General features: G+C 33.3%; 2 protein-coding genes across 2 annotated transcripts; both read right to left on the reverse strand.

Moving 5' to 3' along the window:
- Positions 1-777: 777 nt before the first annotated feature.
- On the reverse strand, positions 778-11433 carry LOC143070925 (uncharacterized). The gene is made up of 3 exons (XM_076245024.1): positions 11266-11433; positions 3563-4045; positions 778-789 (listed from the first exon to the last, which is right to left on the reverse strand). Exons 2-3 carry the CDS (start codon positions 4022-4024, stop codon positions 778-780), a joined length of 474 nt encoding a protein of 157 aa, XP_076101139.1. The 5' UTR covers positions 4025-4045; positions 11266-11433.
- A 19310-nt stretch (positions 11434-30743) lies between these two features.
- On the reverse strand, positions 30744-38987 carry LOC143071045 (G-protein coupled receptor 83-like). Its single transcript, XM_076245126.1, has 3 exons — positions 38976-38987; positions 38494-38533; positions 30744-32125 (listed from the first exon to the last, which is right to left on the reverse strand). The coding sequence occupies exons 1-3, from the start codon at positions 38985-38987 to the stop codon at positions 31191-31193; spliced, it is 987 nt and encodes a 328-aa protein (XP_076101241.1). The 3' UTR covers positions 30744-31190.
- Positions 38988-72089: the final 33102 nt, after the last annotated feature.

The raw sequence follows: 72089 nt of genomic DNA on the forward strand, positions 1-72089 counted from the left end.
TGGCGTTCACACACGTAGACCATATGATAATGGAATTGGATAGTAGAGGGTGTCTTGTATTATCAGAAAATAGCTCCTAATCTTTGTGTCGTATCTGCTTCCTCATGTTGTAGGAAATATAAACAACGAATAATTCTCAACAAAATTACCTGGCATGTATTTGGCGGACAATTTCTATCGGGAGGTCGCTCGATGGAGAACACGTACGCTGGTTTATAACATCTCGCGAGTGCTACCATGCAGATCTATCAGTGTATTAAGTCTGTTAAAAACAAATATACGATCAACAATGAACAACGACAGGTTATCATCGCTAGCATTACTGCATATTGATCGGGATTTCAGTGTGAATGTTGACAAAGTAATAGAGAAGTTCGTTTCTGCTTAGACCCGAAGAGCAGATTCTGGTCAATGTTGAGTAAATTCTGTAACTTCAAAAATGTGTTGTTTATGTATTAACCATGATTTACTCTATTCAGAAGATTCAAGTATGAATAGTTTTCGTTCATAAATTGTTTATAAGTCCTATCTACATGTAGTCCTATCTACATGTAGCTCCTATTTAAACCGTCCTATGACCGAAAACCGAAAAAAAAAAAATTTTCTGCATTAAAGGGTCCCAAAATTTTTCGCCTCTCTCCGCTCGGAGGTAGTTGCTTGCACATCGTTTTCTTCTAGCTACGCCCCTGTAATTTTCAATCAAAATTTACAACTGATTTTCGTTATCCACAAGTCCACATTAATCTGCTTTATACATCCTATATATACATTTCTGATTTAACCTGTCTCCTGCAGGTTGTTACACCAATACATACATAATAGTCCACTATTTAGCAATATAAGCTTTTTCCATTGTCCCTTGTGATGGCAAATATCTCGGCCACAGGTTGGCTCCTGATGCCTGCTAAAATCATCGCAACTTGTCCAATCCTACGCGGATTATTAATCCGTATGTCAGCTGGGATAGTGCAATATGGCGAATCAGTCTCTATCAAAATACGATGGTTTGGGACATTCCTGGCTGCCATTATCTGATCTTCATGGAAATTTTTGACCTTTAAAGAAAAGCTGAAATAAGTGTTCGGAAAAGCGCGACGCCAAGTCTCCACTTGTCTCGCACTCCCATGGAAACAATGGAGATGAATTTTCTGCTCTGGCTCACACTTGTTCTGCACAATTTCCAACGCTCTAGTATACACAGCGTCTGACATTGTCTCCGTGGCCTGGCCACGCAAATGTAGAATCACTGGTTTGTTTGGTCTAGCCAAACCTAACAATTTATCAAGAATCTTCTCCTGGGACATCCAGTGAATTGGGTTGACGGTCCTGTCTAACCCGATTTCCCCCAGTGCGGATACACGCATGTCAGTCAATGCCTCTTGCCTTGCCATAAACTGATCGTTGTTGAAATAGGGTGCAGCTTTTGGATGCAGCCCTATGGCTATCTTCCATCTTGAGGTGTCTGGTAACACTTGCGGATATGTATCCGGATCGCAGTATACTAGTACTCCTCCAATCACCTCTACTGCAATATCTGGCTGTGGTATTAGTTTTTCCTGGAGATATTGTTCAACAGACATCTCCAGGGAACCGGTTAGCAAAATACTTGCCCTGTCCAAATGGAAATGGCTGTCAAAGGCCTCTGATACAAGGGTGACCTTCTGTATTCTGTTAACGTTGTTATTTTTGTCCACGACTGGATTTGATACCTGTGGAACAGGATGACTTTCTGTTTTTCGATTTTTGGTATCGACAGGACGGGAAGAATCCCGGGATTGTCTCTTTCTATTCAGTATTTCCCTTGCATCAAGGGGTTTGCCTGCAATAAAATCAACGGTACCAATTTTGTTGCACCAGATGCGCATTTCGACAATACATGTCTCTTCAGTGATGCTCGTGGCCAAAATATTTGAAATCCAAAGCTTATATAAAAGATGAAGAGCTATAATCCAAAAGGTCCAAAAAGTATAGCCAAATTCGTGAAAGGAATCAGAGCTTTGCATGAGGGAGATACATTCCTTAATTTATAATAATTTTTAATATTGTTTAACAGCAAATTTTAATAACACAAAAAATCCGTATTTTCATGCCAGTACCGAAGTACTGGCTACTGGGCTGGTGATACCCTCGGGGACTAATAGTCCACCAGCAGAGGCATCGACCCAGTGGTAGTAATAAAATCAACGGTACCAATTTTGTTGCACCAGATGCGCATTTCGACAATACATGTCTCTTCAGTGATGCTCGTGGCCAAAATATTTGAAATCCAAAGCTTATATAAAAGATGAAGAGCTATAATCCAAAAGGTCCAAAAAGTATAGCCAAATTCGTGAAAGGAATCAGAGCTTTGCATGAGGGAGATACATTCCTTAATTTATAATAATTTTTAATATTGTTTAACAGCAAATTTTAATAACACAAAAAATCCGTATTTTCATGCCAGTACCGAAGTACTGGCTACTGGGCTGGTGATACCCTCGGGGACTAATAGTCCACCAGCAGAGGCATCGACCCAGTGGTAGTAATAAAATCAACGGTACCAATTTTGTTGCACCAGATGCGCATTTCGACAATACATGTCTCTTCAGTGATGCTCGTGGCCAAAATATTTGAAATCCAAAGCTTATATAAAAGATGAAGAGCTATAATCCAAAAGGTCCAAAAAGTATAGCCAAATTCGTGAAAGGAATCAGAGCTTTGCATGAGGGAGATACATTCCTTAATTTATAATAATTTTTAATATTGTTTAACAGCAAATTTTAATAACACAAAAAATCCGTATTTTCATGCCAGTACCGAAGTACTGGCTACTGGGCTGGTGATACCCTCGGGGACTAATAGTCCACCAGCAGAGGCATCGACCCAGTGGTAGTAATAAAATCAATGCAAGTTGATTTTGTAAATTGGTTAGTGTTTTCACCACCGTTGAAACAGTTGGTGGTTTGTTCTCACGGGCCCTGCCCGATTGATTGGCTAGATTTATACGTCCCTCAGTTGGACGACTGCTTTTATATGACTTTGCCACTGGCACCTTTACGGCTGTCTCAGCCTTCCTCTTCACTGGAGGCTGTTGTCGTGCCATTGGGGGTAGGACGAAATCACACCCTATTCTTCGGAACTCTGCCCTTCTTGCTGGTGACAACTGTGCTAGCAGCGTTATCAAAATGCGCCACTGCATCAATACTGCTGGCGAATTAACTGGGTACATGGTGTAAATATCCTCAGCTGGTGGATACCAGTTCATCACAGCTGTAACATTGCGCATCTGGTCTTGGCACCTCTGCATCATCGTGCAGTTTCTTGGCAGGATGTTATTTGAATTTACGTATCGTACCAAGTCATACACTGTTGCCCGTTGGCCAACAATCCACCAAGCCAACTTTTGGATGGCTTCTCCCCTTAATTTCTGGAAACTGGGCTCCTTCTCAAATTTGTCCAGTGGCAAGTCCTTGAAAATATACGGCAAATGGTACACCCAACAGTGGTGCTTCAGTTTCTTTGTAGATTCTCCACATGTTGGTATAGGACAAGTGGAGTGCTTGTTGCCTTCAAAGTGTTTCACCTCTGGCTGCTGAGCATTCTGCTTTTGCTTTGGAGTAATTTCCTCTGGGACCGGAGTCCCCTTATCTTCTGGAACCTTAACTGATCTGTTACCTGACTCTCCAGTGCAGATAACCAGATCTGGTTTCTCTTTGGTCAGGATCACACGTGACGAATCACGTTTTTCCACCACTCTGACCGTAGGCAAATCACATTCCACCTCCCCTTGGACCATAGGTGAATGACTCTCTTCTGTAGGCTCCTGAGGACGTGGAACTTGGACTTGAATGTCAGTCCAATCGATGTAATTAATATCATGTAAATCCAGAACATCGTCAGGTTCTTTCTTTACCTCTTGGGCGTGACGTTCACGTTCATCTCCCCGCTGTTCTCCCGGGGGGAAAGGCAATGGTGTTCCTTCATATGCCTCTGAAGGTGTAGGCCAATGGTTTGCATCATCTTTACTTGGCCTTTTATTACTCATAATTAATCCTAAATACACAATCTGAAAAACACAATAAAAGCTAATTATAACATATGCTAAATATATACATCATAATACTGGTATATTGTCTTAATATGTAAAGTTACCTTGCGGTGCCAGAGTTCTGACACCGTGGACATCTAAATTTTACCATAGTGTCCGCCAGCTCTGGTGTCAAATCTACACATGCTCCGTGGTACCACTCATGACAAAAATCACACTGTATCATAAACAGTCCATCATCTGGTTTTCTGCACAAACAGTACAAGTCTGGGTTAGTCGCCTTAGTCACATCTTCACCGTCCTGTAACCGGTGCTGGCACTGTTTTAACCAGGGGGGTACTTCTCTGTCTTTACATGGCTTTAAACGGTCATGATTTATTGTCAGTACAGATTTTTGTAGTTTTATCTTGTAAACATACGAAGATAATTTTTCACATACAAGTCCTGGACCTTTCCAAGGTGGGTCCAATTTCTTCGCTCTACCTTTAATTTTTGCTGTGTCTAAAACATAAACTAAATCTCCTATTTGGTATTCTCTTTCCAGAATACGTATATCATAATCACGTTTCATGGTATTCTGGGTAGTTTTTAGCGTATTGCGCGCTATTTCGTGTGCAGATGTTATTGCATCTCGGAGTCTCATCACATACTCATCTTGTGACTCATCTGTTTTAGCACCAGGAACACTGTACAATAAATCAACAGGCTGGTTAACCTCTCTCCCAAGCATCAGCATGTTTGGCGTAAAACCAGTACTCCTGTTTACTGACGATCGAACAGCTCCTGCCAACTGTGCCAAATGTTCATCCCAATTGTCTTGTTGTTTAGACACGAAGCAACGGACTGCGTCCATTAAGGTTCTGTTGCAACGTTCTGCTTGTCCGTTTGATGATGGTCTGTACGGAGTAGTTCTCGCTTTGTGCATTTGCAAGATTTCACAGATGGATTTGAAAAGCTTGCTTTCAAAATTGCGTCCTTGGTCTGTAAAAACCTGAAATGGGTATCCAAAACGAGAGAAAAACTCGTTCACTGCAGCTCTTGTCGTATGTTCTGCAGTTTGTGCTGGCAACGGAATACATTCCATCCATTTGGAAAACTGGTCAACCATAACTAGTACATGGGCATTCCCAAATTTCGTCTCTGGCAGTCGTCCTAGAAAATCTAAGTGGACTCGCTCCATTGGTGCACCTGCATGAAACTGGGTAAGCGGACATTTCGCCTTTCTGTTCGGCTTCTTGTGTAAATTGCATGTACTACATGTTTTGACAAAGTCTCTTATTTTTTGTGTCATACCATACCATTGATATTTTGCCTTAATTCTCAATGTGGTCCTATTCATACCTTGATGACCTGCTGCCGGAATATCATGACATAATGATATCACTTGTTCAACAAGATCTCTTGGTACAACAAGTCTGGGTGTTCTGTCTTTCTTGTCCAAATTTCTCAAAATACCATTATCATCTAAATAGAACATATCTTTGTTTATCCAATATTTCTTAGCTATTGGACTGTATCTGAATATTGTAGCTTCTGATGGTTCTGTTTTGTCCCTGAGCCATACCAGTATTAACTCCAAGTCTGGGTCTTTAGACTGATAGTCCTGTAATTGTTCTGATGAATAAGTACTTGCTTCTATACCTGTCTCAGTAATGGCATTTACATTTGGGAGGTCCAAATATGTCGCGTAAACTGACATACCAAGTGGTGTAGTGACTATTTCAACTGAACTGTGACAAAGATTTTGGTTCTGGCTTACTGTGTCTTGATTTGTACTGTCAAATACTTGTTGCTGGACCTGAGATGTACTTATATTCTCCTTCACGTGACTAGTCACGTTCTGGTTCTCATCTTGTGGTATTGAACTGTCTGGTCTAGCATTGTCCTCTATAATTACATGTATATGTTGCGTATTGTCCTGTTTCAGTAAATTGTCTTCAGAAATCAAAGAACTCGGTAGTACTGTGTGTGGTCCTATAGTTTCCAAACTTTTTAAGTCCTGATGTGAAGCTAAAGGAATAACATTATCTACGTCTTCTTGAAATCCAAGCCAACTCTGGTGTGCACGAGTACAGTACTCGCATGCTCCACAGGGTAGATTGTGTTTTAGCACTTTTCCAGCTGCTAATCTATTCTGTGGACAGGCTAAATCTGGCAGACGTGATAATGCGTCTGCATTTTGGTGTCTTTTGCCTGGCCTGTGTTTTACCGTCATGTGATACTGGCTTAGCTCCTCTAGCCATCGAGCTAGTTGTCCTTGTGGCTCTTTAAAGTGCAACAACCAGGTTAAACTGCTATGGTCTGTACGGACTATAAACTCTCGTCCTAAAAGGTAATGTCTGTAATGTCTGGTGAATTTCACTACTGCAAGCAATTCTTTTCTTGTCGTACAATACCGCTTTTGCTCATGGGTCAATGAAAAACTTCCGTAAGCAACTGGTCGCTCTACACCATCTTGGACTTGTATCAATTCTGCTCCAATTGCGAAATTGGAAGCATCTGTGTCCAAAATAAACGGGTCTTTATTGTTGGGTAATGCCAATAAAGGAGTTGTTGTCAATACCTTTACAAGTCTGTCAAAAGCTTGTTGCTCTGAATTTCCCCATTTGTACGGTTTCTTACCAGTCAATTGATACAAAGGGTAGGACAGATCCGCAAAATTTTTAATAAAAGTTCTGTGATAATTGGCAAAGCCTAGAAATTGTTCAACCTCTCTGGTTGTCGTAGGTACTTTCCATTTCTTGACAACTTCAACATACTCACTGCCAATAGCCATACCATCTCTATTGATTGTTCTGCCTAAAAAGTCTATTTCCTTTTGAAAGAAATCACATTTCCTGGGTTTCAATTTCAGCCCATACTCTCTGAAACGTTCAAAAACTGATCTTAAATTCTGTAAATGGTCTTCAAATGTCTTTCCCATTACTAGGATATCGTCTAGGAAGGCAAGTACAACATTCCATGTTAAGCCTCGGAGAACGAGATTCATTACTCTTGAATATGTCCCTGGGGCATTGCACAGGCCAAAACTCATTCGGACAAAGTGGAATAATCCGTATTTAGTGATGAAGGCTGTCTTTTCTTTGTCTGAGTCCTTCACTTTTACCTGATAATACGCACTATTTGCGTCCAATTTTGAAAACCATTCATTTTCTGCCAAAGTGTCCAAACATTCATCTATCAGAGGAAGCGGGTAGACATCTTTTTTCGTCACAGAATTCAATTTCCTGTAATCTATACACCAGCGCACGTTGCCATCGCGCTTGCGCACAAGTACTGGCGCAGATGCCCATTCTGATATAGATGGTTCTATTATACCTGCATCTAACATTTTCTTTAAATGGCTTTCTTCTTCGTGTGCAAAGCACATGGGTGTTCGTCTTATTCGTTGTTTGATAGGGCGCGCATCACCTGTATCAATCTCATGTTCAATGTGGCTAAATGTTCCCAAGTCAAAATCATCTAGTGCGAAAACATCAACAAATTCATGAAGTAAATTCGCAACTTTGGACTGTTGGTCTTTAGTGAGTGTACTGGATTTATCCAATATGTTCTGTAACTGTTCCGGTAGTGGGTTGTTATCTCTGGCTATTCCAGTTGTTGCTACTGACGGGGCTGGCCCCGTTTCAACTACATCAGCTTCAATTGCTTCGCCTAAAAGAGTTCCCTTTTGTAAAACTATCTTGTTATTTGTTACATTCAGTAAACTGACACATGGCAAAACACTAGCGTTGTAATAACCACGTGGAATTAACAAATCTATCTCTTTATTAGGTTCAATTATAAAGTCTGTTAACTCTGCCGACAAATCTGAATCTAATTGTACAACTGAATTAGGAGGTATGACTGTTCTATGTGGAACGGTAATTTTAGCAACTCTTGCTATGGCGTTCACAGGCGGTACCAGTCCAACATCTCCATGAATCATAGGTAATGCTTCTCCATTGATGAAAAATACCAATTTTCTGCAATCTAGTATTACTTTTGCTCTAACTAGAAAATCAAGTCCTAATAGCATGTCATTATCAATAGGCGCAACATAAATATCTGTCCTATATGTTCTTTCACCAATTTTCAATTCGACTGGTCCCACTACATATGCATCTATATGCATACCACGCCCTGCTGCCTGCATTGTCGTTTTTCTTTTGATTGGTGGTTTCTTAATGAAAGATTCGAAAACTTTGTCGGAAATTATTGTTACTTCCGCTGCGGTATCTACTACCGAAATTACTGACTGTCCCTGTACTTTTAATGTGAATCGAAGCATCGATGCTGAACCTAACTGGCAAATAGTTCCTCCTAAATGTACAGGATCTTGCATCTGAAGGTCAATTACTTGCTGTAAATCATTATCAGGCTGCGTTTTGTGCAATGGTGAATTAGACAAAGTATCTGTAGATGTTGAATTGTCACATGTTTTTAACGCGGTAGTCCCTGAAACAGGTGTCTTGTTAATATCGTTTGAAATAGTGTTCAATGTTAGGCGGTTAGGTTTGGACTGAGTCAGGGTTCCGCCCTCTAGCCCGACTCTTTCTGGTTTAAAGAATCTGGATGACTATTTCCTGTCGGCGACTGTAATTCAGGACAGTCTCGTTGTATGTGTCCAAACTGATGACAGAAATAGCAGGCCATATTTGCTAATTTCTCAGGCGGTATGGGTCCCCAGCGCCTTTTAACTGGTGATTGACGCTGGTTATCTTGCCTATTATCTCTGTTACGCCATTGTTGGCGATTACCTTGCTTGTTGGTTTGCTGGCTAAATGGTTGGACTGCTGGCTGGACTTCATTCTGTGCAGGGAACTGTTTTGCCTGCTGTTGTTTTTGAAACTGCTGTTTAAGGTCGCCTATTTCCTGTTTATGCAATGCTTCCATAGCAGTCATCTTTTCTAGCAATGTTTCCATTTGTTTAGACAATTCTGACTTTGTGTCCGTCTTACCAATAGCGTGAACAGCTAGGTCGCTATCATAATCATAACTAGGTTCATCCTGATTTGGTGTTGGGTCACGTCTGCCTGTTGGTTTACCAAATATAGCGGTGTGGTTATGTTGGAACCATTTTATCTGATCGATTGCTGCTTCAACAGATGTTGGTCTGGCTGTGGCTCCATGTTGACCAGCTTCTTTATCTGAACATCCCTGGCATATTTTCCAGATAGCTTGTGTGTACATATAATTGTCGGGAAGATCTCTAAATGCTTTACAGGCTAACGAGAGAACTCGATCTGCCCAATCTTCCAATTTCTCATTTGCATTTTGACGTGCACTCATGAACTGCACTTGCAACGTCTCAGGCAAGTCTTGAAAATTAAACCTTTTCTCAAGTTTGTGAATAACATCAAAATAATCCACGCCCTGGTCCCTGTCGATTAAATTTGCATAGTAATCACCTGCTTTGCCATGTAAACACCAACACAATTGGTCTTTTCGTTCCGTGGTAGTCCACGATAAACGATCAGCATACCTCTGAAACTTTGTGTAAAAAGTTTTCCAACTTGATGAACCATCATACTTTAGTCCTTTTGGTATTTCTAAGTTCTTTGATTTTGGTTTAGCTGGTGGCATTAATTGTGGTGACTCATCATGATAACTTAAAAATGGTCTAGGTGTATACATATTCATTGTAGAGGAGTATGCTGGGTTTGGTGTTCTCAAGGAATATACTGGTTCCCTAAAAATTTCTGGTGAAGGTATTCTGCGTTGAATTTCAGGTAAAGGTATTCTGCGTCTGATTTCTGGTGAAGGTATACGTATTCTGTGTTGAATTTCAGGTGACGGTATCCTACGAGGAATTATAGTTGATGGTGTATGTGATTCTAACCGTTGTTGACGTCTTGGGACTGGAACAGGCCTTTCTGTTCTAGATTTGTGTTCATTGGGTCCTTACTGCCTTCCCACCTGTGATGTCTGCTGATGTGGAATATGGTCTCGTGAATAATCACGTTTTTCAATGTTTTCATTGGGACCTTGCTGCCATCCCAATTGTGATGTCTTCTGATTTGGATTATGGTTACGTGAATAATCACGGTTTTCAATATTTTCATTTGGACCTTGCTGCCATCCCAACTGTGGGTTCTGATGCTGGGTAGCTTGGTGACGTGAATAATCACGACTGTCTATATTTTCCTTTACATTTAATCTGATACTTGGTTTCGTGTACTCTAATTTATCTGTTCTATGGATGTTTTCTGGCTTAGATTGTCTATCACTAGCAAAATCTTGAACTTCATCTTGATCGTCACACTCAGTTTGAAATAACGACTTCTTTTCATCTGGTCTGGAGATTTTTGATGAGTACCGATGGTCTCCATGCTGCATTGTATAATCTAAAATTTTGCTCATTGCTGAACTGGGACGTGATAAATCACGCTTGACTTCCTCATGCTCAGGTTTAAGCAAATATTCATCAGAAGGTATGTCTGAATCTGAAAAGTCACGAGTTTCTGCATCTTGTTTAGCATTTCCGGAATGAAATGCAGTTGTTTTCACCTCACCCATGTCAACATAATCTTGTAACTCATAACTGAATTGTGGCTGCGAAGTGTACTCAGGTTGCTGAATAACCGGTGAAAAATCTATCAAATCTATCAATGCTTCAGTAATTTTTAGTCTTGGTATTTCCATAAGATGCTCAGGCTGAATATTACCAAGTGTCTCTCTCATAGACATAATCTTGTCAGCTATTACATTTCCCACACCAGGCAACAACCTTAATTCTTCATAAGAACAGCTGTTGATTTTAATGCATTGCTGCTGAAAAGCTAATGTTGCCATAATGTTATATTAACACAAATACAGTTTAATTAAATCACTGGTTGCTGAACCAGAAAAAAAAAATTCAATGTGTATGTGCTATGTGGCTATCCACTCAAAAAACGGCTATTTTTTCGGAAAATTGCTAAATTTATCTGTTGCCGGTTAATTTCGCCATTTTCCGGGCAAAGTTGACAATTTTATCAAACGTGTAACAATTATGCAACAACAATTTGTAAACACTGTAATTAACGCAAGTTTTTATGCTTATTGTATATCCGTGTTCAAACACTTCATAAATATACTACATGTAGCAATACGAACTCCGCAATTACACGTGACTACTCACTTCTGTGTCTCGCTCCAAATTCTTCTTTTCCGCAGGAAACCCTGCTCGCCAAGCGCCAGTGATGTGATTTCCGAGTATTATAACTTAATACTGATATTCGTCATACAATGCAATGCTCCTAATTGTACTAACTCACCGAATATCTTCTACTATAGCTCTGGTTTCTCTTAGTACTTGCGTTCTCAATCCCGCCAAAAACGCCAACTCTCGTTACCTGGTAACTGTCCGAGATCTTATCCTGAGTTGGGAAGTTATCAATGGATCATCCCGGGAACCGGACTACGCGGTATATCTAACTACCGTACTGTCTACATAGTAATGTCACGTCCATTATACTATATTACACAACAATATCAATCAGTTATAGAGCTCTTTTAAAACAGCTTATGTTCCTTGTTACTATGTATATAATATATGCAACACAGGCTCTTGTTTCTATCCATTGGACATGTTGGAAGCCCTACTATAAACGTATATTTACGAGCACCTGTTTCTATCCATTGGAAGCCCTACTATCAACGTGGCTTCCAATGGATAGAAACAATTTACGTTGATAGTAGGGCTTCCAATGGATAGAAACAATTTACGTTGATAGTAGCAATGGATAGAAACAAGTGCCTGTGATTGATTATGCAAAAGACAGACAGAAGGGGAATCCAAAATGTACCTATTTCAAATGGATTAGGTTCATCCGTCATCATTCTGTTTTTCTTTGTCGCAAAACAGTTGTTGGTAAATTCAGTCTGCTTTTCGTACTTCTTGTAATAAAGAGATGAATCTCAAATACATACTGGAAAAAGAAAACATTGAAAACGGATATGCTATTTGGATGACTAAAAGCCAGGTCAAGACGGACTGGAAACAAATTTATTTCTGCATTTTGTAGGAAGATACAGAAAATCTGATTCACCTGGGAATGTGACATGTTCGGGCCTTGAAAACTATAAAATTTATGAATCTTCGAGTCTAAGCAGTGAGAATTGTGTTGTGAATGTATTCTTTTTTTTTTTTTTTTTTTTTTAACTTTTTACACATATTACATCTATTACTTTAGATTGTAAAGCTAAGGCACGTATGGAAATGAGGAGATGTGGTACATGTATGATTTAGCTGCGGAACCGCAGCTCTTAGGTCCTTATGCTAAAAATATCATAAGGACCTAAGAGCTACGGTTCCGCAGCTATGTATGATTATGATTGCCAACGAGACAACTGCTATGCACCAAAGTACAAATGCACTGAGTGGTTGTAAGCAATTACAGGCAACCTTACGACGGTCTTCAACAATGTAAAAAAAATAATACCGTATGGCTATAAAAGGCTCCGACATGAAAAATATGAAACAATTCACATGTGTCACCCGTCGTGTTGCTTATATATGAAATAACAAATCCGGTAAATAGTCTAATTCGGTAGGTCACATTTATGAAAGGGAAGGAATTGTAGTTACGACGTAAGAAACATATCCAATGTCATTTGTGAAACGGTTATTCCATAACGGTCAACCAACTCGTGATGGCGTCCGTAAAATTTACGAAGAGATGATTTCAACTTCACCATTTGGAACTCTTGATTTAATAGCTGCCTTATGAGCAACAACCCTCTATCAAGAAAATCATGATAGGAATATCGTATCAATTGGGAGATATATACACCGTATGCAGGTGCTGCTGGAATGTTGCTGCTTAGAAATGGAAAGTTCACAATTGGAAACCTGAAATCATCTCTTCTGTCGTAAAGTTTTGTTTTCAATCGACCCTCATTGTCAATTTCTAGATGTAAGTCAAGATATGAGGCCGACTTAACTGTATCTGTTGTATCCTTTTATCTCTAGTTCAATGGGATAGATGCATTCGACGTAATTACCAAATTTTAAATTATTTAGTGAAAAAACATCATCTATATAGCGAAAAGTAGAGTTAAAGGATGTTGCTTACTTCTTATCTTTCTTCCTTAGAAGTTCCTGTATGAAGTCAGTCTCATAATAATAAAGAAACAAGTCGACAAGAAGAGGGCACAATTCATTCCCATTGGAATGCCGATAGTCTGTTGAAAAACATCCTCCGAACGTTACAAATATGTTGTCAATCAAGAAATCAAGCATCTTGATAATGTCAGTTTCGGAGAATTTTTTGTTTGAATCAGAGTGATCCTTTACAAAGTAAGATTTATCCCTTCCTAAGACAAGATACTTGTATCTTTGTTGGCCATTCTTTTTAATGAAACAAAGAAATACCAACTCTTTCAATTTGTTGAAGTTGAATTTGTTGAATTTCTCTTTAAGTTGACCGACCGTGCAGGGGCTGTGTAGACATTCAAGGTCGTTAAAAACTTCCATTTGTTGTTTAAGTTGTCATTTGTACCGGAGACGTAGTAAGAAGTAAAACAGAAAGGTAGGACAGTTAATTGTTTATAAGACGAGTAGCAGGATTAGTCAAACAAAGTGGAGTGTTTGAATAGTTATCAAAGGTACCAGGATTATAATTTAATACGCCAGACGCGCGTTTCGTCTACATAAGACTCATCAGTGACGCTCAGATCAAAATAGTTATACATCCAAACAAGTACAAAATGAAGATCATTGAGGACCCACAATTCCAAAAAAAGTTGTGCCAAATAAAGCAAAGATAATCTATTCCTTGGATAAAAAATCCTTAGTTTTGAAACTAGTCCAAATAAATATGACGTCTGGCAAGGCTATTTTATTTTTTTCTGGGACGCCTGGACTAGTTTGAAATGCTGAGAAGATATAGATAGAAAAGTTTTGGTTCCATACAAGTTGGCTAAACAGGTGCTGCTGGAATGTTGCTGCTTAGAAATGGAAAGTTCACAATTGGAAACCTGAAATCATCTCTTCTGTCGTAAAGTTTTGTTTTCAATCGACCCTCATTGTCAATTTCTAGATGTAAGTCAAGATATGAGGCCGACTTAACTGTATCTGTTGTATCCTTTTATCTCTAGTTCAATGGGATAGATGCATTCGACGTAATCACCAAATTTTAAATTATTTAGTGAAAAAACATCATCTATATAGCGAAAAGTAGAGTTAAAGGATGTTGCTTATTTCTTATCTTTCTTCCTTAGAAGTTCCTGTATGAAGTCAGCCTCATAATAATAAAGAAACAAGTCGACAAGAAGAGGGCACAATTCGTTCCCATTGGAATGCCGATAGTCTGTTGAAAAGCATCCTCCGAACGTAACAAATATGTTGTCAATCAAGAAATCAAGCATCTTGATAATGTCAGTTTCGGAGAATTTTTTGTTTGAATCAGAGTGATCCTTTACAAAGTAAGATTTATCCCTTCCTAAGACAAGATACTTGTATCTTTGTTGGCCATTCTTTTTAATGAAACAAAGAAATACCAACTCTTTCAATTTAATGATGTTGAATTTGTTGAATTTCTCTTTAAGTTGACCGACCGTGCAGGGGCTGTGTAGACATTCAAGGTCGTTAAAAACTTCCATTTGTTGTTTAAGTTGTCATTTGTACCGGAGACGTAGTAAGAAGTAAAACAGAAAGGTAGGACAGTTAATTGTTTATAAGACGAGTAACAGGATTAGTCAAACAAAGTGGAGTGTTTGAATAGTTATCAAAGGTACCAGGATTATAATTTAATACGCCAGACGCGCGTTTCGTCTACATAAGACTCATCAGTGACGCTCAGATCAAAATAGTTATACATCCAAACAAGTACAAAATGAAGATCATTGAGGACCCACAATTCCAAATAAAGTTGTGCCAAATAAAGCAAAGATAATCTATTCCTTGGATAAAAAATCCTTAGTTTTGAAACTAGTCCAAATAAATATGACGTCTGGCAAGGCTATTTTATTTTTTTCTGGGACGCCTGGACTAGTTTGAAATGCTGAGAAGATATAGATAGAAAAGTTTTGGTTCCATACAAGTTGGCTAAACAGGGCTACTAAGGTTTTGCGTTCCACATCCTTCACTATTGCAGTGAGTGTTTTCTGTTAGACCATATCTCAGTGCAACCCTGTTATTCCAAAAGTTTTATACATATATATATAAATAAAGTTTCATACGCCGAAAGTTTACACCAGTTGAAATAATTTCCATACATTCGTTTTAATGGATTCCAGACCGGTTCCATACATTAAGGTTCTAGCTCAGTCTCATACCTTTTCGGTTTCAGTCCAGTTTTATACATTTAGGTTTCAGATAGTTTCATACATTTAGGTTCAGCCCAGTTTCATACATTTGGGTTCAGCTAGTTTCATACATTTAGGTTCCAGTCCAGTTTCATACATTTAGTTTCAGCCAGTTTCATACATTTTGGTTTTAGCCTAGTTTCAAACATTCGGTTTAAAACTTGTATCAGACTGAACTGTTTCAATTTACAGCGTTCGGGTTAAGTTAATAGGTGTTAAAAATCGTTTTATGTAGTATTTGTTTCATATTTGGAAGTGATAGTGTAAACATTTTATTGACTTTAAAAATATAATTTTTGAATTGCTCTTCAAATCCCAGGAAACTGGTGACGAACCCAAGTCCCGAGGATAAACATAATAAAACGTCCCCGCCCGGTTGTAAACACGTTACACAAAGCAAAAAACAAATAATGCGAAACAAAACAATCTTCTATTCTCAGAGGCTAGAATACAATGTAAAGGGTTTGTACGGAGCCTCTTACGTTTAAAAGTTGTGCGCACAAGTTTAAAAGTGCACACAAGCTTAAAGTGCGCACAATATTTAAAGTCGCGCGCACAAATATTATACATTTCATCTTTGGCACTTAAGGGGCTCCGTAGGTTTGAACTCCCAATACAGTACACAAATCAGATAAAGGTATTGGCAAAATATGGGTCGTTTATATATGTTGTTTTATGGTAATCTGATTAATCACAATGATACACTTAATTGATCAATCACATATGGCATAATATGATTGATTTAAATTGACCGAGTTTATTTGCACAAACCATATACGTGCTGTAGCAATCAAAACATATATTGCACAATGATAAACAACTTAGAAAAAAAGAAAAATACATACATTATACAATGTTAATATACATGTATGATATGCCATCTAATTTTCCATGCTGGCTTTAAATAAATGCATAATTCTATATAGCCAGAGTTTTATTTACAGCTTTTAACAATGAATCTTGACTGTTTATAAATATTTGGTCAAGAACAGTAGTATTTTGGTAAAAGAGGGGCGACAGATACCAGAGGGACATTTAAACTCAGAAATCGAAAACAAACTGCTAACTCCATGACTAAAACAAGAAAAAAGACAAATAGACACAACAAAACATAAAGAACTAAAGTCTAAGCAACACGAACCCCGCCAAAACTGGGGTGATCTCAGGTGCTCCGGAAGGGCAAGCAGATCCTTCTTCACATGAGGCACTCGTCGTGTCCGTGTAAACCCGGTAACAAGTATGATTAGGTAGGTCACATTCATAAAATGAGAACGGGATTGTAGTTCTGACATTCGAAACATTTCCGCTATCATCTGTGAAACGAATATCCCATAACGGTGAACCAACTCGTGATGGCGTACCTAAAATTTATGAAGGGACAATTTCAACTCACCATTTGGAACTCTTGGTTTATTAAATTGCTTGTTAGCAGCAACCTTTGAATTAGGAAATCCTGATAGGAAAAACAAGCCCGGGAATATCGTATCAGTTGGGAGATATATTCTCCTAATACAGGCGCTGTTGGGATGTTTTTACATAGAAATGGAAAGTTCATAATTGGGAAGCTGAAATCATCTCTTTTGTCGTAAAGTTTTGTTTTCAACCGACCCTTATTGTCAATTTCTAGATGTAAGGCAATATATGATGCAGAATTTAATGCATCTGTTCAATCATTTATACTTGATCCAAAAAATCAAACTGCACGAGTTCGCTTTCTCTATATATCTATATTTATGTTGATATCGCTTATATGACCATCGGAGGTGTTCGGAGGTCAACTCGATATTTAATTAGATGGCGTCAAGACTAAAATACTCACGAAACGAAGCCTCATGTTATCGAGCCCATGCTCTGTAAATTGTTTATTTTAAACTTTTTATAATTTGTATAAATGTTTTACATGGTTGTAAATCAAATATGAGAACGACGCAGTACTCTTGACCAAATCTTCGACCCAAGAAATTTTGTGTATATCAAAATTAGCAAATGACGTCACTGATACATTATTTAATGAAACCTAGTTTGCGAACTTAATGTCTTTCGACATGTCCTAAGGTGCCAAATCAATCATCGCTAATATGACAATTTGAGAGAAAAAAATATACAAACAAATTATGGTTGTTCGCCTGCAATCATTAATCTTGTTACGGCTTATCCAATTTACCCTTGTTAGCATTCTGAACAGACGATCAAAGATATAAATTAATTTCACGTACTACCTGACATGGACAAAATATGTCCCTCAAAAATCCTTCAGGATCATTTATAAGACGCAACAAAGTAATAATTATATTAAAAGAATTTTAACGCAGACAGAACTGATGAGATTATATACTGTGTAGTAACAAGAACATCAACCTTATTAAACTGATGTACGTTGTTTTCCATTTATATTTTTTATGTTGTCTATACCCACTGTACTTAAATAACATGGCGAATATATACGTATATGATTTTGTATCTCGTAATTGTACTCCCACAATGGCAAATCATGGTATGAAATACTTATGTTCTTCTGTATACACATCCTCCAAATATCCGTTCGCCCTACTATACTTAGTATCCTAACTTACCAATGACTTCATTTTACTAATACATTCAGACAATCTTCAATACCTCTAATGAACACTGCAATGGTAGGTGTCATACCAGCAATACATTCGTTGTACCTGGCTGGATTTTAATGGATCCTTACATAATCATTTTCACATCATGCTAATTTGGAAGGTTAAAACAATAACGTTCTCAACTAAATGGAAATAAAGGAAGCGGAATAATGAATTTCATAGCTCTGATTACAGGTTTGGGGTCTAGTTTTTATGACATAGGTATCGGATAATGAATTTCAAAGCTCTGACTACAGGTTTCAGGTCTAGTTTTTATGATATAGGTAGCGGAATAATGAATTTCAAAGTTCCGACCACAGGTTTCAGGTCTAGTTTTTATGATATAGGTAGCCGAATAATGAATTGTAATGCTCTGACCACAGGTAGCGGAACAAGTAATTTCAATGCTCTGATCACAGGTTTCAGGTATTGTTTTTATGATATAGGTAGTGGAATAATGAATTGCAATGCTCTGATTACAGGTTTGGGGTCTAGTTTTTATGATATAGTAGCGGAATAATGAATTGCAATGCTCTGATCACAGGTTTCAGGCCTAGTTTTTTTATGATATAGGTAGCGTAATAATGAATTGCAATGCCACAGGTTTTAGGTCTCTTTAATTTTTTTTAGGATTATTTGTTTGATTTATGTTATTTTTTGTATTCCAATTTTCTATATATACTTGTTACGGCTCTTTTGAATTCAGTAGGCTCCAGAATCCGTGTATTCAAACATCAACATCTGTAGAAATCGGAATCATATAAGTCAAAAAGTGTGGCTTTACAGTAAGAATAGCACATACTTTGAAAAAGATATAATTCTAATTCAAATTTCAGTGATATACTAGACTAAAATGTCTTGTCGCAGCTAAAACTTTAAAACTAAAACTTAGAACCTGATAGAATTTGGTAATAAAAGTTCTAGCAATGTTTTATCGAATCAAAATGTTATTCAGCACAACAAAATTGCCATTTAAGACAATATTGAAAACTAAACATGTTTTTGTCATCAGTAAGATAAATGAATGAATTTGTATCTGATAAATTAACAGAATATGGTTCTGGTTTAAATGTCCGTCTGATACTCCTCGAAATTTGCCAAAACCTGTTTAAGTTAAAGTCCCGAACAATATATATAGTTTCTATTGATTAATTTTTCATATACACTAATTAAAAGTGTGGAAGAAATTTTATAAAACTACACAAATGTGAAAGAAATTCAATGAACATGGGTTCTTTCTCGGACAAGGTTTGATAACACGTTTATGAATTGATTATGAAGTAAATCAAAATGTTGTAATTACAATGTGTTGTGTCTTTTTCAGTAATCCAGTAGTACAATCCAGGGTTACCATCAGAGTTATCATAGCACAAATCTGAATGTCCCAATTTCTTCTAGTAGAATAATTCATCGTTCTTGATCCTCCTGAATTACAATTTGTACTGTAACAACCATGCACACTGTTAATGATCTTTTGTATGAAGTGACATAAACGCTGTACTGACTGACCATGTTGTTTTCTCGGCATCAATTATTCCTTTATCTATATTGCTTTCAATATGCATGTATGTTTTGCAGTTTCATTATAGTTTGCTTTATATGATTGTACAATTCGTTTTTTAATCATTGTAAGCTTTACATGTCCGTCTGACATAGTTCATCTTAATCCGATCTGCTTTAAAATTCATTGATCAACAATAAGATTTTGTTTGTCGTTTTTGTCTTTACAACACAGTTTGCCAATAGATGTACAAGAGTGGACACGCTGAAATGTCTCGCCTGTCCCTAAAATGATATGTCAAAGTCATATAAACATGTAAGTCGGTAAGGTACACCATAAAGTAATTCTTTAAAACAAACGCTTACTCAGTGTTAAAAAGTATAACAATAATACCGAGATCCCAGGTACATTTAAAGAGGGGGAAGTTCTTTCTTTAATTCTCCGTTGATGAATTTGATAATTATTAAGAATCTAAGATCCCAATTTTCTCAGACAAATTTGAACTTCAGGGATTGGCTTTTCTTTTACATATACATGTATCTCCTTTGACACATTAATACAGTTTTGGATTTGAGAGTTTATGATAAAGGTAATTCCAGAAAGCACTTCGTACTCGATCACAAAAATAAAGTGTTACTTTCATTGCAACGGTCATGAACGGTGGTCAAATATTGAGGTCATAAAACATAATATTTAGTACTTGGAATACAAAACATGTGCTCTAAAGACCATTTCCAGTATGTTTATTTATATTAATTTCTCATACTCGATAGTTTTATGACAATATGCACTATGATTGTGAATCCAATCTAATTCAAGTCAACTTCAAAACCTGTGAAAATATATACTTTACTTGTCTATAATGCGTGCACTAAGGTAAAACGAAACCCAGATTTTTTTTAAAAGAAATAACAAAGACAACAAATATATGCGAATCATTAAAAAAATCCACACACAACATGAAATTTGTCGACGCTTATTGGCATGAAACAATACATTTTTACTACGATTTCTATTTTTTTTTTCAAAAGTACTGTTAGAAGTTGTCGTCTATTTTCTATTTAACTTGAACAATTAATGAAATTTAGAGCGCTTAAAACAAAACGATTATATAAACTTTAATGGTTGTGATTGAAGATTTTGAGTGGATCATTAGTATTTCTAAAGCTTCAAAAATGGATCGTCCTGTGACGTTATTGTGTAATGTTAGGATTTTTGTGAATTTTGTGTACTCTTTATAAAAACGGTCACAATATATCGTCCTATTCATGTTATTGTTACCAAAGGGTTTGTGGTTTTTTCATAAATAATGAAAATAAATGACTTGGAACCCAATATATGTTGAGAAGGCTCCTTTGTTTAGTAATGCAATCCAAATATTATTTTGGTATATAATACATGTGACATAAACATATGACAATCATTTCTTACACCAAATACAGTAGACCTAATGCATAAAGTATAAGAAAAACAGACCAAAACACAAAAACTTCACTATTACCACTGAACCATGAAAATGTCAAGTCAGATGACACATATCAGTTGGACATGTACACCTTATAGTCCTTCAATACACCCAATATACTAGACCTATTGCTTATAGTATCTGAGATATGGACTTCCCCACAAAAATTTAAACTGAAGCACAGTAATGCTTATTTACTTGTTAATTATTGTATGTTCTTTATTTCTTTTGGTTGTGTTTGTGCTTCTTTTGTTGCTGTCTCATTGACGTAAAGTAGCTCTTTCCATATTTTGGTAGTATATATGTCAACAAATCCGTATTAAGTAATTAGAATTTGAAATAACTATTCAGCTTCGGAGGTAGATGTTAAAAGCTTTGGATATCCATTATTATGTTCAAAGCAACACCCAATGTTTTGATTTCATATTATGAATCGTGTAGTTTACATAAATGACGCAATAAAGAAATAAGACACGTCAAATCTCTTTTGACCGCAATGCATTTTTCGTATGTGTTACAAAATTCCAAAGATCTTTTAGAGTACATAGAATCTAACTCTCTTTCACCTTGTAACAGTATTAAAACATTTGACTTTTCTACTTTTTACACTAGTATTCCACATTCCAAACTAAGAGACAAATTGAAAGAGTTGGTATTGCTTTGCTTCATAAAAAAGAATGACCAACGTAGATACAAGTATCTTGTCTTAGGGAGGGATAAATTCTACTTTGTAAAGGATAACTCTGATTCAAATAAAAAATTCTCTGAAACTGACATTATCAAGATGCTTGATTTCTTGATTGAAAACATATTTGTTACGTTCAGAGGACGTGTTTTTCAACAGATTGTCGGCATTCCAATGGGAACAAACTGTGCCCCTCTACTTGCCGACTTGTTTCTTTATTATTGTGAGGCTGACTTCATGCAGAAACTTCTTAGGAAGAAAGATAAGAAGTTAGCAATATCCTTTAACTCTACTTTCCGCTATATAGATGATGTTCTTTCACTAAATAATTCAAAATTTGGTGACTATGTGGAACGAATCTATCCCATCGAGCTAGAGATAAAGGATACTACAGATACAGTTAAGTCGGCCCTCAAATCTTGACTTACATCTAGAAATTGACAATGAGGGTCGGTTGAAAACAAAACTTTACGACAAAAGAGATGATTTCAGCTTTCCAATTGTGAACTTTCCATTTCTAAGTAGCAACATTCCAGCAGCACCTGCATATGGGGTATATATCTCCCAATTGATACGATATTCCCGTGCTTGCATTTCCTATCATGATTTTCTTGATAGAGGGTTGCTGCTCACAAGGAAGCTATTAAACCAAGAGTTCCAAATGGTGAAGTTGAAATAATCCCTTCGTAAATTTTACGGACGCCATCACGAGTTGGTTGACCGTTTTGGAATAACCGTTTCACAAATGATATCGAATATGTTCCTTTCGTCGTAACTACAATCCCCTTCCCTTTCATGAATGTGACCTACCGAATAAGACTATTTACCGGATTTGTTATCACATAAGCAACACGACGGGTGCCACATGTGGAGCAGGATCTGCTTACCCTTCCGGAGCACCTGAGATCACCCCTAGTTTTTTTGGTGGGGTTCGTGTTGTTTATTCTTTAGTTTTCTATGTTGTGTCATGTGTGCTGTTGTTTGTTTGTCTTTTTCATTTTTAGCCATGGCGTTGTCAGTTTGTTTTAGATTTATGAGTTTGACTGTCCCTTTGGTATCTTTCGTCCCTTTTTTACAAGAAGATACGCTCTCTCAAAGACGCATCGCGTGAACTGATTAACTAACATCTCGATAATAATTTATACATAAAATGGCATTCGTCAGTATTAGAGTTGTTGATAATATCGATCAAATTTTCGAAGCTGCATGGAACGGATACAAAAACGAATGACTATCAACTAGTTGACTGAATGTTAATTGAAATAAAGATGTATAAATTATTTTTTTTTAAATGCGAGAAAATCAGATCATCTCTTGGTTGACCGTCAATATCAGGAAAATGTATGTTTTGATCCTTCTATATTACATGTAACACTTACATTTACAATTTTGTTGCATAAGAGAACAACTGGTTCAGTTATATGTGAAATAATAAAGACATATACTAGTAGAATAATAAATAATTCAAGTCCAGAGTTCTTACATAAGGTATGGTAAGAAAAACTTTAGTTATGAGGCAGCAAAACTCTGGAACTCCTTGCCAAATGAGGCAAGGAGCTTATCAACTTTTGGCCAGTTCAAAATTTTTATCTCCACCTGGTGTTTTTCAGAAAAATGTACATGCAGTTCTTGTAAATAATGTATTTACTTGCTGCCCCATAACTTAATCTCGAAGCCTGCTGTTTTTTTTATGTTTTGTCTTTTTGCAATTATTTTTATTTTTTATTTAGCTATTTATTTATTTTGTTTACCTTTGCTATAGTTGCATGCAGTCTTTTGTTTGTGCATATAGTGTTCAATTTTGCATGTGCTACTCTGATATAAATACTATGTGCTACTATGTGCTGATATTTGACATATTTTTGTTAATATATATCTGGCTTAGATTCTGTTCTGCATATGCTATCTATGTATTAATACATATATGTGCTGTCTGTCTGTATGATTGTGTTGTATGTGTATCTGATGTTATTACATGTATGTTTTGTTTATTAATATCAGTCGGTTTGAAGAGCTCATGTTCATTGTTATTATGTATATGTGCAACCCGACTTTAAATAAAGATTACTTTACTTTACTTTACTGGTACAAATTTTCCTGTTTAACCGTTACCATATACAATTATATAGAAATAATGACTAGAAATACACGAAGCTGCCGTTGTTAAGGAAGGAAGACATTTTTCGGTTGTCTTCACTTGTATTCGCTTCAATGGTTAGCAGATATATAGTTGTTCAATTGTAATTATGTACAGTAGAGCAGCGTGAAAGTTTAATAGAACATTTGAAGGTCTCTTCCAATGTTAGTTTATCAAAACTGGATGGAGAATGATAAACAAAGCATATATTAAGCAGAACAATACAAATTCGAATATATACCAAACAAATTATATTCAGATGCAATTATCCCGATCTTTACACTGATATTTGTTTTACTATGAAAACTGATGCAGACGTAAAATTAATGTGATATTTAAATAAAGGACGAAATTTCTTTTTTTTCTGTTTTCTTTTTTTTTTTTTTTTTTAAATAAATGCATATATCTATCATTTGTCTATCGCTATGCAATATTTATCTGTTGCAGTTATCAAATTATTGCTTTCTTAATTCTAAAGAAATAATTTCACTTTGTATACTTCCAAGAATTTGAGGGAAACATATCAGCTCATCATCTATTTATTCTCTTGCTATTTGTCTTCCTTTATATTCTGAAAGTTGTTTCTATTATAAACCAGGAACGCATATCAAGGTATCATAAAGTATACTCTTTGTATTATTTATTATCCAAATGCATTGTAGTCCAAACTAGTAATTAGATGATTGTATGGGAGAATTCTTTTTTAGTCTTTCAGTATTTAAAAGAACTCGTTCTTTCTTTACTTGATTGTTTATAGTACTGTATAATAGATATTATCGGATTTTGTATGTGTCAATTTTCGTTTTCATTTATATATCCATATTTTGTGTTTCTGGTCTGTGAGTCCATCTGCTAGTCCGTTTAACTCGTTTCAGATTTAGGTTTTTGGTAAGGGTAGGATACCACGAATTTGTGTTTACAACAGTTTTAAACTTAATACACAACCTTATTGTTATGTACACTTAGTTTAATATAGTTTCTGGATTCGCTGAACTAAGAAATGGGGTATATGGAAAGGTACAATATCAGATTGAAACAAATGAAGATGAACAAACCTGCTTTATATCATGCCGAAAAATCATATCCAAAGTTATTATTTAAAGAATAATAGTCTATATATGAAGTTGATACATTACATTGGACTCCAGAATGAAGGCGTAAGCAAAGATGACCAAAAAAAAACACATGGAAACACAAGTAGAAGGAGAACAGTAGAAAAGATGGCCAAAGACAGAAATGGAGAATCTTTGTTGCTGCCCTACATGCCATATATAACATAACAGCTATGAGAGGAGCAAGCAGAATGTCGTAAAGGTAGAAGATGCATTAATTAATTCGTTGTTTCACATAATATCATCGAACAATGTACAGAATGGCAAAGACAGCGTAATATCAACTTTGCGGATTTCCAGAAAACTTTTGACAACAACAACAGAAAGAGATGTGGCGAATACTAAGAGCATATAGAATTCAAAAAGAAATAATCGAGCTTACCAAAAGTTTCTACAACAATTTGACTTGCAGTGTAGGGCATAGCAACATCTGGTAATTATGGTTTGAGGTAAAAATACGAGTTAGACAAGATGTATGATGTCTGCTCTTCTTTTCAATTTGGTCATTAATTGGATAATGAAATAAACCACAGAAGATGTTCCAAGAGGAATAAGATGGAACATTTCATCAACATTAGACGATCTTGATTTTCCTGATCTTTTATCACAAACCCACCACCATTTACAAGAGACAACCGCTTTAATACTTTTTCCAGTCAAGTTGGACTTAGATCAGTCTAACAAAAACAAAAGTCATTCCCTTAACATCAATAAATCAACTTCTATCCTAGTAGATGGAAAGATCTTCCCATCACTGAAACCTTTACATAGAACATTAAGAAACAATAACGGTACAAGAAATGACATTATGAACAGATTAAACAAAGCCAGAAATATATTCAGATCACTAAACAATGTATTGAAAGTACAGTAAGCGGATCACACCAAAACTGTACCAGCATTGTGTTTTATCTACTCTGTTTTATAGATCAGAATGATGGAGTCCGACAGAAGTCGATCTTAGCAAACTGTCAGTTATTTATATAAAAAAAGCTAAAAAAAAGAATCGTGTGCATTTTCGGGCCAAACAAGATATGCAATGAAGACCTTCTAAGACATTGTCATCAAGATAGCACTGCTACAATATTAATGATTAAGGGGTTGGCAATGGATTGGGCATGTGATAGAAGAGATATAAATTCCATCACTAGAAAAGCATTACATTGGACTCCAGAATGAAGGCGTAAGCAAAGATGATAAAAAAACACATGGAAACACATGTAAAGGAGAACAGTAGAAAAGATGGCCAAAGACAGAAATGGAGAATCTTTGTTGCTGCCCTACATGCCAATGGCATACCGGGCCGCAAGTTAGTAATATCATTCCGAAACGATTTTTTGGATTAAACATTCATCAGAAACATCCAACACTAAATATTTGAAAGCCAAGAATATATACGTACAAAACAGCGTAAGAGCTTCTAGTATATGACCAAAAAAAGGACATACATCAATACTAGTAGTCATATCCACTTTAGGTCACCTTGGCCTGATGGAGTTGACTAGGTTATCTTCGTTTGGGTTTCATGGGATTATCTTAGTGTTTGTATTTTGTCATGACTTGTATGTCATGAATTCAACATCGGTAAAAAAAACTGTTTTGTCAATATTTAAAAGTTCATTGAGTATGGACTTAAAATATTGTGACAAGGAAATGTTCTCTTATTGGCATATTGACAATGCATGCTTTTTTTTTTATTAATATAATAAATAAATTAGATCTTGGATAAACGTAGACTTCAAAACAGCAACTTATAATCAAGTTTATCAAACATACAGCCCGTAACAGATTAGTGATCGAATTCGCGTTTCTTTACCGTCAGAATAAGTTACGTTATCGACAAACTTATTTCAGAAGTGACATAATTTAATTTTCTTCATCGACAAAATATTTCATGTCCAACGTGTAAGTTTTCATTGTTTAAGTCGAAGTTTTTTTAACACAGTAAAACGTTTTTTATAATCAACCTCTGTTATTGGCATTTTCATTTTAACGGTAAAGGATCAAATACGGGATCTCCGAAATTTCTATCATTTGTTACGAGGAAATCATTATTCAATCGAACATATGTCTTTGTTCATGACACATATTATGAAATACAAAGGAGTTGAAATGAGCAAATACTTTCGAACTGACGGAAACAAAAATACATAATCTAGAATGTGTGTTCTGTCATAAACAATGGCTTCGTCGTGCGAATCGACGAGATCATGTTACATGTAACTGATCTTAGCTGTAGAAACAGTTGGTGCGACCTCGATAAAATCTTTATCAATTTAATATTAGCGACAAGTATTAGCCTTTCCAAAAGGGCTAGTCGTCTCCTAGCTGATGAAAATGGAAAGTGCTCTCGCTTTGTAGCTTAATTCATTTCCTAGGATAGCCACGTGCATCAATCAACAAATTTTACCACACACGTGAGGTCACACGTTATGAAATAGTATATATTATCGTTTAACGTTGTTGTTTACGAAACTCCAGAAGATTCGGCTATTTATAGATAAAAGTTACCTGTATACCAATTTCATGAATATGCATGATTAATGACCAGGCAAAATCTAATTTCTAAAATAAAGAGGACAAAGCCGATACTCTACAGGTCTGAAGGACATTTACTAGGTTTGGATTGTCCTAACCAATTAATAAACTTTGATATTCAAGTCTCGTAATATCTTCCAATCAGGTAGTAAGAAGCATTCACGCACTGACTGTCCATCGTTCAATTCTTAATATCGTCTCCTAGGAGACGATAATAAATATTCATGACTACAATGATAATGAATTTATTGGAGTCACATCCACTGTTTCTACTGTAAACATGAACTCGTCGGTTAGTGCAATGAAGACACTTTTAAAGATTGAGATTGTAGGTTTATTCTTTACACCTTCGAGGTATTAAAATTATTTCAGTGTTTATTTAAAGTTAAATTTATTTTCAAATCTCTTCTGTTTAAAATTGTCGAAACTTCCGTTTAAGATTTCTGTGGTAAACTATCTATTCTATAGTTAAAAATGGCGTTTTTTAAAGAAATCAACATTCAAAGTTTAGAACTTCATGAACATGTACAGGAATCTGAATTATTGCACATCTATGTACTACTTAAAATTGTACTTCGATCTGTTGCGTCCTTAAAATGTTCTGACTGTCCTAAGATTTAATTTACGGAAATGTTTCGGTAAATTAAATTCAAATCCGAATTGAATGTTTATGACACACAAAAAGAGAAACCAGAATCTCTTGATGACCAAACGATTTTCATTTGTACACTGCTAAAAACTGTCAGGTCCTGGCCATGGTATATTTTGGAGAATTTTTTTTTACTGATTTTTACTAAAAAAAATATTCTCTGTGTGTCAGTGCCATTGCAAGAAATAGTTTTGCTCGTTATTTTGTCATATTAAAAAAAATTCTCAACAAAATTTTCCCGTTCAAACTGTACTAGAAAAAGTTTGGCATGTGAAACGGACGAAGACATATTCTAACAGAAGTACAAATACCAGTCCTCCCTTTTGTGTATACATATGAGAAACATTTCAAAGTTATTGATTGAATTCAAATCCATCACACATACGGTACACATTGTAGTCCGAAAAAATAAAGGACTTCATTCCTATCAAACACCTTTTTAATTGTTTACCAGTATATTTCTTTTAGTTTTGGGTAAAATTGTAAAGGAAATAATACTATCAAGACGTCCTTCCATAAATCTTTTTTTTTTCTGTTCTGACTTTGAAGAAATCGAAATGGTGCATGGACATATTTTGTTTCATATTATTAGAATCATTTTCAATATTATCGGTATTAAACTTGATTATCGACACATGAAAGTTTGTCACCATTGTCAATCTGTTTAACGTTAAAGTACCAATAGTTCGGTCACTACTTAATTAAGTTTGTCGATAACGTAGCTAATTTTGACGGTAAAGAAACATCAATTCGATCACTTCTTTGTTACGGGCTGTATTATGTTCTGTATATGTTGGCTTCGACTACTGTCAAACTCTAAAACTATGTTTCAATCTTTATATTGCTGAAAATCAATGCATAACACCACTGTATTTGTATATTGTCTTTTACGGTGACATTTGTTTTTACACAGATGGTTTGTTATCTGGTAATTTGAACGTTTTGTATTTTGTTATGACTACTGTGTTTTCATTGGAAAATTTAAAAGAACCCGACTTGGAAAATACCAAAGGGACATACAGAAAACCATGTTGAAGCATAAAATATAACATTATGGACAAACTTTTAGTATTGTGTTTTGTTGTCTAGGTGACGATATTTAAACAAACTACTAGTATTAATTGTCTAACAACAAAGTTAACCTTTAATGGAGAGTACTATTTTTTGGTAACATAGCTCTTCAAACGTTTGTGTTCTTGTACATCCTTGGCTTTGACATTTTCATCTTTGAGCGTTCCTAATGAGGTTAAATGAGGTTGAATTCAGAAAAGAGCTTATGACGCATGAAATTTGTAAAGGGTTCTGTTCATTTTTTACAACTCTTTTTGAGAAGCTATATGAATTGTTCAGGAATTGATGGTTGTTTATCAATAATTTTGACAATAAGATTAAGTTACTTTGAATGACTTTCTAAAATAAGACTGCTTTGTTGTGCCGGTGTATAAAAATCGGTTTACTAAGATGGAGAATGTTCTTGTATTTATCAACGATTCATTCATTCGCCATTGTAAACATTTATAAATTTGCAGCGGCTTGAGTGAGTATTCAGGAGATATTGTATAATTTTATAAACAATGACTAACTGCTTCTTCTGATTAATTCTGAAGTTGTTTGTTTTAACGTCCGTACATTATCTTGTTTGTAGTTTGTTGATTTTATTTTGTGTTTTGTATACTTGTAATACTCTTTTCTTTAACAAAAGTTTTGACTGTTTAAAATCGTTCATTGAAAAAACAGTAATGTCTGTGTATGATCATATAAGTCCTTGTATTCATTTTTGTTTTTCTGACATTCCGATGATAATAATTTTCAATAACCGTCAATATGGACATTTTACCGTTAGTTGTAGGGTCTTTTGAAATTCTATGTGCTGGTAACCTTTTTATAAAGAATTTCATGATGTGAGGCAATTCAACGATTAATGGGGTACCTCAGATTTTCCGGGAAAATAGACAAGTGCTTATGCTGGTGATGTGTTTTGAGTGTAATTAAAATAGACGAGTCACTATTATATAATATGTGCTTTGCTTCGAAAGGTCGTGACATTTACTCCAACCTCATAATTCATACACATTGACAAAAAATATAAGGGAGACATAGTTTAGTCTGCCGTAAACATCAAAAATAAAAAATAGCAAAACCTGTCATCAGTTATATATCGTAATCAGATATTTGTCGACAATGTTGAAAGGTACTCCATATGAATTTTAGTTACTGACCATAAAAGTCAATTCACGTCTACAAGCATTTTAAACAACTAATTCTGTTGATTTTAAAATATCATAACTGTTATGTTGTTTTATAATTGACACATTCTTCAATGCTTTGTGCTGTAATCGATCATAATCTCGTGCTTATCCATTGTATGTTAGTTGCTTGAGATTACTGCTCCCATCCAGTATGTCTTCTTTTTCGGTCGACTCACATTTATAAATGATTATTTTCATTTACAGAACCTACCCGTTTCGTAGTCATTGTTAACTTTGTTCTTGTCCTGAATATGCATGAACTATGTTCAACTTTACGGTAAACAAAACACAATAAAAAAACATTAATATTTATTCTTTAACCAGATGATGGCTATGATTGGACTATATTTTTTTAATCTTTAAAATCATATCGGTTCGTAATTTATTGGTCTTTGAAAGCAAAAGTCTCACGCCATATTTACGTAACCGTAATTATTAAGTACATTAAGGTCAGTCTGAACAATGTCGCATGGCGAAACGCTGAACGAAAGAAAAAAAATAGATTGGAAAGAAAATTTCCTATCATATATTACAGTTTTCCATTATAAGAATTTAAAGTACATTCACAGATTAATAGATAGAATAATGTAAATAAGAATGTTGCACAATCTTTCAATTTTGTCCGTTGAGAAAATTTACAGATATAAACGGTCTCTATATTGATAGTAAATTTTCGGAAGTTTCATTTCCGACAGAAGCTTCCATCGGATCTTGTTATCTGTAGTATTTAAATATTTAATGAAATGGTTTAGAATTGTTTTATGCAATAATGACTAGCAGTGCATCTTAAATAGAACTAGTCGGATGTAAATTATGGAGCGAAAAGTTCGTAAAATCTCAATTAAACTGTAATAATTCAGACATGAAACAGGAATGAAATATTAAGTTTTGAAGACCATACTTGTAGTACATGAACACATACTTGTGAATTTTCTTTTAATGTTGCAAAGTCAAACCATATAAGCAAATCCTCGAAATGTCTTTGAACTTGACCTTCTTGAATCCGATGCTGAAAATGAGGAAATCGTTCTACTTGAATTTCCGAACCGACGATTGCTTCGCAATCTAAATCCTGTGGAATCAATTTCATCAATTTCTATTTCAGGGCCGCCAGTAAATGATTTCAGACATCGAAGACGTTTTGCAATGACTGTACTGAATGCTGGATTCATCCAACAATACAAAAACGGATTTATGCACGAGCTGCTAATCGCAATCCAGTGACAAACAAAAAATGTGTTGGTATCGGGATGAAATACTTTGGTATTTGGATGGTGGTCAGCTAAAATATAATACAAATTCAACGGCATCCAGCTTATTGCAAATACGGCAACTACAGCGACTAGAAGTTTGATGCTTTTCCTCTTAGCCTGGATTTGCATTAATCGTTGATTTTCAGTAACAACTCCAAGATGGGTTCTTATCCAGAGTTTATGTACAATTCGTCCATAGGTACATGTTATCACTATAAGTGGAATGAAGTACTGAAACATTATAGTAGCAATTGTTAAATACTGTTCAAATTTATTACTAGGGTAAGTTGACCAACATCGCTTTACTTTGTATGTTATCATATTGATCTCTTTTACATTAGTATAAATTCCAAAGGGTAGTGAAAAACAGATAGATAACAACCAAATGAATGCCAAAACAAACATTCCTCGTTTTCTTGTCATTCTGGGATGTAATGGATATAATAATACCCGCTGTCTGTCTAAAGCAATTGCTGTTAAGGTGAAAGTCGATACATATACTGATACTTTAAGAGAATAGTTGAAAAGATGACACAAAAATGACCCCAACGTCCACTCGTTCATTAGATTTCTTGCAATATTTAATGGCACGTTTATGAAAGCTAACAAAAGATCGGAAATAGCCATATTTGCTATAAACAGGTTTGTAACGGTATGCATGTGTCTATTTTTAGCAATGACATAACACACAAATACATTTGCAAATATTGTTATAATAGTAAGTATTCCAAAGCTGGGTATTAGTACAATGGCTCTGTTGATGTCAAATTGCACTGGGTCATCAAGAGTATTGTTTTGCTTTAGAATCTCTTCAATGTCTGTCTTATTAGTGCCGTTTATATTCTTGAAGAGGTTTTCTATCTGAGTTATAACGTTTGTCATGTTGGAAGTAAATTACTTATTACAAAAAGTGTATTCAATCAAGTAATCCACTGACGCTGAAAATAGAAATTAAATATACTGCAGCAATCAAATAATAGACAATTTACCAACACTATACTTTGGAACAATCATTTACATAGAATATGTTATATTTTGTATTCAGGAGATAATACTATTATGTATATAGAATGGTTTAAGTATTACAAAGAAATATGGTAACGATTGCAGCGTTACAATTCTGTTTATGAAATTGAAGAAGACAAACAATTAATATAATTGGTTATGCTCTCTATATAAAAAAGAACTACTAAATGTCAATTTTTAATCAATAGTATCTTTGAAATACTCGATCATTTGCTTGACTATAAAAATGTGAACTCATGTTACATAGGCTTATAGGATAATAATTGCTTAACACTTGGTTGTTTTTAATTTACCAGTCTGGCACAATAGATTAACCTATAAAAATGTCATAGATGAAGGGACTTTATCAACAGTAGACATCTTTTATAAGTTTCGGTAATCCTGAAAAGTTCGTAAAGACGATCACATATAATATTAAACACAGTATGTTTTGTTAGTTACGACATTTTTTATTCATCTCAGTCGATTGTTTGTTCTTTACTTCTTTGACGAAATATTCGCACTGGGGCGTCGCTCTTATTTAGATATCTTGAACTAAACTTCATCGACATGATCAATACACAATATTTTAAAGCATCAACAGTTAACTATTATTTTGATCGAACCAAAGATGAATGACGTAAACGTTGATCACGTAACCTTGAAATTAGGAAAGAAGAGAAAACATTAATCCATAGGCCTATTGCTTTCTATGTTATTTTATGCAATATCAAGCATTTGTATCTATCAGTATTTTGTCTAAATTCAAATAGAATGGCAATCATTTCATAGCAAAACCATGTCTTACCCTGACTTGTGCTGAAAAATTCTACCTACTACATATAACTAAAATGGTATTAAGTACTTCTGATCTGAATAACAGGACAAATATTCTTTCCTTTGTCATCGTCTCATATATTTATTTCACTATTCAAGAAAAAGTTTTAAAACAAGGATTCTGATATGATCAAAGATCCTTGAGCTTTCATTTCATACCAAAATTGCCTTTTTAATTTAGCGTCTGGCGTATAAAAGTTAAATCCTGGTATCTATGATAAGTTTATCTTTACCGTAATATGGAGTTTTTAGTAAACTGATATGACTACAATCTCATTACACAGTTAAAACATCTTTGTGAAAAAACTAATCTGTATTGGTTGATAACTGACATGTTTGTATTTTCCGAAAGCTTTGTAATAAAAAGACAATTCATACAGCTTATTTCAATAAATCCATTTTATTGGTAAGTTATTGGTGTGAATATAATTGTATTTGTCATCTCACAATAAATCATGTTAGCAATCAAAACGGATAAAACAATGCATTTGTTAATGGAAAATGTGATCATTGTTTTGTTTTCCCACATTATTGTGGGAATCAAAGAGTCACGGTGTGGTTGCAAAGAAATCAAATTGAAATGATAAACTAGAAAATTAACTAAAGGTTCAATGAAAAACACAGTTCCCCGTATGCTGTATTATCTACATTGGTAGCTTACATTCATTGGCAAGTTTTCATTATAAAATATAAACACGTTTTCAAAATTCTGCAACCCCTTTTAAGCCTCGGTCACACCTTACCGGATAGCACGAACGGACGCCTAACGGATGAACATAAAAGTTGTTCGTTGACAAAATTGTTATCCGTTAGGAGTCCGTTGATGTACTGACCGAATAAAACGGACGTGTAACGGATGCATAACGGACACACACCGGATATGTAACGTACGAGAAACGGAAACGTACCGGACAAAACGGATGTCGAACGTACATCCAACGGACGAGTACCGCATAAAACGGACACAAAACGGAAGCGTAACGGATAAAACGGATGAACAAGATAGACAGAAAAATCAAAGGCTACAATAATAATACATGTAAATCACATAAATATTCAAAATGTTTCTGTGTAACTGTCCGGTAGATGTCCGTTGGTGAATTTATCTTCCAGACCTCCAACGGATGTATAACGGATACAAAACGGAAACGAAACGGACAAGTACCGTACAAAACGGACGCCTAACGGACGTTCAGCGGACATTTTATCCGTTGGACATCCGTTCAAAGTTTTGAACATGCTTAAAATTTTCCACCGGACAGAACGGACGTCGACGGATAAAACGTACGCTTAACGGACATGCAACGGATATGGACGGACGTTTAACGGATAAGAACGGACGTCTAACGGACATGAACGGATTGAAAAAAAGTTATCCGTTAGGCGTCCGTTCGAGCTATCCGGTAAGGTGTGACCGAGGCTTTAACAACAATGACAAAGGGCGTAAATTGTTTCAACAATACCAACAAGCAATACAGTTCCACTTGGATAATTTTCAAATGTGTTGCAAGTTAAAAATTGGATAGTGATTTGTGTGTTTCAGGAATAACTTCCATAGGGTATGGTTGAGACTAAGGATATAAGGAAACTAAATATGTGAAACATAGGAAGCACCAATAAATACATAAACACTGACAAAAAATAAAGCATACAAGAAACTGTCCTACCTTTGTTACTACAGATTAAAACAATAAAATCAAAACCTTATAAATAAAAACAAAATAGACAGAAAACATAAGTATTTTTTAGTGAAGAAGGATCGGGCTTGCTTGTTTTATTTTCTATCCCAATGTACAAATCCGAGGTTGCTATTCAAGTCGAGGGTAGACGAGTGAAACATTGAAATATTGCATTTGAACTATCTATTTGATCCATTAAGTGCATTATATATTATATACTGTTTATTTCTTTCTTTATTTACATACTTTTGTATCAATCAATCACTGAAAGAAACCAGCTGCACTTACGTTTTATTTCCAAAAAACTTTAGATTCATACAAAGATGTATTTTTATTATATGTACCTTAATTATACTATATATACAATATTAACTGCACAGTCAAATGTCAAATATGGATTTTTAAGAAGTTATCCATAAAACACAATTAACGACTTCCCCGAATAGTTTAAAGACCGTGTTACAAATATCATGAGGTTGTTTCGTTTAAATTACACTTAGCTCGAATTTTTCAGCAACCTATTTTTAAAATTAGATTATATACCCACAAAACGATACGAGTTAGGCGGACAAAAAAAGAATTCATGAAAATATTTTTTATTGAAAATAAATATAACAATCCAAAATATGAATTTAACGTGAATAGGCCGTATGATGACCTGAAACTAACTGTACGGTGTGGGTTTTCTCTTTATGATGCTTGCATGATGTTAGTAAACTTGATCTCTGATACATTAAACTCGAAATAAACTCAGTAATTATTCATGATGTTCTATATTGGGAGTTTCCGCGTATTAAAATATCATCTCCTGACATAAAACAAGTCATTCTTCAAGGACGATACAAATTGAACACGGAGAATTGGTATGTTGAACACTCCAGTCTTTCAAAAAATATAGATAAACAAATTTAAGTCATCTTCGTATATATATAATAGCAAGTTTGGTTTCTGAACATAGCTATTGCTTTATGCTCAACAAAGCCAATTTAATTTACCTTCAAAAATATTAGTAGAACGTTTCATTTTTTTAAACTATTTGTATCGATTAAAACCTCGCCATTTAGTCGTGGTTGTTTATGAACATGCTGCTTTTTTTAACAACAAATTGTTATTATATTCCTTCACACGTATGGCGATTTAACGCTTAACAAAATATAAAGACAATTGTCAATTAATGAAACTGTAGATGATTTTGTGGTTTAACGGTATATCATTTTACATTTTCATTTCATTCACGTTTAGACAGCCAACTAAAAAACAAATAATCATTGGTGCTTTGTTAAAGATTTTTAAAACACGGGTGTGAAATTTGATTTAAATTCTGTTAGCTTATACCAAACTACATTTATAATATATTTATCTATATATTTTCAAATGCAAATAATTATCAAAGGTACCAGGATTATAATTCAGTACGCCAGACGCGCGTTTCGTCTACATAAGACTCACCAGTGACGCTCATAGCAAAATATTTATAAAGCCAAACAAGTACAAAGTTGAAGAGCATTGAGGATCCAAAATTCCAAAAAGTTTGTGCCAAATACGGCTGAGGTTATCTATGCCGGAGATAAGAAAATCAAATAGATAAAGGAGAGAGGAAAGATACCAAGGGATCATTCAAACTCATACGTCGAAATGTCTTGACAACGCTATGGAAAACAACAGTATACAAAACAAAATATAGAAAAGTAAAGACGCAACAAAATCCCCATGAAACACAAGGTTGATCTCATGTGTTCCGGGATGACTTCAAAAGAAAAATGACCAACAGACAAACAATAGTACACAAAACAAAATATAGAAACGTAAAGACTGAGCAACACAACCCCCCCCCCAAAAAAAAAAAAAAAAAAAAAAAAAAAAAAAACTGAGCAACACAAACCCCACCAAACACAAGGTTGATCTCGTGTGTTCCGGAAGGACTTCAAAAGAAAAAATACCAACAGACAAACAATAGTACATAAAACACAATATAGATAAATATAGACTAAGCATCACAAAACACAACAAAGAAAAAAAAATTAGCAACTCGAACCGCACCAAAAAGCCTTAGGTGACCTCAGGTGCTTCGGCAGGGTAAGCAGATCTTGCTTCACATGTGACACCGGTCTTATTGCTAATATATATATACAAATCTGGTGATAAGTCTTATTTGGTATGTCACATTCAGGGAAAAGGAGGGAGGGAATGTGGCTTCGACGATTAGAACATATCCGTCGTCATCTGTGAAACAGTAGTATTGCATAGCGATCGAAGAACTCGTGAACAATACAAATACTGTGCTCAACAGACATTTTATTGTGGTGCATATAAATAAAAGGAATTACACGTGAATGAGACAGCAACATAACGATATAAAACCCTTTAAAGACATCCTGAGTTCAACAGACGGTCAACACCATACTTTTAGATTTATGGTCATAGGCAAACGGTCTAGATAAAATTAAGGACTCTCAATATAACTTTCATCTTCAGTCAATATCATCTATTAAATATCGAATAATAACCCATTCTTATTCCGCTATTAATTACTCAATATCCTGATTTGTCAGTTTTTTCCTTTGTTATTACAATGTTATCAGTAGAGTTTGCTCTTGACCTTCCAATGAATATCAAACTTTCTAATCACTAAAGCAATGTTCAAGATGTTTAACTAACAGTAAGTGATTAGAACTCCGGATGTTCGTGTTAATATCACAAACATGACTTATGACTAACTGAATCATAGTTCTTCTATCAAAATAGGGAATATGCAACTGTTGGTACTAGTAATATTGTATGATTGTGTACTTAAAGTATCCTTGTCCAGACTATTAAATACAGCTTTATTAGAAATCAAGCAGAATCAATTACAATGGTGATAAATGGTAACAAATAACGCAAAGATTTATCTTTTTATTTTATATTTAGAACAAATCTAACAGGTACAACTGAAAATATGAAATCAGTGTTTGGAAATTTCTTTGGGCTGATGAGATAATTATTCTTACTTTATTTTTACATAGATTCTATTGCAATAGTTAGACTTATCTCATTTATAATTAATGCATTAAATATAATTTATATCTCCTGTGACCAGACAGCTTTTCCAAAACCAATGCTGTTTTATTTTATTTGTGTTCATTTACATTTCAAAACATTTTTTGAAACATGTATTCAGACCTTGCTCGATAATTATATGTAAAAACTGTAATTATAAATCAGTCAATGGTCGCTCATTCTTTTGTACGATATTCAAAAACGGATACATTCTCTATAACTTTTAAAAGTACAAAATGTAGTTAAGTAAAAGAAAAATGATTTTGTTCATCCGGTTCACCCATTACAGAAAATCAGTCCGTGCACAGCAAACAAGTTTTATAAAAGGAAATCATTTCACACTTCAATATGTATACAATATTAGGTCAAGGAGGCTGAGAAACTGGGGAAGGGCGAGGTTTTACTGAGCCCTTCCCTAGTTTTGCCCAGAGTACAAAAACGTTTATATTTTTTTGACATTGACCTAATATTGTTTTTATACTGCAACCTAAATTAATAAATTAATAGCTTTTTAAATCGTAACACAAATGTCAAGCTTTTTTCATCCCTTAATGGACCCCTGATTGTGGAGAAAGTGTTCCATGATGAAATTGGTATTATACAAAATATAGCTTTGTTACTATTTTTAGGAAATAAAAACAACTAGATGCAGTATGAATGTATATACTCTCTCAAGTTGATTAAATTGAAGAAATTATGTTCTGTAAAAATAGTTCTTAAATTTCTCCTCACTGCATGACACCTGCTATCTGGTCGATAACATTGTGTTTGTATTTCTTATTAAGTACTGTAGAATAGTGTATACTTATTGGCTGGGTATGATTGGAATAGTAAGTTTATTGCCCCCCGAGGTGCAACTATTGACCTGATGCGTTTTATTATATCTAAAAAAGCAACAGATATTAAACTTGATTTATTATACCTCAGGTATCATTTTCTATATGAAATATGTACACAATATTTTCATTATTTTTCAAATAGCAAGTGTTGAACTATTGGACCGGTCAATAGTTTCCAACGATTGAACCCCGATGAAACTTTTTGACCGCAAACGTCATTATACTGCAGTGATAGGCATGGTAAAATATACAAATTAAAAACTGGCTATACTAAAAAAAATACATTGAAAATAAAAATACTTTATGCACTTTAAGATTCCATAAGTGTAAAAGCTGAACCAATGCTAAAAAGTACGCTACACACTATGTTTCACATTAAAGGATGCTAGCAGCTACTTAAATCAAGCTCAAAGTACTTAACCTGATGATTAGAAATCACACAGTCCTTCACATTATATCAACTTCTGAGATTCATAGAATATTTATGACTAGGTTATAACATTTGGTGATCATAAATCGATGTTTTAAATAATTGATTTACTCGCTTTTTAATGAAAAGTTATCAAAGGTACTCGTCTTATAATTTTATACACCAGACGTGCGTTTCGTCTACATTATCTCTTAGGTGACGCTCAGATCAAAATATTTATAAAGCCAAACAAGTACAAAATAGAAGAGCATTGAGGACCCAAAATTCAAAAAAAAAGGTGTGCTAAATTCTGCTTACTTAAAGACTTTAAGTGTAAACCTCCAGATTGCACCTGTGCTAGTTCCAAATTCACATATAATCCCGCTGACCACGTTATTACTAGAGACCTTAACACTTCCCTGCTAAATTTGTTATCCAAAGGTCCGAAATATCGTGAGCCTGAATCCATCAATTGGAAAGGATAAAATGAATTAGGTATTGACAATTCCCTTGGAAACTCAACATATACCCTCACGACACTTACCAAACAGGATATCCTGGATAATCTTAGGTCTGTTCTATGTTCCTTTGGAATTTCAACCAAAGATGAAGAACTGGATCTCCCATCACGGAAGTGGATACCTACAAGTGTCATTACATACAACGGTATATTGCTGGGTCTCCCAAGTGCTCAACGAAACCTTTTTCTAAATTATTAACATCTATTTCATCAGCAATCAAAGCCGGGTTCCAAAGTTATTGTGAAACTGCCTATTCTAGAGGTGACGTGAATCAGATAAGAATACTAAAAAAATCCAAAGATCTTTTAGAGTACATACAATCTAAGACTCTCTCGTCTTGCAATGTATGAACACATTTTACTTTTCTTCACTTTACACAAGTATTCCCCATTCCAAACTAAAAGACAAATTGATTTTATTTTGTTTCATTAAAAAAAAAATTAGGAACGTAGATACAAGTATCTTGTCTTAAGGGGGGATAAATCCTACTTTGTAATTATCTCTCTAATTCAAACAAAAAATTCTCTGAAACTGACATTATCAAGATGATTGGCAACATATTTGTTACGTTTAGAGTATGCGTTTTTCAACAGACTGTCGTAATTCCAATGGGAAGTGTGGTACGTCTTGCCGACTTGTTTCTTTATTATTATGGGGCTGACTTCATACAGAAACTTAAATTTTATTAAATTATAATCCTGGTGCCTATTTTCACCATTGGGTTAATGCCACTTCTGGTGAACGTTTCGTCCCTGAGGGTATCACCAGCCCAGTAGTCAGCACTTCGGTGTTGACATGAATATCAATTATATGGTCATTTTTATAAATTTCCTGTTACAAAGCTTATAATTTAACAAAAAAAAACTAAGGATTTTACTCAGGAATCGATTACCTTAGTCGTATTTGGCACAACCTTTCGGAATTTTGGGTCCTCAATGCTCTTCAACTTTGAACTTGTTTGGCTTTATTTCGATTTTGATCTAAGCTTCACTGATGAGTCTTATGTAGACGAAACGCGAGTCTGGCGTATCAAATTATAATTCCGGTACCTTTGATAACTATTAGGGAGAAAGATAAGAAGTTAGCAACATCCTTTAACTTTACGTTCCGCTATATAGAGGATGTTCTCTCAGCAAATAATTCAAAATTTGGTGACTATGTCAACAAAGTCTTTACATCTTCCAATGAACTTATTTAGTAAATGAACGAAACGTTATTTGACATACCCCTGGTTCACCAACTTTCTGCTAAGAAACTGGTGACGTTTTAAAAAGTCTGACTAGTAGCTGCAAGCTCTTGAATACCGAATAAGTTGGAAATGAATATCCCATATGCAGGTGAAGTTGGTATATTGCCACTAAGAAAGGGTAAATTGACAATTTCAAAATTAAAATCGTCTCGTTTGTCATAGATTCTGGTACTGAGATGACTGTGTATGTCAAATTCGAGGAATAAGTCTAAAAACGAGGCAGAGAAAGCCGTATCTGTTGAAAGCAAATTTAAAAAAATGTGTGCCAATTCGACAAGATGTCAATATACAGTTGTTGCATGAATGTTGTAAGCAAAAAACATGAAACTAAATAATTGTGACTTTATATTGGTTTTTGCGCCATCAAATGCATAAATTTGCACAATTATTTAACCAACATTGAACTTTGTCAATGTATTCAAAATAATATTACACAGTAAATATAATAGATTATAATATAATAGTCACCATTATTTAGTTTCATGTGTTTGCTTACAACATTCATGCAACAACTTTATATTGACATCTTTTCTTATTCACAAACATTATCAAAAGAATGAGTCGAAACTAAGTCAAATATGTATACTGATTGATTGATGTAATCCACTACTTCTTTTTATGAAAACAAACGGGCAAATTGTAATGATTGATTTGGAAATAATTTAAGATAAAAAAAAGAGAGATATTATTGATAATTCAATTTGCGTCTATCTTTTTCGTTTAAAATCTTTTTAGGAAATATTCAGCTAATGCAACAAAACTAAAAAACTAAAAAAGGCTTTTGGTATCAAAAACACATTTCAATGATAGACAAATGGTCATACCTTTCTCCAAACTCTGTTGCACTTCGCGTCTAGAGTAATTGTGCGATCGAGCTAATTAGAGACCGCAAAAGTTTTGCTTTCAACTCACAAAAAAATCCATAATGGACAAAAGATATTAATAAAAACAAGCTACAGCGACGGTCGAGGGCCTGATTTGGAACACAATTCATTTACACGTGGCGGAACTTAAAAGTTTCGTGAGAACTCAATCCTCTCTCTGTTATCTCGGTCAGCAAAAAGTCAAAGCTACAGAGGATAAAAAAGTGCAATTAAAGAACCACATGTTTTGGAGCCCTCAATCTTAAATAAACTCATCATAGATACCAAGATTAAATTTTGTATTTACGCCAGACGTGCGTTTCGTCTACAAAAAAAAAACACACATTGGAGAACTGAACATTGCAATGATTTGCCATTATCAACTGAAATTTAATTCAGGAGATCAGACAAATCATTTTAGGAAATAACCACCTATAAGAAGTATGATCTCGCAATAACTAAAAACTTAGCTGGAAATCCCTTTCTGTTAATATGTATTGCTTTAACGAGATCTTAAATAACACTTTGGATAATTTTACTTATTGTCAATTCGTCAATTATACAATTATAAACAATTTAAAAAGGTGTTAGCGAACCGAATTAAATTCCACATTACATTTCAAACAAAATATAGCACCATTTTTTATATAATTAATTATCAATTTGGATTTATCATTCGATATTGCGCTTAGCGGAACACAATTCGCGGCTTTGTCTTTCAAATGAAAAACTAAAGAACCTTGATGTTTTCAGAATGTCAATTTTACTTTGTTAAAGCTGCAATAAATACAACTTAATAATAATCTCATTAAATCTAGCAAAGTGACGTAATATCACCACTATGATCATAATAAATTGATTATGAAGTATTTATAAAGAGTAATTGGCTGTATTAATGGAGCCATTTTATATAAAGCAGATCATATTGCTGTAATAAATGTTAAAGTTCATATAGTTACAGGCAAAAATTAATCAAAGTATTTTATAGAAGCACGCGACGGTTGTCACATGTGGAGCAGGATCTACTTAGCCTTCAGGAGTACCTGTGATCACCCTCGGTTTTTGGTTGGGTTCTAGTTGGTAAATCTATAGTTTGTGTTGTTTTCTGTGTACTTTTGTTTGTAATTTCGCCGTTTCGTTTATCTTTTGCATATGCAGTGTCACTTTGTTTCGACGTATAAGTTTGAATATCATCCCTTTGGTATCTTCGTCATCAGAAGATGGCGTTAAAGTTTCCCTTTAAATAAAAAATGAATTTTCCACAGACGCAATTAACAACCCACTTGTTTATATGTAACACCTGTCTCTTTTTGTGTAAACCAGACAAGTGTAGGAATTGCTGATTTTTATCAGCGGTTGTCCTTATTTGTATCTTAAGGGTGAAAAAATTTATAGATTTGATAACATAAATTGTATAGCAAAGTTTAGAACAGCAGCAATATTATAATAAATCTAGGTGTTCTGCCCTTGCTACTGTATTTGGTGTTCATTGCTGATCCATAATAAAGCATTTTGGTCCAGGACACAGGGCATGTGGTGTTGCCACGCTGTCACAGAAGCAGGGGTTATAATGCTGCCCAGGAAAGAACAAGCAAATTTAAAGATTTGACAATGTTGGTCTAAATAAGATACGAAGTATATATAGATTAAGGTGTTAGTCAAGTATGACTACGGGTTATTAGCTAAAGAACAAATGTCATAAAATTGTCTCATTTTTCTAAGTATAGAATGAACATAAATATTGGTGCCACTGCATGATGATAAAAGGGAAATTGCTAATACTTTCTTTCCTTCATATATATCAGTTCAAGTCGTATGAGATAACACAGGTTATTCTTTGTTTTTCAAAAACTGTAAAATTGTAAAGCTTGTCTAATAAAATCATTTTCACTCAAAAATCATTTTTAGCGAATGGAAATGAGATTATTGTTATAAAACTGACATAATGGTTTACCATTTTCAATTATTGGAATACTGCCAACAGGATTTCTTTAAAAGTATTAGGTATGGAAATATGAAGTTAGGCTTTACTTATACTATTCAATACTATTTTATCGTTGCTGATAATATTAAAGCTGTTCATTTTAAATCATTAGTTCATTCAACTCGAACAATAACAACGCAAGTTATACACTTTCGGTTAATCATACGGACTCTTAGAAAATGTAGTTTTGAATTCAAAGAAATGTGGGACATACGTCAGCGAGACCGCACTGAAAGACTGGTACTGTTTCAGTCGGCAATATGTTTGTTTCATAATTTCGTAAGCTTAAAAACCCACACAGAGATTATCAAAGATCGAATAAAAATATCAAACTTCTTTAGAGACAAAAAAGATTAAGAAATTCCTGATATCAATTTTATATATTACAGAAAAATGTATGAATATGCGGAATACAAAGAACAAAGCACATCAACAAACAGTAAACACTCAATTACTATCTGTCTATCTGACAAAGTAAATTTTCGTTTGTATCCCATCTATAACAATCATTTGGGAAATTTTGGTCCTCAATGCTCTTCAACTTTGTACTTCATTTTGCCTTTTTAACCATTTTTGACTCGAGCGTCACTGATGAGTCTTTTGTAGACGAAACGCCGCGTCTGGCGTAAATATGAATTTTAATCCTGGTATCTATGATGAGTTTATTTAAGATGTTGTCTTTATGATTGTGATATGACTGTATATCCAATTCTTTTGAAAATTATCAATTGACTTACTTTGATAGAAGTTTGTACTATGTCTCAATTGTTAATAAAAAAACCATGTAGATTTGATATGATTTCACAGAGAAAACTATCTACTATAGATGAACACAATTATAGGGCACTGTATGGCTTCAACAGTGATCAAAACTCAAACCTTATACTAAGCTACAAAAGAAACAAATTAAAAGAAAAAATTGTGCTATAAACAATAAATGAAAAGCAAATAAGGCATACAGAAAGCAACGACAACCACTGCATCACAGGCTTATAACTTGGGGCTTGCACATCAATTAAATAATTATGATTGTGAAAGCTGAACAATCCCCGAACCTTAGACGGTGACACCCATATCTAGAATATTACTGTCGAAGTTTTCTGCACCCCTTTTTCTTTAAAGGGATGTAACCTTTCCGTGGCATCACTCTCGAATATCATCTTTATTGAATAATAAACCTTTTTCTGCAGTCTGAACAATCAACCGAAACATTCGCACACATGAAATTGTATAACTTATTTAAAAGAAAGTATAATTGCACAATACAGTAGGTAAAGAATGTCGTATGAAACACGAAGGGATATTGCATCATTAAGGGGGGAGAAATTTCCAAAAAATATTGTGTTGTTACGAAAATTAGCATTGTTCTTTGAAAGAATTTTCACTTGAAGTTTTTTTTTTTATTTGCTTCTTTACGTTGCTTGAGTCCGAAAACGTTTCATACCTGAACACAGTGTACTAAGTCTATTTCCTGAACTATTGTAAACTGTATGATACAATGTTTTATACTTTAATCTCAGCGAGTTTCTACACTGGTGTTTCCTACTTTTCCCTGGCAATAGAATAACAATTATAGCGTGATTTCAAAGATTATAGAAGTTCATCTTCATTTCTGAAATTAAAGGATAGGCAGCAGAAACAATTAAATGCACATTTTAATTGGATTTTTCTTTTAACGAAAACAATCTTGTGGTAACAATATTGGTTTTCCTGGAGTTTATAATAAAATATCCTCTAAAAGTTCCACTGATAATAAAAGTTTGACAAACTGTGACTGTTGTCATTATTGGACAAAATTAAGTTGTGATTATCATGAAACAAAAGTTCTATTAGATTGTAACAAATATTATGGTGTTGTCGTCAATGTGGATACAGTAATCAAAAGAACTTATTTTGATAATTTGCTTTCAAATATTTGAGACACACGACAATTTTTGAATTATTTAGTTCAAGCAATTTTTAAGTTGCACTTTCTTTTTTATAAACTATTACGTCGTGTATAATCATAACGTAGAAGGTGTGGCCATCAATTTATGTTTATTTTGTTGGAAACTATTAATTCTCATTTTTTGTTTGTATTGTAGTCCTGTAATATTATGTTGTCATTTCAATGTTATATTTAACTTTGCCATTAAAGTGCGAGGTTTGGCATGCCATAAAACCAGGTTCAACCCACCACTTTTATTCCCCTTTAAAAGTGTCCTGTACCAAGTCAGGAAGATGGCCATTGTTATAATATTGTTCGTTTCTGTGTGTGTTGCATTTTAACGTTGAGTCGTTTGTGTTTTCTCTTATTTTTTAGATAAGACGTGGCACGGTACTTATCTATCCCAAATTCTTGTATTTGGTTTTGATGTTATATTTGTTATTCTTGTGGTGTTTTGTCTGTTGCTTGGTCCGTTTCTGTGTGTGTTACGTTTCGGTGTTGTGTCGTTGTTCTCCTCTTATATTTAATGCGTTTCCCTCGGTTTTAGTTTGTTACCCCGATTTTGTTTTTTGTCCATGGATTTACGAGTTTTGAACAGCGGTATACTACTGTTGCCTTTATTTAAGTAAGCGCCTTATCACAGATATAGTATGTGTGTTTACCAGTATAAATATTGAGTTTGTTGTAAATTAAACTTTTTAAAAAATGTCGAAATACCACTCGATAGTTTATTCCTACACAATTTTATTTCTTTAAAAACGATAGTTTGTATTAAAATAATCCAGATTTTCTAAATTTACTGATACAATTTATCCACCTGGAATTTCATTGACTAGATCAATTTAAAAAAAAATAGGAAATTCAATGGTAATCGCTAAACGATTATTTATTTTTATATATTCCTTGATTATGATTTTACTTTGGCTCTTTCTTGTATAGTTAGGTTTACCAGTTGGTTAGATGTTCCAGTGTTTGCAGTCACACCTCAGTACGTAACATATTCATTTCCAAAATAACTTTACAATAGAGGTACATATATCTGTCATAAAACTTTACTCAGTTCTCGGAGTACAAAATGTACACTTAAAACACTAAATTTTAATACTGAGTTGATTTCTGAGTCTGAGTTCGAAAATAGTGCTCGAAAATTGTATGACCACAGGGCCAGATATATAATAATCGTGCTCACAATTTTCAGCCCGTGTCCAGTCATTGTAAGTATTCTTCGAAACGGATTTCCCCAACATTCTTTAAATAATATCTAGTTTTGTAGCCTTGATACAGTTGTGTGCTGATATTACTGAAATGTGTAATGTTGCTGAGCTGATTTTTATAGTATGCTATTCATTGTAACTTTTGTTATTCCGTCGATCTGGATAAAAAAAGGATTTAGTCTTCTAACTCAATAGTAACCCTGTGACAGTTTTATGTGTAAGTCACAAAAGTACCTTCTGTACTAATCAACATTGCATTTAAAATTTCATTCAATGTTTCTGTTTTTTCCAAAAAATAAATCGGGAGTTAGTGGAAAGTTAAAGTCATATAAAACGAATGACTGGTGAAAAATAATGTTTATCCAATTCTTGAACCAAAGCATGTATATATCAGAAACTTAGTCTTCTATGCACAATTTTATCATTTTTTACGCACAAATATCGTATAATCGTATTTTTTTTTTCTCTGTCGGTTATGAAGTGAAAATAGAGCAGCTCATTAATTGTCGTGTTTTGAAGTCATAGTTTACCGATTGTCAACTTATAGTAAACAATCAAGAAAGAAGCATGGATATTGAGAACGTGTATAACATGTACAATCAGATAATAGTTTATTTCAGTGACAGATCTATGCGTATTGCGATCATTAGATTTGTTTAATCTTAGGTTTCATTAACTTTACATTCAAGAGTCAAAAAGAATTTCAAAACACAAATTTTTTTCTAAAATTTCACATATATTTAAAAAAAAATCGTATTTTCTAGAATTACTGATACAATAAATCCTCCTGAATTTCAATAAAATAAACATTGCATTGCATTGCAATAACTGGACATTGATACACGTAAATCAACATCTCCTACGTATTTTGGACTGGTTATGTTCTAATTATCAATCACCATGACTTCCGAAGATTGTTGACGGGTGTGTGATCCATTTGCAAGCATAAATATGAAAAGATAGACACAGAAAGTGCATACATTAGTAGAATGACGAATACTTCTAGTTCTGTTTGGTTTTTTTTTTTTTTTTCGTCAGAGATAAAAAAAAAAACAAAAACCCTGTTACGTACATTGCTATCATTTAATCGTTGTTGAGAAGCTTGCATATGAATGGTCGAATTAGTCAACGAAATCAGTATTCAGGTTGGCTTCCATCTTTTCAATTTTCAGTAATAACTGAACATGCTGAGCACTTGCACAATATAGGTTCAACCGAGTTCACATTTTAAATTGCATATGCACAGATCAAAATAAGATCGAATTAATTTCTTGCAAGACATTATAATTATTATGACTTTTTGAATAAGCGAAGTTTTTGAGATTCTTTCTGAAAAATTGTACAAAAACTAATCTTTTCTGTAAATAATGATAATTATTCAAGTTTCCACTTAAAATGTTAAAGTTATTTTAGTCGTTTAAATGTCGTTTTGTCTTAATATTCATATATATCAAAGTAGGCACACAGTGCAGTAATATATATCTATCCTATTTGACTCTTTAAAATTCAAGACTCTACTAAGTATCCTAAATTTAGGTAAATTAAATGGCCTTCCAAATACTTTTCGATCCCCAGAGACTTTAATTATCGAAATCCGGATATTGTGTAAAAAATTTAGCACCTCATGTTGTGGTTTACCATCTTTTCAGCAAGTTTATTGTTTTCTACTTGGTATTCAGTTAATATTGAGATCCATTTTGTCCCACCTTGTGATCAATTTATTTGGCAATCGCCAATGGCAGTCAGCAGGGTTTAAAAACATCAGGTGTTCGACCTGCTAGTCAAATGCGTTTTGTTAAAATATTTTTTTCATTCTTTTGGTCTTTTGGAAAATGTTGTTTGTGCTGTATTTAGACCCTTCTTCAATGCAATTTGTTACATGCACACCGGTATAAAAATTGCGGTTTTTATCCAACGCAATCATAGGTTTGAACGTTGTTTTCAATTTAGACTTGTATATATATAGATTTAGGCAATTCGATTATTTGAACGAATCAATTGATGCGAAAGTGCATTTTGATTAAAAAATTTAAATAAAAGACCTCTGACTGTGCTTTTGACAATTGCTTGATTTTTGGTCTAATGTAATTATGTCTATAAGTTCTGGGGAGGAAAGGTTTAGGACATTTTTTTTTTGTCGGTTTGCTGAAAATACTTCTATTTGACATTTATCTAAATTGCAACATTTACATACTTCAATTGTTGACACTTTCAATTTTAACTTTCCTTCCTTACATAAAGTGCAAAATATAAAACAGCGTGACATTTGATTAATTTCAAAGAACGAATAAAATCAATAACTGAATTAAATTGTTTGTTTTCGTCAGTACAAAAGTATCTGTTTCAATGATAATTAGAAGTGGCTGTTTATTTTTCCGAATTCTCTTATTTATTTCGTGTATGAAAATACATAATAATAATACTGAACGAAGTGCTATATTTCTAATAATGCCAAAATTTCGTAATCTGGTTTTCCTGCGATGTGATACGAAATTTTTAAATTCTATATAATTGGTTATTCGTTAGGTCGGTGACGACTAGCAAAGTGCACGACCAACGAATTTTCCTCCTTGGCCTCGATGATACGTCATTTCTTTAGTCGTAAAGAAAATCATCATATTTTCCACCAAATCATTTACTTTTTGTGACATTTTATTTAACTTTGAACAAAATAGTCAACGTAGTTTTTATTCATGTTGAATTTTCTATTTTCACTACTTTCACTTAGTCTATGAAGCAATTACTGAAAATGCTAGACATATGAACATCATAAATCAGATACATGCAGATCCAACTGAATAAAGAGAAGAATTATACATCTAAGTGTCTTTTCTGTAACTCCATCATTTTCTTCATATGGAAATATGTGTTCCAAGTCAGGAATATGTGCAAATTTGTCTTTACTATTGTAAGCGTCACTGATGAGTCTTTTGTAGACGAAACGCGCGTCTGGCGTAATTACAAAAGGAGTAGGTCCAGTAAGACCCTTTTTGGCCCCAAAATATAGCAGTTTTACATAATTGTTAAAATGTAAACTTTTAGTTATTTATTGGACAGTAGAATGCTTAAGCTACATAAATATGGGCTGTTTTTGACATAACAATGCACATACATGGGATACTAGCACCATAAAGTCATGCTAAATTACTGAAATCTTCACAATTCTAGCATTTTAGTTAAATTTAAGACGGTTTTCGTGTAAAACGAAAGTGGCCGCATTCGTATTCATCCTTAATATTCAAATGTAAGTTGTATTTTATAATAATACATAACATATATAAAGGTTGAGGATGAACACGGATGCGGCCACTTTCATTTTTGACAAAAACCATCTGAAAAGTGACATTTTTTGGCAAATTTGGAAGATTTTTCATATTTGAGCTTGAATCGGATCGTTTTTAATGACTAAATCAGTTAAAATCTTTCACATAAACTAATTGATTCTAATGAAATAGACTCTTAAGTGTTTAAAAAGTGGTCAAAATCTTTCGTCAGATGAACCTGAAATTTGAGGCCAAAATCGGTCCTTACCGGACCTACTCCTTTAATCCTGGTATCTATGATGAGTTTTTTTTCAGTGTCTATCTACAAATGCATTAAGGAAGCTGGCTTGTCATGTTTTAGGTTTTTAGTCAGATTTTCGGAATCCTATGGTTTTATCCATTTGAATGCCTTGAAAAAATTTGCCCGGTGACCCCCATTTTCCTTTTTGTTAATCTTTTACATGTATAATGATAAACCATCTGTAAAACTTAAGTCTTACAAAATTTTAATTACTTTTTAACAGTTTTTGAGAACTTCAACTTGTCAATGATAAAGCTATGAAAAGTCAAGAGAGAATATTTTCCCGCCAAAATTTCAATGTCTTTTATCTCAAAAACAAGCACGGTGACCTATATATTTTATTTTTTTTTGCTCTTTGGGTTCATTTATTAATCCCCTATCTATATAAACTAGTGTTTTGAAAGTTAATTACTTTGAAACTGAGAAACGAACTCCCTTAAGCATAAGTTGAAGAAGCAACGTCATTTCAAATTATCTTTTGCAAACGTGCGACACGTAAATCAGAATTACAAACGTTCCTTATGAACCAATAAACAATGCATTGTATATCAACATGTCTGTTTCTGTTTCAATGATAATTGAATTTCGTATCACATTTCAAACCAGGACAACTAAATTAATGCATGTGTTGCATCATTATAAATATCACACTCCGTTCATTATTTTACAAGAAATATCTGTTCATGTGTGAAACAGATAGCAGGCCCAAACCATAGTAGAATTTATTTCTGTCTGTCAGGATGTGTTTCTGGATAAAATAAATTGTTACTAGATATAAAAAGATGTGGTATGAGTGCCAATGAGACAACTCTCCATCCAACTCACAATTTGTAAAAGAAAACTATTATACATCAAAGTACGGTCTTCAACACGTAGCTTAGGCTCACACGGAACAGCAAGCTATAAAGAGCTCCCAAAAATGACTACTAGAGTAAAAATTTTCAAACGGGAAAAACAACGGTCTAATCTATAAAAAAAAAAAACGAGAAACATTTATGAACCACATCATCAAACGACAACTACAGATTTTGACGGTTAAAAAAGTAGTAAAAAGTAAATAAAAAATTATAGATATTAATATTATAGATAATTTTTATAAAAGTCGGTTTAAAAAAGAACTATTCTTCAAATCTATAATACTAAAATAACGAGGTCCAGTTTGTCAGCCGTCATCGGGTGAAAAGGACAAATCAAAGAATTCAACTTTATATATAGTTGATATATATAGGACAATGGTGTTGATTAAAAACCCAGGCGCACCACCAAACGGTGTATTTAGGATTTTGCTATATATACACGGGTCATAATCACAGGATTGACACTACTAAATTCAATCATTATCACATTGTTCCCTATTGTAGTATTTTAATCAGTATGACTTTCTAAGATGACAATACGAATACTAAAAATCTGGACTTAAAATAAGGCGTATAGGTACAGTTTTCAATTTGTTAGCCGGCATTACGTAAAACAGCGAATCAAAGAATTCAATTTTATTTATGACTAACATAGAACAATGCTGTTGATTAAAAAATACTCCATTCCAGGCACTTTTGTTTTCCAAATAATTAATATTACCAATAATTGGTAGGTTCCATGTCGACGGGTTCAAACAGAAAGATTTTGAAAGCGGAGAAAACTGTGCATCTTATAATCGGGATGACTTTATCAGATAACAATACTAATACTAAAATAAGGCATACGAATAGTTATATACTTTAATTCAGTCACGGGTGTGTTCTAGTGAATATATATGAATATGAATAACGATACTGTGCACAATGAATACATTTAATATACGCATAAAAAGGACACAAAACAACACCAATACTGTAAATAGTAAAAAGGAAATACAAAACAAGTATCGATAAATATTCGAATAACAGACATCCTTCATCAGTATGATGCAAAATGGATCGCATCATTCTATACTGGCCTTCCTAAAATAATAATGAAAGTGATAAAATCGCAAAGTTCACGCAAATACAAATTACTATTGACACAATTGCACAGTTATCGCATTGACAATCATATCATGTCTATTTTTTTATAATGAAAAACCTGATTTCATACAAAGTTTTGTAGATAAATCATGTTTTGGTATATTATATTTTAGATATCATAGTTGATCGTATGTGAGATATAACTAAAACATTTATAAGCTTTCTAAAGATTTCTGTAAAGAATTTACGGTATCTTTTAAACCTTTTGTAAAAATACACTGTCACTAAGATTGTATGGGTTTCATATTCTTAAATGATATAAAAATAATATGTCTTATGGAACAGCTACAAAGGCCCAAAAAGGAGCAAAACATAATATCAAAAACCACGTAAGGCCAAATTTAACTGAGGTTGTTATTTTCCTGTATTTATAAATATATATTTAAGATGAAGATGACTTTTTACTTATGGTTAAAAATGATGGCTGAAATTGAAGAATTCAACAATAAGAAGACTAAATGAAATGACTGATTATGTGTTGCATCTCCACCAAGATGTAGAACTCTGTGTCCTAACGCCTGCAATAACCACGGTTCACTAATAGTGAAGGTTTTTGTTTCACATATCATTATTTTGTTATTGAGTTTGGATCATTTAGATGAAACTTAATAAAAGAGATCGAATAACAAATTAACAACTATAGGTCACCGTATGGCCTTCGACAATGAGCAAATCACATACCACATAGTCAGCTGTAAAATGCCCCGAAATAACAAATGAAAAACAATTCAAACGAAAATACTAGCGGTTTCATTTATGTACAAAAAAGGAACAAAAAAAAAAGTTCTTTTGGGTCAAGCAAAAGCAAAACAAGGTATTGTTACAACAGTCTAGATGACGATAATAAAACTAATATGCTGAGCACACTCAATAAATATTTCATTAAGAAAATGCATGCTTGATATGCCTTCGTGCTTTACTAAGAAAAAAATTTACCTAGTTATTTCTATCGGGGAAAATGTTAAAGCACAAATAGGTGGAATGACTAATACACAGTTTGCTAAAAGTTTAAGCCAAGAAAAGCTCTTTCTTTTTATCAGCCTACCTCTGTTTTGATGAATTTACAATTACAATCAAATGTAAACATTCAAAACTTAATTAAATTTGTTTATTAACTTTGATGTATATTTAATTTTGCTGTATATGCTCTTAATAAAAATGTTTAAACTTTTTAGAAGGCAGCACCATTCTAACAGGAAACCGGTTACTTTTGATAACTATTTACACCACTGGGTCGATGCCACTGCTGGTGGACGTTTCGTCCCCGAGGGTATCACCAGCCCAGTAGTCAGCACTTCGGTGTTGACATGAATATCAATTATATGGTCATTTTTATAAATTTTCTGTTTACAAAACTTTGAACTTTTCGAAAAACTAAGGATTTTCTTACCCCAGGAGTAGATTACCTTAGCCGTATTTGGCACAACCTTTTGGAATTTTGGGTCCTCAATGCTCTTCAACTTTGTATTTGTTTGGCTTTTTAACTATTTTGATTTGAGCGTCACTGATGAGTCTTATGTAGACGAAACGCGCGTCTGGCGTATAAAATTATAATCCTGGTACTTTTGATAACTATTAGTCGTGTATGATGGATTTTCCTGCTTTCCTTGTTGGGTAAATACAAAGTACATCACAAGTACAAATGCCGTGAGATTCCAATCCAATATGATTTTATAATTTCCTGTGTCTTCCGATGCCTATGTATATATTTATTTTTTTTTTATTCTTTCTCCAACCTAATATGAAATTTGAGAAGCAATCTTTATTTTCATATATAACTTCGCATATTTATTTCAGCATTTTTAAGAAAATTTTCTTCTCAACTATTTACTTAGCGCTATTTTTTGTGGTAGTAGCAATAACTAACGTTGCGTCGGTACTAACGAGCGATACTCGTGTACTCGTTGATATCCTTAGTTAAAAGTAATCATACAAAAAAATTAAGAAAGTATGTGTCTAGAACGTTTAATTGACCTTTTATAAATTAAAACAAAAAAAAAAAAAAAACAAAAAAAAAACTTGCAAGTATATTACATAACCATTGTATGTGGAATCAATTAAAATGTTACTCTCGCTATGTACAGTAACTGTTTATGTGACATAACAGCGAAGGTATCGATGGACGTCTCCGTGAAACTATTTACTTCATTAGAGTGTACAAGATTCAGAATTGACAGTAATCCACTTATCAGTATAACAAGGAGATCTAAATTGAACCGTTTGATCAAATTGATATCGTTTTCCTCAAGTATCTTATATTCTATATTTCCCATTCAAATCCCCTCATCTGTGGCCCTCAGAACGGATGGCGTTCATTTATTTCTTCACGAGTCTGTCCTCTTAGAGTTATTTTAATGATAAAACTTAAAAACAAATTAAACTAACCGAAAATGACAAAATGAAACTAATAAATACCTGAAATTATAGTTTTAACCGTCTTTTCCCTTAAAAAATTCTGCGCTAAACAAAACAAGAACCGACATAGATTTATGATACTACGAATTACACATACGTTGTAGAAAGGTTTAACGTATAATATTTAAGTTGATATGGCCATGCTTATTTAAAAAGCATGGGTCAAATTCATAAATTATGCCTACCCATGTATTGCCCTTTTTTTTGCTATATGATTTTGTAACTCACTGCAGAAAATTGACATGACACATCAGCTCATATGAACACAGTTATGTTGACACTGTGATGTCATTCACTTTTTGAAAGGTTGGATTTACACATTATTTAATAGCACGATTACAGATTATGTGCGTGAATGTACAATCTCAAATATCAAACCATTAATAATATTCATAGTTATAGTATTAGAATTCTGATAAGGAGACTGCAAAAAAAAAATAAAGGCATTCCGAGAGAATGTAATGTAGATAGCAATGGGATTGAAGTAATACAAATTTGAAGAAAAACAAATCATGCTTTTCAAGCTGAAATGCATAATTGTGATCATCACAAATTTCATTAGATGTATTGCCCATGTAAAAGAAAAACAAGAATGAAATACAATAGTTTCCTTTAATACCATACACGAATTTTATAGCATATGTTTCGCGTGTTTAGATTTGTTTCGTGTGTTCATTATCTTGTAACTTTTTGAAGAAATGCAATGCATAATTTTGATTGGCTGGTCGGTTTTTAAGATAAGAGAACACACGGATATTTAAATCGCATTATTAAGATGAGTAGAAAACTGACACCGATTTTTTATGTTACTGCTGACCGATATATTATTCCAGCTTACTGGTTAATAGCAACAAACTATATTTTTAAAAGAGGTATATGCTTGATTTTCATATTAGTACGCTGACAAATCAGGTAAATATGATGAAGGTATAATTTTTTAATCAGTTTATTTGAGGTCTTGAGCTGGCATGTCAGTAACTGCAAGAAGTCCTTTGTTTACTAGTATTTATGTATCATTGTCATTTTCCTTAGTTTATTTCATTACTTTTTCTGACATCTGAATCGGACTTCTTTTTAAGTGAGCATAACTGTGTGTGTCTTTATTCTACATAAGCTAGAGGTATAAAAGAGAGGGACGAAAGATACCAAAGGGAGAGTCAAACTCATAAATCTAAAACAAACTGACAACGCCATGGCTACAAATGAAAAAGACACAGCAGCACACATGACACAACATAGAAAACTAAAGAATAAACAACACAAACCCCACCAAAAAAATAGGGGTGATCTCAGGTGCTCCGGAAGGGTAAGGTTGAGATGTGTTATTTTGATTTTGGATATTTATAGGGGAGGGTTGAGATGTGATATTTTGCGCCTGACTAAAGTCAGAAGCCTATGGCCTTTGTTATTTTTTTTTTAATTTAGTTCATTACAATTCTAGATGGAGGAGACATGGACGCAATTTATTAAAGCGTCATCCACACATTTTGGCACTTTGTATTAAGACATTGGTTTTGTGTTCTTAAATTATGATATGAACTAGCATTTTATATTAAAAAAGTTTCATTCGAAAAGAACATGCACAAAATTGTTGTTTTCGGGGAATCCCATATATTATATGTTTTAGTTTCCATAACACTGACATAAATAAACTCATCATAGATACTTGGATTGCACTTTTGTATTTGGTATTTTGTACAAAAGACTCATCAGTGACGCTCGAATAAAAAAAGTTAAAAAGGCCAAATAAAGTACGCAGATGGAGAGCATTTAGGACCAAAAACTTTTGCTAAATACAGACAAAGTAATCTATTCCCGAGGTAGAAAAGCCTTAGTATATAAAAATTCAAAGTTTTGTAAACTGTAAATTTATTATTATGACCATATCAATGATCAAACATGAATTAATATGATCATCAGATCTCAGGACATTTTGTATCCAGTGTTTTATGGTTGGTTTAAAGGTTTGTTTGGTTTCCTCAAAGCAAGTCACCGTCTTTGCAAACATGGTAAAACAAGGGGTTAATATGTCCTGATAATTCAGAACGACTCATAAGCTGCTTAGTTATCTATTTTTTTTTTTATTTTAAGTTTGGTGTAATATAGGTGTGAATATCAGGGTTGCCTTGGTACATATCTGAAGTCCAGACTTGAGGTAGATATTTGTACGTCAAAAATATTCCATTTGTTCTTCAGCAAATAAGATTTTTTTATGAAAAAATGACATCTTAAAACGGTATAGTTTAAAAAAAAAATATCAAGTTTATGATGTATATGGTTCTCCGCTTGCTGATATGAATGACTGTGAATGTAATAATCGTATAAATTTTGAGGAAAAGTCGAAATGTTTTAAAAAAGTCGAAACTTCAAGATTTGAAATATTTAAATTTTGAGGAAAAGTCGAAATGTTTTAAAAAAGTCGAAACTTCAAGATTTGAAATATTAAAATTTCGAGTTAGAGTCGCAATTTTAAGATTTGAATTATAACAATTTTGTTTTAGAGTCGAAAATTTAAGATTTGAAGTCTAAAAATTTAGACTTTGAAAAAAAAGTTTACTATTACTTATATTTTTATTATGTCATTAATATGTTCCGTATTAAGTAAACAATAATAAAAAGTCTTATCGAATTTTATGATTCACTGAGATTATCTTTCTTTTAAGATTATCTTGGTTTGCTTTACTTAAATATCTTAATTTCCATTTCACTTTTGACACACTTATGTAATTATTTATATAAGTATAAGGAGATGTGGTATAATTGCCAACGAAACAACTGTCCACCAAAGCTCAAATGAAGTGGGTGTAAATGATTAATTGTGTGTACTAAATCAGGATAACAACTTATTTTACAAAAGAGTATAAGTTTGGTTATGAATGTTTACTGTATATATCTCTGCAACAATTTCAATAATTATAAAGATGACAATTAAATTTCATATCGTTATGAAACTGAACAGTCAAGGAATATGACAGTTGTTATCAATTCGTTTGATGTGTATATAGTTATCAAAGGAACCAGGCCTATAATTTTCTTACCCCAGGAGTAGATTACCTTATCCGTATTTGGCACAACTTTTTGGAATTTTGGGTCCTCAATGCTCTTCAACTTTGTATTTTTTTGGCTTTTTAACTATTTGGATCTGAGCGTCACTGATGAGTCTTATGTAGACGAAACGCGCGTCTGGCGTATAAAATTATAATCCTGGTACTTTTGATAACTATTAATACGCCAGATGCACGATTCGTCTACATAAGACTCATCAAATCAAAATAGTTATAAAGCCAAACAAGTACAAAGTGAAGAGCATTGAGGACCTAAAATTCCAATTACTGTGGATTCATTTATTTTCGTGGGTATCAATTTTCGTGGATTGCTGAAAACTTGCATATTCGTGGACAGTTGATTTCGTGGTTTCGTCGGTCTCTGTATGCAAAGCCTATTGAAAATATGTTATTCGTTGAACATTTGAATTCGTGATTCACCGGTTCCCACGAAATCAACGAAAATTGGTATCCAACGAATAATAATGAATCCACAAAAGTTGTGCCAATTACGGAGGAGAAGGTAATCTATGCCGGGGATAAGAAAATCCTTAGTATTTTGAAAAATTTATGCTTTTGTTAACAGAAAATGTATAAAAATGACCATATAATTGATATTCATGTCAACTCCGATGAATAGTCGTTTGATGTGTTTGAGCTTTTGATTTGCTATTTGATTAGGGTCATTCATTTTTGATTTTTTTCTCGGAGTTTAGTATTTTTGTGATTTTACTTCTAACCAAGACTTCGAGACTTAAATTATCAATTTCTGTTAAACAAATTCTTCATCACATCTGTACGGAATGTAATGAATTAAGGCAACAGTTGTTTACCGACGTTCTAATCTAAACAATCGATCAAGAAAACGAATCAATGCAACCCACAGATATAGAGCAGAAATAGAGGGAATTGCATAAACTCGAACAGGAGCAAGACTAGGTTTGTCGACAGGCTAGGCGTCTAAACAACTCTAATTTAGCGCTATAAAACTAGGTTCAATCCACCATTTTCTACATTTGAGAATGCCTGTACAAAGTCAGAAATATGACAGTTGTTGTCAACTCAAGTTTTATCATTTGATTTTGTCATTTGATTAGGGAATTTCCGTTTTGAATTTCCCTCGGAGTTCAGTATTTTTGTTATTGTATTTTTCAATACGTTATAACCGAGGATAGGACACAGACGGTGAAAATAGGTATACATTAGGAGAGAAACGTTATCTTACCTATGAAATCATTTATATAACAAAACTGAATAATTTTATGGTTATATGGTTGATTAATTAAAATATGTTGCCAATATGAGTTCCAAATGCTGAACTTTCGTATAACTCATCCGCCGTTCAGATATTTCAAAAGTCGTTCACTTGAATAATTACATCGCCTCTTACGGTCGGCGTCTCAATAAGTTAATGTAAACGAAGAGAATGTCGATAGCAAGACCATAATTGTTTAAAAGATGAGACAACTAAGGTACACTCAATAATACATAATTAATATAATATCATTATATAAAGTCTATCAGCTTTCTGGTGGTACCGTATTTGAAGCTGTATATGCTTACTCTTCCGGAGCACCTGATAACATCCCCGGATTTTGTTTGATTTTGTGTTGATCAATCTTGAGTTGTGTGCAGTAAATAACTGTTGTCTTTGTTTTGATCTTTTTTGCCGTTGCCAATTTATTTTCGCCTGTTGAGTTTGAATATCCCTTTGACATCTTTCGTTTCTTTTTCGCAATAGCGGTTTGACAAAACCAATATATATTTTATAATTAAAATAGCTGTTATGCATTTTTTGGCTAGAGTGTCATGTGTGCTTTTTTTTTTAAACTTATATACAACAAAAAGAAGTATGTTTATGCTTTTCATCTTTCTCGACTTTTAAGATTTAAAATCGGCCGATTAATTCTATAAGTAAAATCTTACTTTAGAATAAGTTATATATCATTTCATAGTAAATAAATCAATCAAATATAATAAATTGTTTAATAATTTGATTTAAATATAATTTTCCAATTAAAACTATATGTGAAAATTGACTTACCTCTATTTGTCGCCACTTTGTTAACTATTCTCATATAAAGCCGTAAAACTAATTGGTTTACTTATAAAGTAAGCAACAAACGGTTATAGGCATTATATAAAATTAATTGCAATTTTATTCCATTCATCGCAACATTAAGAGAAGAAGCGTATTGACAATGTCCTAATTGATTATTAGCAGAATTCTAAGACATTTTCTCTGATGTTAATGGTTGTAACACTGATCAGATCTCTGCCACTATTAGTCACATCCAACAACTTTTTCTTATATATAGACACAAATCTTTAATGATTACGGTTAATTCGGTTAAATCTTTCATTTCAGATCATTAATTCATATTTATTATTCACAATGCCATGCCAGAGAGTCTAAGTAGGGTGACAACCAGAATCAAATATTGAAAAAAATTTGAACAAGATGAAAATAAATACATTTAAATTGATACTGTTTAATATAATATTTTTTTTACATTTATTACTGAAAATAAGTCTATGTAATTCCAGACCAATCAAATTGAAAAATTGAGTTGACAATGGTTTGTATAAAAAACGACGACCTTTGGTCGTTTCGGATGAATTCAATTTATAAAGTGTTATTTTGAGGACATTGCATTGTTATACTATGATTTTATTTTCCATGTACATTTTCATTTCAGATTTAGTTTTTTGGTTTGGTTTTGGTTGAACTGAACAAGTAGTTCGTGGTTACCCCTTTTATTCAAATAAACTAATATTTGTATCCTAGTCTTAAGCATAGCTGGATAGACTGTATTTGTTTATTAATTGATGTATATGCTGGACAAGAATTCATTTGGTATGTTAGATAACCTATCTATAATAAGTTATTGTTATATTGTTTATTTGTCCTTGACACGCACGTATATGCACGAGACATTGTTTTAGCGTCAAATGCTGACTGGATATGGCAACGTATACATGTATACTGCCACATGTGCGCCGGACAAGAAAATCCAAGCGACCGTACTTCTTAATCAACCCCCTGGATAGTTGACTTTATTCATCAGAATGTACATGCACTGCAACAAATAGTACCGTTATATGTTAATACAATCTCTAAGTCAATACATATGATTGTGGTATGCTACAATGTCGAGGGAATTTCAGGATAGCCGGATTGTACATGTAGTTCACCAAATAGTACCGGCAGATATAAATACAGTCACTGACTAAAGTCATTTTGTAGGGTTTTTGGTTGTTAAAATATCAGGAGAAATTCAGGTTAGTCATACCACATCTTCTTATCTTTATAGCAATTCAATAAAGACTAAATATGACTATCGTGGTTTTCTATCAGCATTAACTATAACAAGAAGATATGTACTAGTACTCTTCTCTACAAAATAGCTCGATTAACAACAAATGCCAACAATATCGGATAAGCATTTCTAAATGAACAGTACTGACGATGGCTTCTGCATTGACCATTATTCTTGGTATATGCACTTCAAAATTCTGAACACTAAATCACAATATAAATCTAATTCTAAAGACAAATTGGAGACGAGTGATGACGATAGTTCCTGCAATGACCAATATTCTTAGTACTTTAACTTAAAAATTCTGATCACATGTCACAATGTTCATCTGATTTCAAAAGTGAAATTAAATGTTTGTACTGCGTAAAAGTTCACAACCTAGTGAAATATGTCTAGACTAAGAAATTAGTCAATTGGAAATTTGAAAGGATTGCAGAACACTTAAGAATAATAGAAGTAGTGGATAAGCATCACAAATGCAATAGTTACAAATTGTCAACGTATTTTGATACCGTTTTCAAAAGCTGTTTAACCTAAATATCAAATCTTGGCCTTAGTACCTCAACTTTAGTAGATAGGTAACATTTTTCCACTGTTTAAAGCAGAACATAACTTCCAATATAATAATTGATCAGCACTGATTGAATCTTGTAATGTGCAAGACATCGCTGATATAACAGGATGGTTTATTGGCGAACCTGAGGACAGCAGATTATGTAAAATGTGTAGCAAGAATGAAATAGAACTTGAAATTCCTTTCCTTATTAACTGTGATCTATATAATGAACTTCGAAATTAACTTTACTCAACCATACCAGGCAATGAAACATTTTTATCCCTACAACACAATAATACAATTTCTAATTTATTTTCCAAAAAAAAAAACCCCAGCTAATTATAACTTACAAGCATTTACAAAACGCTGACAATTCGTCTATGTAAATAATTGAACTACAGGACTCTACTATGAAATGATGTTTAGATTTTTATTTTAATTGACTTATAGGTCCTATGGGGCTGGTGTACAAACATTCTATTGACAACTATAATTATACTGTATGTATTCACAATGTCACTATAATTTTGTATTCGTATATAAACTTTTGATGAAAAGAAACATCTCAAATTAGTCATACAAGGAAGTTAGGTTTCAGAGCGCTTACAATACAGCTTTTTTTATATTATTCATATTCCAAAGTGGCATTACTCCTTAAAAATTATGATTTGGCATCGAATTTTGAATTTATTCAAGACATTGCTCTGTTATACCTTTTCTTTTAATTTCATACATATTTTGAAAGAATTGTACACATGAAAACGCTAAAATGACCGAACGGACAGATGGACGAACTTTTTGTTTTCGCCCCCAATACAACGTTTAGCAATGGCGAGCAGTGAAGCAAATAACAAAACTGAAAAGATATTGTTACAATCTGAAGGTCAATTAAGAAACTACAGATATTTAAAAACAATCTTTGAGTGACAAAAATGATTACTGATAACTGATTTTTCTAAAAGAAATATCCTTAATATTTTCTCGAAAGCATTAATATTACTAATACTGTCTTCAATCTATAATACAAAATTCAAGCTTTAATCTAACGAAAACGAATTTATTTTGTTAATAAAGAGAGGCGAAAAATATCAAATGGACATTCAAACTCAATATTCAAGAAAAACAAAAAACTGACAACACCATAGCGAAAAAAAACTAAAAAGACCAGAAGACAAACAACAGCATACAAAAAGAACTATAAAAACCCCAAGACTGAGCAACACGAACACCATCTAATAGGGGGTGATCGTGGGTGTTTCTGAAGAGTAAGCAGATCATGCTACACGTGTTACCAATGCACATGTAAACCCGATGATAAGTCTTATTTGGTGCGTCCCATTCGGGGGAAAGATAACAGGATTGTGGTAACGACAATTGAAGCATATCGGTCATCATCTATGAAAAAGATATTCCATAAACATTGATTAAGGTTATAAAGTAATGATAAGTGAACTATTAGTATTGCTATTGCAGATGAACCAAAGACATGTTTTGTGATACTCTGTACTATATGATTTATACAAAAGTTGCTTAAAAATAAGCACACCGAGATTCATTTCACAAAACAGTTTAAGTTTACAGTATATCTTAAGATCAATTTTCATCAAATTTTATGTGAAAATGACTTGCATAGTCAATTCTCATTTACCTTTTCAAAAGACGATGAAGAACATTTTACAATTCGCAACCGAAAACTGGAATTTTTATGTAAATACATATAGTTTACATATATACTAAAGTTGCTAAAGGAATAAACTCGATATTATTCGGAATTCCTTTAACTCATGATATATAGTGTAAAACCGAATGTAATCGAACCTGTTGACTGTTCGAAAAATTCGTCCTTATTATAGTTCAAATAAAATTATAAGAATAATAAAATTTATCAGATATTGGAGAGTACTGTACTAGGAATAAAACAAATAGAATGAATGACGCTACTCGCCTAGTAACACCAAGTCCCATGGATTTAGAGGAAGCTAGTATAATATCTTTACAATAAAGACAAGCAGCTGAATACAACGAGATAACATTTCAGAACTTTTTTCTTCAAAATTGTACGCTCTAACACTTATAGGGGAGATTAGTTAGTAGTTAATGTAGTAAAGGGAAGTACGAGATTAAAAATTTGGAAAGCCAAACAAATAAAACTTTTGAAGGCATAAAACTAGAACGAACAGTTAAACCTATTATCTGAGATCAATTTTGCACAAGCGATGTTTATAACAATAACCTAAGTTTACTAACTGGAAACTTCCAGACGAAAGTTTTAATTTTAATCCTGTCGGTACCGAAGCAATTGCTATTGGGCAGATCACACAACTGGTAACTTAACAGAAAGCAAGTTTCATTTTAATGATGACAGACTACCCAATTACCACAGTAAGTAATGTATAAAACCTTTTAATATCAATAATCAGATTGAGATGAATTAATAATTGTAACCCAGTTATAAAAAAGTCTGCTAAATTGGAAAAAATAACTTTATTTGTCTAGTTAATAATGTTGACGAAGATGTCGGGTCATTAATTCTTTCTTTAATTATTGTTTAACTTCCAGAGATCTACATAACTTCCAAATGCTTCAGACTATAAAAAGTTAGTATATCGATGTTCAGTCAATATCTTTAAGTTATACATTAAACAGAAACAAATGGTACTGAAATGTACTGAAATTATTGAACTAGAAACCAGATTAAGACCGGGTACGACGGTAAACATATCGGTATATGCATGTTTCATTCGTCACATAATGCAAAAATGATATCCATAAATATAGGCAACGGTAGCGTATCGATATTCAAATCTCATAAGTAGGCAAGTTTCAGCATTGGACCATGACAACACTGGTAGTATTGCAAGGCTAATACACATGGACATATGTTTGATCTGTTATATGTCTCTATGAGTTAAAAAATTGTAAAAATAGAAAGGTCAATCAATACATTAGATGATGAGTTTATTTAGACATATACGAGACAAACCTATAAAGATCTTGATGTTATCCTAAGTGTATCGTTGACAAACATCAGACTGTTCAGGCAAATTTTGATTGAATCGGTGAATAGAAACAATTAATTCCAGCAACTCAGTCTAGAATAGTTTGATATGTGATTGTATTCCCATATGAAAGGGTCACTTGCGTTTAAAGGTTCTAACGTTTCAATGTCATTATTGGTATTGCATAATCCTAAAATTAAGCCGAAAAATTGCAATATCATGTTAAGAATAAAGATTGCATTATTCATTGTTTGCATATCTGAAGATAATGATACAGCACAAATTTAGTATGACATATTTGGATCTTTTGTCATTATTTGGCGTCATAGTGTTAGGAATAATTGAAATAAATGTAATATAATTTAAATTTTGTCTGCAACACTAAATTACAGAACACTGGTCATTGTTGTCGCTGTATAATCCTATTCCACAGAGTCCTGCATCATTAATAGTTATCCAAACGGATTGTTCAACAACTGGTTGTTTTCAAAGTAAGTTAATGTGAAATAAACATACTTGATTTTTGAAAACCATTATGCTGTTCGATCATTATCTGTAATGTTTTAAAGTCTTTGTTCAAATTAAGGACATATGCAAATAAACTCATCATAGATACCAGGACTAAATTTAGTAAATACGCCAGACGCGCGTTTCGTCTACAAAAGACTCATCAAATCCAAAAAAGTTAAAAAGGCCAAATAAAGTACGAAGTTGAAGAGCATTGAGGACCAAAATTCCTAAAAGTTTTGCCAAATACAGCTAAGGTAATCTATGCCTGAGGTACATAAGCCTTAGTATTTCAAAAAATTCAAAAAATTGTAAATAGTAAATTTATAGATATAACCATATCAATGACAATTCATGTCAGCACAAACAGTGCCGACTACTGGGCTTGTGATACCCTCGGGGAAATAAATCTCCACCAGCAGTGACATCGACCCAGTGGTTGTAAATAAACTCATCATAGATACCATGACTAAATTTAGTATATACGCCATAAGCGCGTTTCGTCTACAAAAGACTCATCAGTGACGCTCGAATCCAAAAAAGTTAAAAAGGCCAAATAAAGTACGAAGTTGAAGAACATTGAGGACCAAAATTTCTAAAAGTTTGCCAAATACAGCTAAGGTAATCTATGCATGAGGTAGAAAAGCCTTAGCAATCTACATTATGTATTTTTTAATGAAAAAAAGAAGAAAAAAACAATGTACGAGTATTTGCATCTGATTGTGATGGTGCTATCAATTCTTCACGAAAAGAGACAAACTGAACAATAGCAATAACATGTTAATAAAAGAATTGCAGTATTCATTTCTTGAATATCTGAAGATAATGATAATGACGTTCTGCAAGTTTATAATGACATATTTGGATTTTTTGTCGATATTTGGCGTCAAAGTGTTAGCGTTTAATGTCATAACTGTAGTATGATTTGAAGCTTGTCTGCAAAACTAAATCACAAAAATTATTCCAGAACTTAATATATATGTTGCTCTAGATCTAGATAATGCTTGAAACTCGAACAAAGAATGACTTAAATATTCAAAACCTTTAAGAACAAGAAACTAATAAGATAAAAGCTATTTCATTGCATCTCTTTCTTAATTGTCTGCTACTTTTCAATTGCATTTGACAGTATATTTGATTGTTGTAAACGAAACAGATTAAACAACCAGAACGCTTTGTGAGTTATTCAAAATAACTTCAAAGTAAGATAACTTTTATTTTCATTCTTTTATTTAAAGTTACAAATCCACAAATCTATATCTTGAACGTAGTACAACATTTCTTCACTTGACTGTTAATTACAGCAATGCTTGCACTCTTGCATATCCAAAAATTGAAAATATACCCTTTGATAAAATCCTGGTTTTTGTTCTTCAAGAAATGATTGGCAGACATTCAAATCTAACTATGACATGTTTTTGACAATGTCAATAAACGGATGTAATCAATTTAGATAACTGAACATTGTTGTTATTTCAGAGTTCAACATAAAATTCCTACTAATTTGTTTACCTAAGAAATGCATTTATTACATACCTAAATAATAAAATATCATTTCTATCGATCATCGCGGTGGAAAGTCGTCAAGAACACAGTATTATTTTATATAGGGGGTTAACTCTACACACGCAAATTTTTATTGTCTTCACTTCAAGGTAAATCGAGCAAATTTCAGCAAATTTTGATTTTTTACAGTTTTTTACTTTTTACTACGGGCTCATGAGGATCTTATATCTGATCCAACTGCTGTGTCCAAAATTATTTCACCTGTATTGGTTTGGACAATTCCATGACCTATTCCATACACACACCATTATGCTTAAGGGGTTTTCATATGTCATGTCAAGATGATATATGCTATTTACAGTTGTTTGCCACAATTTTTTTTTCTGATAAAGTCACTTTTCTGAAAACCAATATAAATATAGTTAACATTTTTATATATTTTATCTAACTGTGTTCATTGACAAGTATGTTAATGACAACACACACCTAAAATTCGTTATTTAGATAAAATTAAGAATTGAAATATGGAATTAGAATGTGTCAAATTCTCAAATGCTTCAGCTGGATTCTAAACAAGAATGTGTACTAATTCAGTGACAATGGACGTCATAATAAAGTCTGAAGTATATAAAAACTGAAATTAAAAAAATTCATACAAGACTAACAAAGGCTAGAGGCTCCTGGCTTGGGACAAGCGCAAAAAATTCACATTATTAGCATATCTGAAGACAATGATAAAGTGTCAGATGACATATTTGGATGTATTTTCGATATTTGGACAGAAAATACAATTATTTAATAATATGGAAACAAAAAATATCTATAAATTCTTTAAAGGTCAGGGAAATGAGACATCACTGGGCTACTCAAAATAGGATCGTCTATCAAAAGTGGGTAACTTGAATAATAAAACTGAAAGCATTTTTTAAATTCACTCATTTTCTTTTTACACTGAAACTATCTAGATAAATTATTGCATTATACCATATTTTGTAAAGTTACATTAAGGTAGCACATGTACATTATAATCATATCAAACAAGTATAAAAGAGAAGATGTTGTATGATTGCCAATGAGACAACTATCCACAAAAGACCAAAATGACACAGACATTAACAACTATAGGTCACCGTACGGCCTTCAACAATGAGCAAAGCCCATACCGCATAGTGAGCTATAAAAGGCTCCGATAAGATAATGTAAAACAATTCAAACGAAATCCTAACGGCCTTATGTATGTAAAAAAAAAACAAAAAAAAAAACAAATATGTAACACATAAACAAACGACAACCACTGAATTACAGGCTAGGTTTGTTTCGTCACCAATTCGAAAATTCAAAACTGATGTAGTTTCATTTATCCAGCTCTGGAATTTATAAATAAAGAACCAAAAAAATTAAAGATTAATCTTTCAAATGGGAATAGTTTCATTATTACATAATTGATTATTATGTAATAAGTTACTAGATTGTGATGTCCATATTTCAATGAAATCATCTTCCCTATTATTAATAGTATGCCAAAATGTTTGATAGTTTCTTAAGCAACACATTGTGACTTCCAAAAAACGTGTCGCAGATTTTTGAGATTGTATTTCATTCTCTAATATAAAAACCTTCAATTTAATTTGCTACCTTAATTCATACGAAATGACAACATTTAGTTGGGTAAACAATTTGTTCTATTGAGGATTTTGGAAATCTGAGACACCGTTTTAAAAATAATCGGTCAAGAAACAACATGTTTTAAATTTAGGCAATTGGGCACCCATCTAGGAGCAAATTCGATTTTTAACTAAGTGCATTTACATGAAAAAAAACTATGTCTCACAATTAAATAAATAAATATTTTCCTTTTTGAACCCAATAAACTTCAATATAATTCAAACATGTAGCATGGGAATACTTCAGGTTTGATTTTTAATCAAAAATCAATTAGAAAGACAGCAGTCCACTTCTGCAATTTTAAAAATATAAAGAAAATCAGATCTGGTGGGAGCAGTTATATCATTATTAACCATGTACAGATCTTTCTGTAAGTCAGTTTCTCCTGGTATGGTCAAAACTCCCACACACCAGGATACACAGTAACTTTAAATTATCTACGAAGTTTGATAACACATTGCTTTTGCTTTTTTCAGTATGGATTTTATTCATTTGATTCATTACGCAGTGTGTTTTGTTTTTAACATTTTTCACAAAACGTAATTTATTCTTGTGAACATAAAATGACCAGTTGGTCAGTTTAGAAGATTCTTATTTGGGATTTCGAGAATTTTGATTGTATGAAATAACAACACGATGTTTCACATAAAGTATATTTCTTATTTTTGTAAATCAAAAATAAAAATATTGAAATATTGTTTTCCTTTATTAAAAACAACAACATTCCCTTTAAGAAATCTGATATAACCATCACCATTAACCTCAGCTAAATAATTGTTGAACAATTATATTTATTTAAGGTAGCACAATACAAAGATTTTTTTACTTCCAATCACTAACCTTTGAAATGCTGTAACTTTCTTATGAATGCATAGAAAATAACAAAAGAGGTATATATAGATAGATAAAAGATAAATCTTTTAAATGAATGCAATATTTTTATTATGCAATCATTATGTAATCAATTATTATGTAATTAGTGGCAAAATGTGGGTAAGTTCACTTGAATGAATTTAGCTCTATCATCTTTTTAACTATACAGAAAATTTTAACGAAATCTTAATCAACACATCATGGGCTTCAAAAGGGTGTCTCAGATTGTCTCTATGGTATTCCATTCTCTCATAAATCTCTAATTAGTGTAAGCATCCTAACCACATAAAAGAAGATAATGTTTAATTAGGTGTAAAATTTGTTCTATACATTCTATCTGAAATCTGAGACACCCTTTTGTAGATAATGGCCATAAGAACAACATATAATAAAATCGACTCTCTAGGGATACCTATGAAGAAGCTAATTTCATTTGAAAGTGGAAATTTGGTGAAAAATATTTTAGACACAGTTAATATTATAATTGGTTACATAATTGTTGCATAATACTAACATTGCATTAATTTGAAAGAGTAATCTGTTAGCTATCCAAAACTACCACTTTTATAAATTTTCAAGCATTATTAAGAAAGTTACAGCATTTTAAAACTTGGGAGTTGGAGTTATAAAATCTTTGTATTGTGCTACCTTAATATCTGTACATTTATATTTTATTTTCTATTTTTCAGGGCTTTGAAATTTATTATCTTCTGTTTTCTATAAATTCCTAATCTACGAATATCTGAAAGACTACAATAAGAATTTATGAAGAACCGAAATAGTTGAATAGCTGTTTGACCAAAGAGGACATAAACAAATACTCTAATTCATCTTAAGGCAACACTTCACTAATTTTAAGGCGAAGGACGAAGGAAATATTTCATGATCTAAGATCTTTTTAAACAACATGATAGTCCTCTTCTCTATAAAGTTGTGTCGTCTTCAATAGTGAAGTGTTTACTAACTAAGTAGTCTGGAAATGCATAGCAAGAGACACTTACACTGCCAACGCGCAGATTATCAATCTAATTGTATTGTTGTGATTCCTTCAGGTTTCTCAGTCCACTTGAGATCAAAAGATTTTAAACATACTTCTGTTGCTTCTAATTGAGCGACGAATAGTTATCATAGCTGAAAAAGTTTGCGATCTGTCAAATGATGCACTAAACGTCTTTTCAAATTGTTTATATAAATTTTATACCCAATTAAAACCAGGTTTTAGAATTATTGTAAAAGCTCATCAAACCAATGAAAGTGTTAATGATGTAATTTCATTCTATCTACCTTTGAAATGTAAATGTCTCATGATATTTTCCCTTTTTAATATCTAAAGTAGGTCAAAATTCTTCAAGCACTTAAATTGGTGAACATATCAAAAGCCAATATTTCATAATAGTAAGTGCACAAACTTAGTATATGAGTATTTATGTCACGGATCTTTGTTGAAAAGTAAAGTAGATAATAACACAAAATTGAAACAATCTTTGTAAATGTCACAGAATAATTTCTGAATAAAAGCGAAAGGTTGCGTCGACCATTTATTATAGCACGTGCAGAACAATAATATGTGTTCGGTCTTTTTCCTTAGCTGTAATGATCTGTTTGCAAACTGTTGAAAAGAGGGATGAAATATACCTGAGAGACATTAAACTCATAGATGGAAAATTAACTGACAACGCCATGGCTAAAAAGAAAAAGACAAACAGACAAATAATATTACAGAAGACACAACATAGAACACTAAAGACTAAGCAACACGAACCTCACCAAAAAGTGGGGATTTAAGGATGATCTCAGGTGCTCCGGAAGGCTAAGAGGATTATGCTCCACATATGGCACCTATCGTGTTGATCGTGTAATTACAAACCCGGTAAATAGTCTTGTTCGGTAGGTCACATTCGTGAAAAGGGGAGGGGATTGTAGTTACGACATAAGGAACATATTCTATATCATCTGTGAAACGGTTATTCCATAACGGTTAACCAACTCGAGATGGCGTCCGTAAATTTTACGAACGGATGATTTCAACGTCCCTATATGGAACTCTTGGTTTAATAACTTCCTTGTTAGCAGCGTCGTTGAAAACGTCGCAACATGACAAAATGAAATAGAGAATAAAAATGGGAAATATGTCAAAGTGACAACAATCCGACCAATGAGCAGACAACACCCGAAGGCTAACAATGGGTCTTCAACGCAGCGAGAAAATCCCGCACCCGGAGGTGGTCCTAAGCTGACCACTAAATAAAAATGTGTAGTTCAGTGAAAATGGACTGGAATCTAAACTTCAAAACATATAAGGAACAGAATGTAAAGAACTGAGAGGATATTTTGATAGTGATGTAAACATACTAAAATTAACCAACTTTCAGCAACACTGAAATTATGTTATCGGGTCACGTGTGTTTTTGTATCAATCTGATTAATTAATTTTTATAGTTTGTTCTTCTGTTCTGTTAAACCACTGTCCCAGGTTAGGGGAAGGGTTTGGATCCCGCTAACATGTTTAACCCCGCCACATTCTGTATGTATGTGCTTGTCCCAAGTCAGGAGCCTGTTATTCAGTGGTTGTCGTTTG

Source organism: Mytilus galloprovincialis, chromosome 4 (genome assembly GCF_965363235.1).
Source record: "Mytilus galloprovincialis chromosome 4, xbMytGall1.hap1.1, whole genome shotgun sequence".
Classification (NCBI taxonomy): domain Eukaryota; kingdom Metazoa; phylum Mollusca; class Bivalvia; order Mytilida; family Mytilidae; genus Mytilus; species Mytilus galloprovincialis.

What these genes read in the sequence shown, in the direction of transcription:
- LOC143070925 (XM_076245024.1), bottom strand. Translation starts at nt 4,024, where the DNA reads ATGAGTAATAAAAGGCCAAGTAAAGATGATGCAAACCATTGGCCTACA.
- LOC143071045 (XM_076245126.1), bottom strand. An exon ending in AATGTCAAAAAAATATAAAC is followed by an intron (nt 32,126 to 38,493) that starts GTTTTTGTACTC and finishes ACCTGTTTATAG; the next exon opens with CAAATATGGCTATTTCCGAT.